Here is a 63,072-nt window from a genome sequence, read left to right on the forward strand (position 1 = left end):
TCCAACCTGAAGATTCTACTGTAAGAGAACTGGACCCACTTTTATAGCCATGTCATATCATTGAGGACACTATTAATATGGGCAACTCGGTTTATTTATTTTTCATCTCAAACCTTACCGGTGAAGATGTCAGCTACCATATAGGAGTAGAGAATAAAATAGTTATGGAATAATTTGTTTTAGTGGGTGGATTAGGGCAATCCTTGGTGACAGCGACTTGGGGGACTGGATGCAATGCATCTGCTTAATGCCCTATTTGGTTCACAATACGGTTTCTAATGCACACAATCTAAGAAAAGAATCTTGCATACATGGAGTGCTAAATGAAGTCTATTTGTAAAAACTTTTTTAAGGCTGGGTATAATTTTTCGCGGTGAATCTAATGACGGTAATTAATCGATGATTGGCTACATTAATGCTACGATAATTATCATCTAATCACGCGGTTAAAGATATCATTAGATTCTTCAGGGTTCCTAGCGCGGAGTTCTGGAGTTAGTTTTATAAACTACCTTTATTTAATATTATAATTACCGGTCAAAGTTTTCTAATACACGCTAGTACAGGAAACCAAACAGGAGCATATATGGAGATGAGGAGAGATCTGAAGGAGACTTTCAGCCTCCACCCAGGCAGGGCCGGGCAGCCAAGCCCATTTTTGACCATTTGCCATGTGTGTGATGTATACACCGACGTGGCTGGCCCCATTTTTTTTTCCTTCTTATATTCATCGTCACTGAATACAAGGGCCGTGGAGTGGAGCGCACCGTTCTTCACACACACTTCACGTGATTTCGTAGAGATTTTTGATAAGGCCATTCGTAAAATTTTCAACTATATGATCCTGTTTTCCATGAGAACTGTTCTAGTTCTTTTGTAGAAAAACGATGCAATTACTACGTAGGAGAGAAAGTTCTCTCGCAGTTCCAAAAGAATGCCATGTACTAGATCATTGACAATCAATGCATAGGAAGAGTATGTTTGTTAACCTTATTAACGTAACGTGCCGATTTACATGGAAAAACACTATAGAGCTTTGGCACAGAAATGTGCCTCTGTAATTCCTATGAAACTCTGGAGTACTTAATAAAACCTTCAAAAATATTTTTTGAGCAAAATGCCCCGTGAAAAAATTCCTTGTGCTTATCCTTCTCAATTGATCCGTATATATTTTCAGAGCTTGATTTGATGGCCATCATTACAATTTTTCTTCCTATTAGACTACTATGTGCACACTAGGATTGCCACAAAAATCTATTTCCAATTCATACGTTCTAGAGATACAGTTAGGGCCTCTTTGGCACGGCTCTCTCCGGACGGGCTCCGGCTTCTTGCTACAGTAATAAGCACTGTGCTCCACTGTAGCGATGAAAAAAGGGCTCCGGCTCCTTGCTACAGCCAACGCGGGGGGGGGGGGGGGGGGGGGGTTTGAAGCCGCCAAAGCCACGAATGATTGGCTTCTCCGCTCCAGTGAACAGTGGTCTACAGTACTTGATCAGTGCGGGAGCCGGAGCTGGCCTGAGCCGTGCCAAACGGGGCCTCAGTGTACTAGGCAAAAGATGTTAAAATGTTTGCATTCAAAGTGTAGCAAAAACAAAGTAAATATTTAGTTGTATATAGTACAATAATATACAATAAAGTCAAACCAAAAAAGTATTATACAAGAAAAATTATCTTCATTTTATGGAATAAACAAATATGAATAATAAAAAATATAAATCTAGACAATACTATCTCTATATTCTACAGTCTATCAAACAGATGATAAGACTCAATCTATTCAAAATTATATGGCGCATAACATTAAATGTGATACAGGAGCCCTATTCTCCATATATATTTCTACAAATTATGTCAAACTTTATTAATTTTCATATATAGATATAACATTTTATGCTCCCTACCTCATATCTCCTATCCCACAATGCCACAATGATGAAAGCACATTCATTGACTATATCATTTGGTGTAATTTGGTTTATGTGAAAAAATACACTTTTACAAGGTAAAAGATAAAATAAGATGTGCAAATATATATACCGCTGAATGTAGACCTATATAATGGAAATGTTCGAAGTGTGTAAGAGTTTCCATATTTGTGCTAAATGTCAATACATTCATCAAGACACAAAATCATAGTTATTTGGTCTCATTGAGTACAAAATTGGTGCGATGAACACATCTGTCGGTACACTCAGATAGGGGTACCCTCTCCTACAAGACAAGGACGAAGGCGCTCAGGAGCGGCAACCACGGACCACGGGCCCGGACCCCCGCGGACAGGTCACGAACCTCCGCGGGCCGGATCTGGGCCTGAGTCATCAAGCCAGCCAGGCGCAAGCCTCGGGACCTCCGCTGTGGGCAGGGGTCCGGAGCCGCCACGTGCCCCTGTGGGCGCGGCCGCCGACCCCCGGGTCCGGTGCCGCCACGTGTCCTACAAGCGCGGACCTCCGCTTCCCGCTCGGGCAAGGGTCCGGAGCCGCCACGCCCCCCTGTGGGCGCGGCTGCCGACCCCTGGGTCCGGTGCCGCCACATGTCCCACAGGCGCGAGTCTTCCGCCTGAAGCCAACCCTCCTGCCGCATTAAATGATGGTGGTTGAGGCGTGCGCTGTCAGAGCAGGGCATCGGATGCCCACTCACGGGTTGGACAGGCGTGACATGACAACACGGTAAGCCCACATGTTTCCAAGGCGGCTCGTCTGTTATCGAGGCACGCAGCAGTGTCTCAGCGCCGCGCGCATGGGCGACGAGTCATGATAACCAGCTACTAACTGAAGCAGCAGTGCACGCTGCTACAACAGACTGAGTCAGTAGTTCGGCGCTTCATCATGACCTCAACGCGCGACTGCAGAGGCTAGACTCTACTCCGACAGGACAGCTCAAGACCATCCCTGGTCAGAAGCTACGCACGGAAGCCGACGATAAGATTTCCGGATCTGAGGCATTGAAGGCCAAAGTGTAGTTTATAATACATCGCCGGGCCCACCTGTCGGGGTCCCGCTCAGTGTACTGCTTCCCTTGGGCTTATAAAAGGGAGAGCACGCACGGTAGAAAAAGGGGATTCAAGTCCACAAAACCAAGACAACAGAGTCACAACTCTCAGAACACTCTGAACATATCCTCCCTCTCGGGCTTAGAGAGCACACTCGGGGGACAGGCAATACAACACACAGTGGATGTAGAGTATTACGCTCCGGCGGCCCGAACCACTTTAAATCCTTGTGTGCTTCTCGCATCCATTCGCCTCTAGATCGAGCACTCTTTGACTGCCTCCAAGCCAGGGCTGTACCGGCAAATTCGAGGGCCCTGTGCGAAACAATGGACTGGGCCCTAGTGGCCTAGTGCAGGATCGTGAATACCAAGTGATAGCAGTCGGCAAGCGCGATAAGCGCGATGTGCTGTGTGAAAGCACAAATGTTAGAAGTCACACGTGTGACTGACAGTTAAATCATCACAAAAGGTCTAATAACTATTTTTTTTTCTGGAATAATTTCTTTTATTGCTGTAACAATTGTTATTGCTTGAGCAAAAAAAAAATTTCCAAAAAAAGTTTGTTTTAGCAACAAAGCATTGAGGGGCCTAGTTTATTAGGCCGATTTTAAGTTCAAAATATGGAATCCTGGAGAGGTTGTGGTGCTGTGATAGGTCCACTCGAGATCACACACCTGACCCCGAGTAGCACCCATGTAAAAGGAAGTGATAAGTGATACGCCTATAATGATTTATCTTTTAGGAGCAATTTGGGCTATATTTTGCTACAAATTGAATCAATAATTAACTAAATTAAAGTATTTACATGACTATATCTAATATATATATATAATATTTTTGGGGCCCTTCAAATTCGGGGGCCCTGTGCGGTCGCACGGTCCGCACGTGCTTAGATACGGGCCTGCTCCAAGCTCATCCTATACTTAGGATTAGGCGGGTGCAATCCGCCACCCGGCTAGAGAAATCCCCCGACAACATCTTTTATGTCAAAATAAAATGGAACGGGAAAAGGCATTTCTTTACTTTATCGACCACCTTTTACAATACTAACTGATATAAAAATTTTGTGCGTTCAAAAAACGAAGTAGGTTCCAGCTTTTGATGAAAAAAAATACAAAAACAAAGGAGCTCACTGCTCAAGCTCAACCGCCATAAACAAAAGAGCTCACCCGCTGGGCTGGTGGTGCTTCTGGGCTGTGCGAGTCTCTAGCCTGGCCCAGAAATGCCCAAAGCTTGAGGCCCATTAGACCAGCCGACCTAAAGGAGGAGGAAGACGAGCAGGAGAGCACAACGCCACGCATCAACGAGATGGCCATGGCGAGGCGGAGGCTTCTCGCGCTCGCGTCCCAGCTCCAGAGGAGGGCTCCAGCGCCGCCGGCGACGCAGCCGTGGCGGCGCGCCACGCCCCGGTTCCTCTCCTCAGCGGCGTCCGGCCCCCTCGACCGCCTGAAGACGCCGCCTTTCGCGCGCCCAGCGCCCAGGAACCCCGCCTCCTCTCCATGGGATCGATTCGGAGGTTAGGGTTTGCTCTCGCGAAGCATCTTCGTTGTTTAGCGTAAAGCCACGGTATTTACGGCTCGTAAGGTTGGGCTATCTAATTGGTTTAGGCTAGGGTGTGTTTCTTCATCCGACTTTTGTTGCGGTCACGTCGCTCATTGCTTAAAAGATGCCCATTTCAGTCGATTGATGTAGAAATTAGCATGGCTCTATGATCTTTCACGTCCATGGTCTGTGCGTTAGAGTTGAGCTCTGATGAGCTCAGATTTGTCTGTGATCTTGTTCTTGTGATGCAGGCATGAAACGTTTGCTTCCGTATATATTGTTCCTTCTGGTAATTGGTCGTGTGCTTTATGTTCTTTATTGTGAAGAATGAAAATTGTGTCATGTGCAGGAGGGCAGAAGAGGACCATGTTCATCCAGACACAATCCACTCCAAACCCACAGTCGCTCATGTTCTATCCCGGAAAGCCAGTTATGGAGGTCGGGAGCTCTGATTTCCCAAATGCTCGGACCGCGATGACATCCCCTTTGGCTAAGGCACTGTTTGCGATCGATGGTACACTACACCTCTTTCCCTAGTTACCTTTTTGACTAATTTCTATTTCCGTTTGCACCTTTCATTATCTTGTAGTTCTACAAAGTTTATATTCAGTTATTCTTAAATGGCCTATTGTTGACATCTGTCAGTTTCTTGAAAGAACTTTCAGTTTATAGGGACATGCATTAGTGCTAATGACAGTTTCTATGCATAAGCAATATGCTTTCCTTCTGTTTGATCAGTTCTTAATTTTCCCTTTTAGTTTATTTTGTTGTATCATTAGCTGTTGAGATTAAGTTTACCTCCAACAAAATCCTTGTGAATCATAGATGAAGAAGAGATGCAAATATATGTTATTAAAATGGCAACTTTAAAGCTTACCATCTTAAACCCTTCTGTTTCTCATAGATTCCATTGAGAAATTTAGTGAAAAGCTAAGTGCTTTACAATTTTACCATCCATCTATTTCACCTTATAAACTATGTGAAAAAGAAGGCAAACTGGGTGGCCTGATTTACCAAACTTTGGTGAAACATATGTGGGGGGTGGGGGTATTTCCATATTATGCCCAAGTCGTTGGACAAAGACTAGTATTAATATTAGCATTGGGATGGGTTAGGTATTAAAAACGTGGCAAACAACAAGAAAGTCAGCCCCGAAGCAATAGATGTAGTTGTAATTGCATTTTAAGATTCAGTCAGGGAAATTGAGCTACCGATTCTTAGTTCAGCAAGAAATATTGGGTTCTCTTTCAAGATAACACATCAATGGAAATATTTGAGTGTCATAGCTTTTAGTGAAATGTTAAATTCTTTTGACGCAGCATTGGAATCTATATGCAGGTGTAACCAGGGTATTCTTTGGATCTGATTTTGTAACTGTTACAAAATCAGAAAAAACTTCTTGGGATTACCTTAAACCTGAGGTTTTTGCTGCGATAATGGATTTTTACTCATCTGGGCAACCACTTTTTCTAGACTCAAATGCTGCAGCTGCTATGGACACAGCAATTCATGAGGTATCTTAATTACCTTCTGTAGACATTTGGTCCTGCATTGTCTTGTCCTATCTTCTGAACTTCCCTGTCTGATATGATATTTATTATCACGAGACCCTGAAACAATATACTGTATGTCATAAGAGGGAATGTCTATTGGCATAATTTTTGGATGTGCTAACTTCTGATCAATATATGGGGAAAATGGGCTATCTATTGGCAGCATGTTGGCATGTAATATGTGAAGTACTGTACTGAGTTTAGGAAAAATATGGTAGGGATGCCCATGCATATCATATTCAATGGTAACAATATATCTACAAAACTATGTACGATTCATACATGGTAACAAAAAAATAGATTAGGAGTGGAATAAAATGGAATTCCATTTCTTCTATGAATGAAATTGCTTAGATCTGCTTCATTTTGGATGTGTTGATTGAGTCCTGTATTTGTGCCTGTCACCTACAGGTAGGAATAAAATGCAATTATGATAATCATATGACTTAGTGTGCCAGTGGAAATCTCTTAAATGCTTCATTTTGAATCTGTTGATTCAATCTTTTATCACCAGTTGATAGAAATAAAATTGTTCTTCTCATCAACTAATTTGAAGCTGTGACCTGTAATGATAAGGTATAGAGAGATGATAAGACATCTGCCTGTATGTGCTCTTTGCACTACATTACCTTGGAATCTAATCTTAGTAATAATCTATAATCGAGCTGTACTACTACCTAGATAAACATTTTTAAACCTGAATCCTCTGATTATACCAAGATGGTACCTAGCACTGAAAACATTTTGTTATATTGGCTTGTGATGCTGAATCTATCCTACACTCTTTTTCCTGCTAGGATGATTCAGAAATAGTTGCCATGATAAAGGAATTGTTGGAGACTCGCATTCGGCCAGCTGTTCAAGATGATGGTGGTGACATTGAATACCGAGGATTTGATCCGTGAGTCTTTCTCTCCTTCCTGCTCAGTCTTCTGATATTGAGAATTTGGACTCCTTAGTCTCACTAGGATACTATCCTTTCAGAGAAACAGGAATAGTTAAGCTTAAAATGCAAGGTGCCTGCAGTGGCTGTCCAAGTTCATCGGTCACATTGAAGTCTGGGATAGAAAACATGCTTATGCACTATGTACCTGAGGTAACATGATGTGGCTTATCCTGTTCCTTCTGCCGCTCTTTAATGCTTGTGGCTCGCTTAAAAAAAATGTTTCCTATTAATGCTTGTTATGTGGTAATGTTCAGGAAATCAGTTGCTATTGCAGTTGTTCCTTATGGTCTGTTTTTCTTAGAGGGATATTATCATTATCCTTTGATCCATGCGTTTTCTGAATGGCAGTCATCAACGCTTCTATCATGCTAATTTATCATCCTACTTTTTTTTTTGAAAGAAATTTATCATACTACTTGGCAGGTGAAAGGAGTAGAGCAGGAGCTTGATGGTGATGAGGAAGCTGAGCTAGCTGGAGCTGGACAGGTGGAGTGAGTTTTTACACATCCTCTTCAAATGTTAGCAAACTTTGCGTGCATGATATATTTGGGGAGTTTCAACATCCCGAAAGGTTATCCATATGTTTATTTTTCCGAGAAAGACTTCTGCGATGATTAGCTGTCGTAGCAGTCTTGATGTATGCAGGAGGCAGACTACCATAGGTAGCGGAGAGGCAGCAGTTGTCTGAACTAACAACAGTTGCACTAGGATCCAAATAAAATGACACTGTGAATTGCTTTTATTTTGCCGAATTGCTGTATATATGCTGAGTTTGTCTAATCAATTATGAAGGTATCGAATTTGGCGTGACAAATGTAATTCCACAGGGCTGTTTGCTTGTACCTGATTACCTTCCTATCCTCCATGAGCTGTATGATTTATATTGCCTCTGCAGTCATTGAATATTGCAAATATATTTTGTAATCTCTATGCTCGCCTAAGATACAAAAACTTTTGTTCTTTTATTATCAGAAGACTGAGTGCCGCATACAGGCACAGAAAATTTACTTTACTGTAATTGAAATGAAACAAATAGACCATTTTTATTCACTTGACCTTTTATTACACATGAAGAAGGGCGATGCCTGCTTTTGATTACCCATCCTCAATCAAGGGGTAACAAAGAACATACATAGGAATTAATCAAGGGTGATAAAACACATACAATGTGGATTTAACAAAAGAAAAAAAATGGAGACATGAGAATGAGGCAAAGGGGCCTCTCTGCTAATCACAATTAAGGAGCCTATCAACAACACAGACAAGGACCACCATCTTAGCATGTAGGGCAAACCTGTCTTCCCCAAGTCACCTTCGCTTTCAGAATCGAACAGAAACTACTACACAAGGAGATCAGAGATCTACTACTGCACAAGAGGTGGATGAATCCAAAAAACAAATCCAGCCCTTTCAACATCAGCTTCATCCCGAAAGAAGCCTTCCAGCCTGATAATCCGAGAAAGTTACATGGTTGGCTTGGAAACCATTGGGTGGCCCGTGTTGTGCTTTGTGTCCTGTATCAGGTTTGTATGTACACATTGAGCAGCAGCCTTTGGGTGGTGTTGAGATCCTAGCCATGTAGCAGTGTGGACCTGGATGAGGAGGACAAGGCCATGAGCAGGATTGCGGCCTCCTCCACTCCCATCAGGACCCTCCGTTTCTTCACCACTTGCAGGCCGCTACTTTTGTTGTCACTGACTGCACTCGGTGCATGACTGTGATCTTGATGTTGTGGCTGTTGCGGCGGCTGCTGGTTTTGTTGTGGTTTCCTGTTGTTGTCAAGACCTAGCTCTTGCCTCCTCTTCTTCCTGTACCGGATCCCGCACGCATTGCAAAGCGACTGCAATCAAATGCAAGAAGATTGCTTAACTCCAGAACTACAAACTAAGGATAAGATCATTTCATAGCTTGATTCTAGATTGTTTCCTGCTGATTGATTGCTTGGTGCTGTTACTGGATAGGAACAACTGTGATGGAGATAAGGATACCCCCCTAAACTATTGACCGGAGCAATAAAAATTTGAGATTAGGAGCTAGTAGTAGGAGAGTACCAGAGAGCTGGCTTGGCCCTCCCAACATTTTTTAAGCGTTCACACTTGGGGATTGGGGTTGGAGGTTAGCACTGTTGCGAGGAACAGCTCACCTAACCACCCAAAAGGAATCAAAGTGGCTAAAGATTCTCAACTTCTCATGCAAGGGCGGCTAGTTAGGCTCGCTCTAATCACACCATGATTGGAACAATCATGACTAGTATCATCATCACATCCATATCCCTAGCTAATCCAAATTACTAAGTACCTAGATCATCAATCTCTCCAATGTGATGATCATCCCCTTACTGTGCGATCTATATGGAGAAGAGGCGGACAAGACGTGATCAAGCGATCATCCCAGCGGTGATCGTGAGCAGTGACGCGCTGTGCTATGATCGAGAGCTCCGATCATCTCCAGACAGAGCAAGAAAGAAGAGAGAGGACGATGAGGTCGGATCACTCGGTAGGGGGGGGGGAGAGGGAGAGGGAGAGGGAGAGGGAGAGGGAGAGGGAGAGAGGGAGAGAGGGAGAGAGAGAGAGAGAGAGAGAGGAGAGAGAGAGAGAGAGAGAGAGAGGAGAGAGAGAGAGGGAGAGAGAGAGAGAGAGAGGGAGAGAGGGAGGGAGAGAGAGAGGGAGAGGGAGAGAGAGAGAGGGAGAGAGAGGGAGGGAGAGAGAGAGAGAGAGAGAGAGAGGAGGAGAGAGAGAGAGAGAGAGAGAGAGATGAGCTCACCCTGGGCCCCGTCGGCCCGCCGCGCCACATGGGCGTCGCGGTGGTGCGGCACTCGACGCAGCAGGGCCTCCCGGGCTCCGCCGCGATCCCGATCACCTGCAAGGAGCCAAGCAAGCAACCAACCGAGGAAGGAGAAATCAACCAAGAGGACCGTGAAAGATCGTTCCTTTTCGAGCAGAAGAAGCAGAAGGTAGAATTGATCGTGACGAGAGGGAGCGCGCACGTTGTGCTCGGCAGCATCCATCATCTCTGAACTCCGATCCTGGATTGATCTTGCCGAGATGGCCTTGCTCTGTTTCTTGGGTAGTACGTGAGCTGTCTGGAGAGGGAGGTGGGGAAAGGAGGGAGGTGGAGGAGAGGCGCGACGAGTCCAGCGGCAGCCGCAGCCGCAACAGGAGTGTGGAAGGAAGCCACGCCAACAACGTCTTAAGAGACAGGGAGATAGAATAGATAGGGCCGCCCGTGGGCCCCACTCGGGGGCAGCCGGGCAGGTGATCCTAGGCTCTCCTAGAGATAGAGCTACTCTTCTCAATTTCTCATCATCTCCGATCGCAGGCTACCCTTATCCGCTACTAGTACATCGACCTATCCCTATCCCCGTAGTCACTGTTGCTGTAAATTTTTCTGACTTCGTTTTGCTAGGCAAGTTTGGTGGAATGACTCCAACGGTTTGAGTAGACCTGATGAGACATGTTGCTTAAGCTTGATCTGTCCGTATCATTAAATCAGTCTCAGTGAGAGTGTTATCACACTTCTCTCTTATCTCGTGAAACTTCTTCTCCCTTGTCATAATTGACTATTATATTAGCAGATTTACTAACGTGACATGGCAAGCTTATGATAATTCCTTTCATATTGACCTTATCCGATCGCTTGGCTTCACAGTCGTCCCCCGGAGCCGGCAGGATCACTATGCGTACGGTACGATTGTACTGTTGCAGGATCAGAGTGCCTCAAGGATTACCTGCCAAAGTTCCACTTCCAAAGAGCAGAATGACTTCCATGTGACAGGTTTCCACGTCACTCAACCCCCGGCCACACCATCAAGCCCAGGCAGTACAAATCTAATTGACAGATCATGTGAAGTTAAATCGTTTACTGTCAAGAAAAAAAAATGATGACTTGCTTCCTTCCACGGGATGGGAAAATGGCGCATTTCCAAATCATTGCTCTGCACATGCTTATTAAACAATAAGGACACCATACACGTCTAGATAACAAATTCGACCTACGCCGGTTGACACGCATACATTTTTTTTTTGAAAGATATTGGCACGCATACATGAAACCCAAAGAAAAGGGACGCAAGTACTAGTATTAATAGGCGACCAGCTCAAGCTTAAGGGCAGCTGCAGGATGCATGAATGAACCACCAACATGTTCGAAGAAAGGAGGGGGAGAAAGGTGTCAGACGATCGAACAGGGATCTCAAGAGAGGGAGAGAATTTGGGAGCGGAGCAGGTCCAGCCGGGGCGCATGCGTGATGGGTTGCTTTGTGAGGCAGGGACAGCTGATAACAAGGGATGCAGATGTTTTTTTGGACCAAAAAAAGGGATAGATTCTTTTACACCCAGAAAATAAAGGGAGACAAGGTGCTAAGCGCCATATCAACTGCAGACCCAACTGAAAAAAAAAATCACTGATAGAAGGGCCTTGTTCTGAGCTTCACCCTGCACCTTGCTAGATTTTGTGTCAAATACATAGATTAGGATATATTCCTACAATGGAAATATACTGATACAATCACACTTGACACTTGTCAAGATACTGCTAGAAGAGGGCAGCAGCACGCATGGCCAACAAAGGTGAAAATGGCAACCACCGCATCGTTTTGTCACTACCTTTATGGGGCATCCTTCATGGACCAACACGGCATCCATTGCCTCAAGGGACCAAAAGAGATTATGCATTCAGCAAGTACATCAAGCTTACTTTTGCAGTCAGGCCTCGCACCAACCTTGTAAAGGGAAAACAAATGCAAGCAGGCCTGGAACAAAAGGGAGGGAACAACAATGGAAAGGTGGGACAAAAGGGGAGCACACAGCCACTGCCTCCCTATCATTGTGCCAGCGCTAGATTCCCTCAATTGGTTTTCACTTCAATTGTGAAATTGCTCACTGGAACAGATCACGTCATTTTTTTTGAAATAAAACAGATCACGTCATCAATGGTGAGAGACCGTGCCATAGATGATCCGACTAAAATGGCCTGCCAGACATGATGTACCTTCTCATTTGAGCCGGGAGGATTTCTCTGCAGTTGAGTCACTAACGCGTGAGCCTAGCCCCACACGTCAGTAAGAGGACAGTACTGCAGTGCAGTTGAGTCACTAACGCGTGAGCCTAGAACCACACGTCAGTAAGAGGACAGTACTACAGAGGAGTTGCTACTGGTCTCCCCATGCTTGGGTACGTCTTTAGAAAATGGTACCTCTTCAGAATTCACAACACTTTCTAGGTTAAAATAGAGAATACTTCACAAAAATTTCAGGAACACCTGTCGGCCCTAACCTGCGCTCAGGCACAGGCTATTCAAAAATCACAACATTTATGAGCTGGTTGGCGGTTGAGGCATCTGACAAAAGCGAAATGGAGCCTGTCTATTTAAGCCATCCAAGAGCCACCTTCTCACAAGAAAACGAGTAGAAAACCCAAGTCAAGCAACAAAACCGCTTCAATCCGCAACATCCAACCGTTCGCCTCCCACAGGCTTCGCAATCATTGAGGAGCTGCGGCAGGTACCATGATTGGATACAGATGAGATGCAATCATCACTTTTCCCTTGGCCCTTAACAAAGTACAGCAAGGCAGCATCAATCGCATCACAGAATTGCACAGAATGTAAGTATACAAAAGCAGATTGTAATGGCAAAACACCAAGAAACATGTATGGACTAAGCTCCCCTTTTATCTTCTTCCATTCATTTGCTACAAAAAGTCTGAAGGTTCATGTCATCATAATACAACGACAAGATAATCAGGTTCCACCATAAAACTTGGAACCAATGTCACAGATTACTCGGAACCAGAAACTTCCTTCCTGAAGACATGACACGGATTCTACTATCCTAGACGAGCATGGAGAAACTTTCAGACAACTGTGACTACAAAGACAACATGACACGACAAACCTGTGGACCATACAAGAACCCGTAGAACGTACAATAAACCAATGAATAGACTCGAGAGAGCCAAATGGGACTCCCAAAACCCATTTGACATTCATGTTTTATAAGCTGTGCCAATACTCATGCAACAAGTTATACAGCACAGGAACGCTTTGAGAAAAAACTGGACACATTCCCTATCTTTCAAGGTTCTTTCTACCTCAAACAGGTAAAACAATATAACTCATTCATGCTATATAGGAGGCAAAACCCGACTCCCGACAACACCTGGGACTCTCCATGCTCCCACCACAGGTGGTGGTGGGAGCCAGAGCCCAAATGATCCAACCGGCTGACCTTGAATACTGACCAATGACCAAGCTGCACCACCGGCGATGCAGCCCGACTGACCCTGCTGACTGGGACTGACTTTGCCGACTCCCTGAGACCAGACCAATGGGACCATACCATGACTTGGACAACACGACCACCCCAAACCGCACCTCCGACTTAGCCCCAGCCAAGGTACAATGGCACAGTCGTCGTTCCAAATGGGGATCTGCATGTACAATATCACGTCAGAAAATGCAATATACACAACCATATCCCATGCAACGCACAAAACCAAAAATGCTAAAATTGCTGAAGAGTACCTTCAGCCAAAGTTGAATCCACCCGATGGAACAGAAGGCTGGTTCCCGAAGTTGAAGCCATTCTGAGGATTGTCACCTGAGGGCATGGCATCATCTTCCTCCTCTAACCAGTAGGATTCGAGCATCTTGACTGCCTTCTCATATATCTCCGTGTTGTCATGGCTCTGAAGGTTCTCAATCTTGTCCAGGCCCTCAGCATCATCAATCATCTGTGCATACACGTTCACATCACCTGCCCCAAGGTTCTTCTCTGCTTCCCCAACCTTCAAGATGTTCTCAAGACCTTCCAAGCAAACTGTGACAATTCTGGGGTCTGGGCAAACAAGCAGATCACAGAGTGGCTTGATGCAACCCTGGGCAACAAGGTACCTACATTTCATAGAGTTGCCAATGTTATCAGAAAGCTTTCTAGAAAAAGGAAAAAACTACTAGAAATAACACAGCACGTTAAGATACATAAAAAAGTAATGTTTCCATACTTAATCTGGTCATGTGTGCCACCAGAAGTGGCATTTGAAATTGCCCAGGCGGCCTCTTTCTTGATGTCAAATTCAGCAGTTTGCAGAAGATGCACCAGAGGTGCAATTATGTTCGCATTGATGACAGCCTACAACAGGATGATGGTATTTTAGAACACAAACCAACAAGGAATGGAACATTTTGCAGAATTGTAAATATTTAATTTATCAACAAAGCTCCAACGCATACAAACCTGAATCTGTTCCCTGTTACCAGCTGTGATGTTTGAGATGGTCCAGCATGCTTCTTTCTTGATGCTTTTCTTGTGGTTGGTAGTCAAGAGGTTCAGAAGGCATGGAAGCGCTTGGTGATCGATGACACACTGCAGGAAGGAGAAACATTCACGATAAATACAGAAACATAAAAAGATCTCAGGATTGGTGGGAAATGGAATGTCAATATCACAGTACAGTACCCTAATATTGTATAGTTCAATAAATTGCAAGTTATCATTAATAGAGGCTGACAATCAACAAGAACAGCTAACTAAGAATTTATCATCATCAAGGCCTAAATGGCACCAGCTACTAATTTAATTATTAATTAAAATGGAAACTGATAGCAAGACTAGGCATTTACTTTAAAGTCCATTTGTATTACAACAGAAAACAATGTCAACTAATTGACTACTCTCATCTCAAATGAACTAAAATTTTAAATAAATGATTTGTAATTAATTAATAACAACTTAGTTAACATCAACAAAATTGATAATTATGGCATGTGGGTGGCACTAGGTAACTTCTTAGACTAGAGCCATGGCAAAGTGGATAGGGGGTGCTATGATCAAAGAAAGAGGGGCGGAGAGGTAGACTCAGGAGACTGTGAAACTGATAATACCAGAGATGAATGGACAAAATATAATACTTGTTTATTTCTAGTTACCAATGATATGATTACACCTTTATACAAGTTTTACTCTGACAATATCTGACTACTAGATATGATATCTGGCCAATAAAAAATATTAATTTGAAATTGTAGATCAAACGGAACAAACTAGCATGACAGTCCTAGGCTGACGCAGCCTCCTGTCTGCCACATGCATGGACCCATTATGGGCACAATGACCAAACATGTTTAATATTTACAATACTACCCAGGACAAAAGAATCTTTCAAACTGGACCTTGTACAACAGTATTGCAGCTACATATATAGTTAATAATTAGCAAATAAAGGAATACAAGGCACTGAGGTAGATAGATTTAATTAGTGTGGGTGACAACACGTACTCTGGTTCAATTCACATAGCAACAGCAGGATGTAAAAGGAGGCATACCTGAGTCTGCAAATCATCCCCAGTTACAATGTTGCCCACAGTGCGCAGAGCTGGAATGAGTACCGAGGCCGAAGGGTGCCTTTTTTATTTTAAGGGAAAAAAGAGTTCAGCTTCAATCATCTGTCATGTTCAATAGAATGTTATAGGCTAAAGTAACTAATTGCACTTACATCAGAAGTTCTACAAGGCGAGGAAACACGCCAGATTCGATCACAGCTTGAATCTTGTCATTAGTTCCATCGGAGAGGTATGAGAGAGCCCAGCAGGCATCAGTTAGGACCTCTTCATCCTGAGAATGGATGAGGCGCTGCAGTGCTGACAGAGCTGGTTTGACCTGCTCAAGCACAAACAATAAAACAAGATCATTCAAATATACTTTGGCCAACAGAACAAAAAGAACCATCCCAGATGGAAACCTGTTCGAAGTTCGGTTGTGGTTTCCCACGGCAGAAGTTGGATAGAGTCCATGTGGCATTCCTGAGCATCGAGAGTTTGGCATGCTCATTAAGCTGCTGCAGCAAAGGGAACAACCCACCGTGGCCAAGCACAAGATCACGGCACTTTGGGGAGTCACCAGCAACATTCCCTAGAGCCCATACAGCCTGACAAACAAATAAAAAAGAAGGCAACATAAGCATCAGCCCATATAAGTCCCGGACAGAAAGGAGATAATAGCTCTGCAAATTCTGTTCATGCCTGCTCGCGGACATCCTCACTGTGGGAGTTGAGGAGCTTGACAAAGATGGGCACAGCACCACTCTCAACCACCACTTTGGTATTCTCTGATGTGCCAGATGCAATGTTGGTGAGCGCCCAAGCAGCCTCAAACTGCAGCCAGGAAAAAAATTAAGATTTTATATATCAAACTTGCCACTGATGAGCAAATAAAGTAAACAATATGATTGATCAGTGACATTTTTCCCAGACCTGGAGTTGGGGATGGTCCTCACGTGTGAGGAACTCAATAAACCGAGGCACCACTCCTGTGCTGATAACCTCTTCAATTGGAGGACTACGCTCTACAGAAATAGAAGAAAGTTCAGTCAACAAATGACCACTTCACAACTTGCACATAAAGTTCCATAGGCATTAACAAGTGTCATGCACCACATCAAATAAAAAAATATGAATTCCAAGTTGTAATTTAGTCTATCTAGGATCTATAACTACTGAAACAGAGTATACATGGATGGGGAAACAATTATCCCAGTGACCCAGAAGCTCACTGGAGCACTACAGGAAAAACAGCACAATTCATAAAAATAAACTGTTTTTAGAGTATAACTTCCTTTTTTACAGTCATCATTGAATAATAAATATAAACCTAAAAAAGTAAGGAAAAGGGGGCAGTAACTGAATTTTTTCAGTAACACAGTAAACTAAGACCCACAAACGCTTGTAACAAGTATCAAACCCTCCCACTCGAACACTTAGAACTGACCAAACCCTATCGCCCAAATCTCGCCCTAAACTTTATCTAGCAAAAATATACTCTAGAAACGCTAACAGCGACACATAAGATCCGAATCTCACCGATGGAGAGCAGCTTCCTGAACTGCGTGGTGGCCTCCAGCTGCACGTTGGGGTCGTTGGAGAGCACCGCCTGCACCAACGCCGGCAAGCCCTCGAGCTGCACACGCAGACAAGGAGAGAGAAATCAGATCCGAAGCCGTCAGATCGAGACCACCCCGGCACCCAAACCCTAACGAGCGGGCGGGCGGATCAGATCGGAACATCGAGCGAGAGAGGGGGGGTGAGGCGCCGAACCTTCTGCTGGAGCGCCGAGGAGTGTCCCGCCGGCGCGGCGCCGGCGGCGGAGGCGGGGAACCCGACGTGGCGCCTCTTCTGGAGGCTCTCCTCGCGCTTGGCCTTGCGGATGTCCACCATCTGATTCTCGCGGCGGCGGCGGCTCTCGTCCGCGTCCACCGACTGCTTGTAGTTGCCCTTCCGCATCTGCTCCCGCTCGCTCGGCCGGAGAGACATCGCGGCGGAACCCTAGGGGGCGAGCTGGCGGCGGCGGGGTGGGGTGAGGAGAGGAGCGGGGGGAGTTGTGCGGGCGAATCGCTCGCGCACGCACGCACGACCGACTCGATTCGATTTCGAATTGGGGAACGGGAGGGGAGAGGAGGAGGAGGTGGAGGTGGGGGAGGTTTATATAGGAGAGAAGAGAGGAGGTTCGGCCATGTTTGGTTGGAGGGTAGAAAAATTTTGATGAGAGAGAAATGAAGTTTTGACCACTAATTAGTAGTATTAAATAAAGTCTAATTACAAAATTACCTCCACAACTGTGATACTGTAGCAGGTGCTCTAGCTAATGAGGCATTTGACCGTACGATTAGAGGATGATTGAGCGCGGTTACTGTAGCATCACTGTAGCCAACCATGATGAAACTTGGCTCATTAGATTCGTCTCGAAAAGTTACACCCATTCCTAAAAAGGTTTTACAAATAAACTTCGTTTAGTACTTCATGCATGCATTCGTCTTTTTGTGCAAAAATTTTTGTTGTTTTATCCAAACACGGCCTTCCAGGGGCAGCGAGGTCCAAGGAAAGGCCGCTGCCGTGGTGCGAACGGGACGCGGGGAGGTTGAGTTTTGTTTTTTTTGAGTAAAGGGTAACATTCATTAATTGAATTGGTCGGTACAGGGGAAGACCAGAGAAACTCTGGTGGTACATAGAGCCATACAGATTGAGAGAGCTGATTGGCAGATTTAGTAAGTACATGAGCTACATCATTACACCATCTGTTTACATAAATAAAAGAGAAAATAACTGATGAGGCACTTGCAGCTTTGTTGATATCTTGAGTGATATTTCCCGTAAAAGATCGGTCGATGGCTTTTGACCGGAGCTTCTTAATCAAAGAGAGACAATCTGTTGCAATTATAACCTACTTATATGGGAGCCTAGAAGCGAAGAGAATTGCCTGCCTGGAAACAATAGCCTCCGCTAATTCAGGATTTGTGATCTTATCAAAACCTTGTCTGCACGCTGCCAGAAACTCCCCTTTGTGATTTCTGCACATAATGCCCAAACCCATTCGATTAGTTTTTGGGAACAAAGCTGCATCTACATTCATCATAACCCATCCTACCGGCGGTGGATCCCAATGTTTAGGCTTGAGGAAATCACACCTGTTGGGAAGGACAGGTTCGTACATATGCAGCAGCACCATATCCACGTATGCAAGTATTTTTTCAACTATACAGTGTGGATGCACTTCATTTTCACCATTTCGGACAGCATTTCTAGCTTCCCAAATATGCCAAAAGGATATGACAATGATAGTGGCCTCTCTATCCGAACAATTAGCCAAAGTTTCAAAAATCCACTGTCTGGGGGATCCAAATGGTTTGGGCAATCTTCTGAAATCACATCTTTTCTTTAACTCCTTCCAAATTTACATGACATATTGACATGTGAGAAAGGCATGTTCCACGGTTTCATCTCACCCACAATGATAACAGAGATCATAAGCTGGGATGTTTCTGATTCTAAGCTTTTGTCCAGTTGGGAGGCAATTATGTGCAAACCGCCACAAAACAATTTTCATCTTGGGCGGAGCTTTAATACTCCATAGGTGTTTCCATTCTTTTGCAGAACGCACCTGATCTGATGACTCTCCCTTGCCCATAATACTAGCCTTTAGATGTACAGCCTCACTTTTGGCCATGTGTGGGACCGAAGTCGGCGACCAGAGGGGGGGTGAATGGGAGCCGATCAAAATTTCTTCGAAATTCGAATCGTCGGCCTATGTCCCAAAATCACCCAAGCCCTCAAGCGTTCAGACCAAAGTTTGGAGTAGCTATGGAAAAGCTAAACCAACACAACAGGCCTCGAACGAGCGAGAGAAAACCCAAAGCAATTCGGAAGCGATTCGGGAAAATCAGTCAACTTGATCAGCCTGGACCGGTCTGACCGGTGCACTAGACCGGTCTGACTGGTCAGGGCTGTGCAAAAGAGAGCAGACCGGTCTGACCGGTCTTGCCTACCGGTCTGACCGGTGGCACCCAGAAAACCCCCGAAAACTTAGATTCAAACGGTGAATCTCGATCAAACGACCACGAAAAATGATGAAACTTGGGGGATTGCTTCGCCCCTACCCTGTGAACATATCCCCAAAAGATCTCGTCCTAAAGATCAACGATTCTTGAGAATTCGAGGGGAGATCAAAGGGGTTGGGGTTTTCTCTAAAACTCAAGAACTCGAATTCGAAAAAGCTCGTGATTCCAGAGGGTGTAGAACAGGGCTAGATGCACGGGAATCACAGCTAAGAACTTGTAGCCTCCTCTCAATCAAGTGTGCCAAAAACGAAATCGAAAATCCATTGCACAAGGCACAAAACCAGGGGATTGAATTGAATCAAAAGCCCAGAGGGCACGAGGAGGATAGGGCCTCCTTTCCCAATCAAATCCCTTACAAGGTTTCAACAATCCATGGACAAAATCAACTCAAACGAGAGGAACAGAGGGAGGGAGACGCAGGGGCGGCGGCCTGGAGAAACAGAGAGTCCACGAACAGATTACAAAAGCCGCAATTGACCTAACACAAGTGAAGGGGTATTTATACCCGCGGGGCCGGTCAGACCGGTACGCTGGACCGGTCAGACCGGTGCCAGGGACTGGTCAGACCGGTTGGCCTGCAGCACCCCCTGTACACGATCTCATCCGACGGTCGAGGTTCTTTCTTCGAAACGAAATCTTCTCCGCGATGCCGCCATCTTGATGAAGATCCAGTCTGCGGTTTTGGAGGGTCCGCGAAACCCGGGTAGGTGGCCGGTTTTTAGAAAACCGCCAAAACCTCACGCGCAGGAAGATTCCCGCCTCCACGCCATGGCCCTAGACGCCGTTCCCGCCTCGGCCTTCTGACGGCCCTAGACGCCGCCCGACGCCCGTCACCTCCTCGCCCGCAGCGAGGCCCTAGACGCCGTCGACGCCCGTCACCTCCGTCAGTCCCGAGACCGACGCCCGTGCCTCCACGACTTGGCGTCTTCAACCGCCGTCCGCCTCCTTGGTTTTGTGGCGCAAACCAAGAAACCCGCCTTCCGTCGCCGCTTGCGCCCTCGATCCAGGAGTGGACGCCACAGCTGCCGCCCAGTCCGAGCTCCGGTCCCGGCTGCCCTTCACCGCCGTCCACCGCACGGTCCATCGGCCACAGCACCTCCACGGCAGCTCCCCGTCGACATTCGACGCCCGTGTACCTGCAATCCAAAGACCAAGCGCACGATCACACCGCACGGTTGACAATTCACTCATCACAAGCAGGATAGAGTACTCAACATTCCTCACCATGATATATGCAGATTTCACCGTGTATATGCCCGTCTTTGTCAGAGGCCATGACACATAATCAGGAATCCGATTGTTTCTCAAAGGAATACTTAGAATACGCTCCGCATCAGCAGAGCTAAAGCATATGCGTATTAGCTCCTCATTCCACTGCCTAGTTGATTCATCAATTAGAGCATTCACCTTAAGTTCATCAGGTATTTGCACCATAGGATGAAGTGGAGTACACGGCATATCAGGGATCCATCTATCCTTCATAATTCTGATTTCTTTTCCGTTACCCACTCGCCAAAGGATGCCTCTTTCCAAAAGCCTCTTGCCAAACATCAAGCTTCGCCATGTAAAAGAACACGACCTTGTGGGACCAGATTCTAAGAACGAACATTTTGGATAGTACCTCCCTTTAAGAACATTTGCACAAAGAGAATCAGGTTCTGTTATCAACTGCCAACCTTGTTTTGCCAACATTGGCTGATTGAAAATCTTCATATCTCTGAAACCCATTCCTCCCATGAATTTTGGAGTTGTCAACCAATCCCAGGATCGCCAATGCATTTTCTTTTTGCCTCCCTCAAAACCCCACCAATGGTTTGAAATTATTGCCCTCATCTTTTCACAAATACCATCAGGAAGCTGAAAACAACTCATAACATAATTTGGTATGGACTGTGCCACTGATTTAAGCAAAATTTCCTTTCCTGCTCTAGACAAAGGTCTGTCACTCCATGCTTGGACACGTTTCCACATATTTTCTGTAATAAAGTTGAAAACACTCATTCTGGATTTACCCACAAAGGAAGGCATGCCCAAATAAGTGGACTGAAGTACATCATTATGCACATTTAGAGAGTCCATTACCTTCTGTTTAATATCAGCCGGGCAGTGAAGGCCAAAGTATAGGGATGATTTCTGCAGATTGATCCTTTGGCCAGAGCCCGAGCTATATGTCTGCAAAACATATTTCAAGGTATTAACACAATTTTCATTTGCACGTGTAAAGAAAATAGTGTCATCAGCAAATAAAAAGATGTGATATAGCTGGCCCCAAGAGACCATTTCTCACCCCTTTTAAACGACCAGCTTGTTCTTCTCTCTTCAGTAAACATGAGAGGCCTTCAGCGCAGAGCAAAAATAAATAAGGACTGATAGGATCTCCTTGCCTTAATCCTCTTGTTGGTATAAAAGGTTCGGATAGCTCTCCATTTACTTTCACTGAATAACGGACTGAGGAAACACAACGCATAACGCTGTTAATCCAGCTCTGTGCAAAGCCAAGCTTTTGGAGAACTCCCTGCAGATAAGACCACTCAACCCGATCATATGTTTTCATCATGTCGATCTTTAGAGCAAAAAAAGGAGTTTTAGCACGTTGCCTTCTGATTGAATGCATACATTAATATGCTATAAGCACATTGTCTATGATTAGCCTTCCAGGAACGAAAGCACTTTGATCCTCTGCAATTATACTCAGCAACAACCCCTTTAGTCTGTTAGCTAATACTTTTGATGCAATTTTATACAAAACATTGCATAAGCTGATTGGTCGAAAGTTTGTTAACAGTTCATGTGACACCTCAGGTGTCAATACATTTAAATGCCGATAACTGTACCCATTTAAACTTAAAAGAAAAACAGGGGAAATTAATTCAAAGAGGAGGGGTCAAATAAAAGTCAAAATATACAAAAGAAATTAAAGGAGAAAGAAAAAGGAGTGAAAAAGCTACTCAAAATTCAATTCAAAAATGTGCACAAAATTTTAGTTGGCTCATGAGAGGTACTTCAATTGACATGTGCTCAAATGAACTTCAGTCAAAAATCAATAAAAAACTGAATAAAACCAAAGCCCTTTTGTGCAAGTTTGAAAATTTACAAATAGTTCAAAATGTGAGTTTCAAATGAAAATTTGCATAACACAAAAGTTGTAGATCTTGAAAAGTTATGCAAAATTGGTATTCAGCACTTTTTCATTTGATCCCTCTAAGAAGGAGATATTTTTAGTTTACCGAGAGGTCCCTAAATTTTTGGAAATCACAAAAAGGCCCTCACCTCCATCTCTCTCCTCCCGGTTCCCCTGTTTCGCCCGCCGCCTGCCGTACGCCGCCGGTGGACCTCGTCCACGGCGCGCCCGCGGCCAAATGGACCCGAAGAACCCTCCAACGCCACCTGGCCCGCCCCTTGGCTCCTCCCCACGCTCACATGCGTCCCAGACGCTCTCCCGAGCTGCCACGCCGCCCCGCCGTGCGCAGCGCCGCCTGCTCGCTCCGCCCGCTCGCCGTCGAGCCACCCCGGACCAAACCAGCCTTCCCCAGACGCCAGTCTCCTCGCCCAGGTGCTCTCTGGCCTATAAGTACCCCCAGCGCCCCGCCGTTGCACGGCTTCCCCTCCTTCTTCCTCCTTCCGCCGTCCGCCATGGCCGGCGAGATCTAGCTCGCGCGGACCGGCCACCACAGCCCTGCATTGCTCCATCCAACCACCCCAAAAGCTTCTCCACCTTCCAGTTGAGCTCCACGCGCGCGGAATCGAACCCAAACCCTTTCCCAACGCCGTTTCCCTTCTGCGCCGCCGCCGGCGAGCTCGGGCTCACCGCGGACCGGCCAGCCCAGAGGGAGAGCGTGCACGAGAGCTACCCCAGGAGCATCCTCACGCTCTCGCGGTGCTCGTGCACGCCACGTTCCTCCACCCCAAGCCCTTCTTCGCCTACAACGCCGGCGACCCGAACATCCTCTCCGCCATTAGCGCCGGCAAGCTCACCTCCGACCTTCTTCCACCCGAACGGCTACTAGGGTAGGTGTTCCTCGATCTCTACTCTCCCACGCGCCTCCCCGTGGAAGCCCCGGTAAGCCCTGCCTCGCAGAACACCACCGGCAAGATGCCACGGCGGAGAAGGCCGGCGAAGGGCCCGGTTGTAATTTCTTTTTTTCGTTTAAGGGTGTGTTTGCAAGAATTCCAGTGTATGACAGTGAATTTCTAAAATGCAAAACAAATCACAAAAAAATCGTAAAAATGTAAACTCAACGGATCTGAAATCCTTGTAACAAGATCTACAAGTTTTGTAACAGTCACATCTGCAGAAACTCTACCAAATTTAATCTGGGAAAAAGAATAAGAAAATCACCCTATGCATGTTCAGGAAGTTCCACTCAACAAATGACCTTGATTTTTGAATATGTTATCACTGATGGAATATTAAGTTCACAATAAAAATATGGCATCCAACCAAAACAGTTATCATGTTGGAACAATCAAGATTCTCTAATATGTTGTTGACTTTCCTGAATTAATGCTAGAAAACATATGCATGAACTTGCTATGTAATTTTTACTGCATGCATGTGTAACTGAAACCTCGTTAATTCATAAATTTCAGATTTATTAGAGTTCTTTTGCTATATACCATGTTTTATGCTTGTTTAATCAACTTAATTCATCATATATTTTTCTTAGGCTCAGAAAAATCTATATTTATTTCTTAAGTCTCACTTTAGTTCTATGGTCCTGCCTAAAAATTTTGAGCTGCAGTTACTGAGTTTAGCTTTAGTTAGTAATCATGCTTAGTATCTCATGGTTAGATTTATCATTTCTGTTCTGAGTAAACTACAACATATCTGATCATGATTTTTGGACATGTTCTTGTTTAGAGTATGTTCTGTCTGTAATAAAAAGTTCACATGCAGTACTGGTCAAATGCACTGTGAGAAATTTATGCTAACTCATGTTAAGTTAATTGCATAACTAATTTATCTGGTGGATATAAAGCTTGATAATTTTTCTGGAGTATGTTTATCTCATGATTAAGCTCTAGTAAAAGTTTCAGAACCATATCCCAAATGTAACTCTCTGTAGATTTAATCTTAGTTAATAGCTTGCTAGTTTTGTTCTTTTTGTCACCTCTTCTGTACAAGTGAATAAAATCTGGGAAAATTTCAGTACTGAGTAGATGCTTTGTAGATGCTCCCGTAAAATTTATAGCACCAGAACCCATGTCAAACGTTCTGTGCAAAAAGGTGAAGCAACTAGAATAAACTACTTACATGAATAGTTATGGTTAATTGCTTTATGGTTAGATGCTGAAATTTATACCATAAATGCTTAAGTTTGGATCTGTGTTACTTTAGTTTTTCATCACTAGCTCAGGAGTAGAGTTGATGTTATGAAATAATGAAAGCATGCTACGCTTTAATATTGAAAATGAAAACCAAACCCCCACTCATTCATGAAGAAAAATAGTTGTGTTTACTACTCTATAAATGACTGCCCATGAAATAAAATGTTGAAATTATCACTAAATTAACTTTTGTTGAACTACAACTTTATCGTGAAGGAAAGAAATCGTTATCCATGAATAACTCATAATCTTGCATTGCATATAGAAACGGTTAATCTCGCGGACGGTGACTACAAATTGGTGCCCGCGGACTCTCGTGTGGATCAGGAGGTCAATTTGAACTGTGCTAACTTGTCTCAAGACCTGGGCCAAGCCCCAGAGGCTTTTCTGCCTGACAGTGCCCAAGAAGGCAAGCCCCGGTGCATTATGCCTTATTTTCCGAGTTATTATTCATTTAGCTATTTATCATGTGTTGTAATAGTTTCTTTCTGCATTTAAGTTTTCTAGGCGTTGATCGAAAACCTTAGATGCATGATCCCTAGGTACCTATGTTGATACCCGGATCTTTATATCGACTAGTTGCCATGCTAATTAGGTACGGTAGAAGTCGAGGGGTTCCTGCCGCTCGCGAGCAATTAGGAGTTTTACTGACTTTAATTCCTGCTGAAATATAAGGACAACGGGCGGGGTTGTGTAGTTGTGATACCCCGCTGGTGTAGTCAAAAATGGCTAAGGTCGCGGTGTGTGGCTCATTTCGTTAAGCGTTTGAAAGTACTAGCCACATACCGAGAAATATGGTAATCGGTAAGCTTAAGTACCTGATTGGACCGGCGAGTGGAACGATCTCGCACCCTCCTGGTAGAAGTAGGGTTTATATTTTGTCGCGACGTACGGGTGCAGAGACGTCGGGCTCTGTAGTCGGGGAGGGTGTTTCGGATCCACGGACTGGAAAGAAAGGGGAAAGGTAGCGTGGGCGGGAGCAAAGTCGATCCCCATGCGTGTGGTCTAGGTTCCCCTGGCCAGGTTGAAATTTGATTCGGAATCGTCCGCCTCTCACAGCATGAGATTGCTTAATGTTTTCGGTCACACAAAGTAACAAGTGGAACATGATGTTGATAATACTGCTGGTTGATTAAATGGTTGCTCTACCATGTTTGTGTAGAGTTAGTTGCAAATTTAGAATGGTTAATCCAACTAGAATATGGCTAAGTAAAACCTGAAAGTAAGGATCAACACTTAGCGGCATTTTGGCAAAACAAAACCCACCAACCAAAAAGCCTTGCATGTCTAGTTATCGGACTATGATATATCCGGAGACAGGTCAGTCTTGCTAAGTATTAGTATACTCAGCCTTATTTGTGGCACTATTTTTTAGGTACTAACTTTGAAGATCTGTTCGCGAGTCTTACTTGGCCGTGTGCCTTGCCTCCGGGTTGGTCTGTTGAGTGGGATGGCCCTTCAGCTGGTGCTGACCACCCTCCCGCTGAGTGACGCTTTCGTACGGGCTTATCGATGCGTCACGTTATTTCGCTAGTTATCTTTTAATGTTTGCGCTGAACATTGAGACTTGAATATTTTGAGTAGATGGAACTCTGTAGTACTTTACTATTCTGAACCTGGTTTGTAATAATTTTTTCTTTCCGCTGCAATCACTCTGAGATGTAAGAAATGTTCTGTGTTGTAATCTCTGGGCTCACCTTCGTGTGAGTGTTGTCTGCTGATCCTAGAATAGCGTGGCTTTTATCGAGGCTTCACTCGAGGAACTACCGGTGAGTGCCAAATTGGGTCAGAGTTGCTTAGCAACAAAGATCAGTGCACCCGGGGCCAGTAGTTTTGGGTGGTTCCGCCACAGTTCAGGTTTGAACACCTTTGGGATAAGGACGATTGTTGTGTCACACAAACCATCTGGTATCTCTCCTCCCTCTAGAAAATTTCTTACAGCTTGGCATATGTCATCATGTAGCATGGTCCAGTGCTTTTGATAAAATAAGGCAGGAAAGCCATCTGGACCAGGGGCTTTTGTTGGTCCCATCTGAAAGAGCGCTTCCTTTATCTCCTCATTAGAATAAGGTTTGCAAAGAATCTCATTAGTGGCCTGGTCAATACGTGGTGGGATTGCTTCTAAAATCGTGTTTACATCAGCATGTGGTTCAGTTGTAAACAAGTTCATATAAAATGTCCTGGCCATCTCCTTGATCTCTAATTGGTCCTCACACTTGCTCCCATCTTGCCTCAAAAGATGTTTTATTTTATTTGCCCTCCTTCGAGATGTCGCCCTTGCATGGAAGAAAGATGTGTTTCGATCCCCCGCTTGAAGCCAATCAACTCTAGAACGCTGCCGAGCCATTATTTCTTCTCTCTCAAACAGCTCACAGAGCCTTTGCTCAATATCTCTTTCCTCTTGGGAATAAGTCCTGGTGGTGCTATTAATTCTCAGCCTCGTCAGATGTTTTTCAAGTTTCCTGATTTCCTTGCGGGGAGACCCAAACAAGTCTCTACTCCATTGAAATAAAGTTCCTGCCAAATTGGATAGTTTGTCCCAGGTTGTTTGTAAGCTGCTTGGTCCAACTGACCCAGCTGCCCAACTTTTCTCCACCGTTTCCATGTAATCTGGAGCCCTACACCATGCTACTTCATATTTAAAATTGTGCCCCCTTGTTTCCCTTTGTCTTCTATCTGAATACTTTGATAGAGATAAATGTACAGCAAAGTGGTCAGAAGAAGTTGTGATAATATTTTCAACCTGGGTATCATCAAAGAGTTGTAAAAAATGGCCATTAGCAACAGCTATGTCCAGACATACACGAATATTACTATCTCCATGTTGTTTGTTATTCCCGGTATATTTTGGCCCACAGAAACCCAAGTCAACAAGTTGACAATCCTCCAAACAATCTCTGAATAACCTCATCTGAGTCTCACCCCTATCAGTTGGTCCCATATGCTCATCATTACTTAAAACTTCATTAAAATCCCCAATACAGACCCACGGTCCCTGCCACTGGGCCTTGAGAAAGCGCAAGCGATCCCAAAAAATATGGCGTCGATCTGTTTTTGGTTCCCCATAAACAAAAGTTGCTCGCCAAATCACACCGGACGCCTCTTTAACATGCACATCAATAAAGTTCGAACAAAAAGATTGCAGACTCACACATAAATCAGTGGACCAGAAAAGAGCAAGGCCTCCACTCCTCCCTTGGCAATTAACAGCCAAACATCCATTATATCCTAGCGACCACATAAATGGTTTTACCCTTTCTTCCCTCATTTTTGTTTCTGATAAGAACAGAAGGGAGGGACGGTATTGCTTCACTAGCCAGCGAAGCTCCCCCACTGCCGAGTCCCGCCCCAAGCCCCGGCAGTTCCAACTTAGGAGATTCATGGCTCTCAGCGGGGCTGCCCAGCAGCCTCCGCCGATCCAACCGCATCTGAGCTACTAGCTATCCTCATCTTCTTTGCCATCTCATCATCTTCTCCATCTAAAACAATATCTAAATCTAGACACCCCTTTGCTGTACTGAATTGTACATATGGGTTAGCAACAATGAGTGCCATAGCATTGTGACCGGATTCTGCCATCAAAATCTGGTCCTCCTTACCAGAGTGAGGTTGGGGTGTTCTTGCTTGTTTACGCTTAGTACCCTGGCCACTTGAGAAATTTGTAGACAGTTCCTTCCCCACTCCTTTCACTTCCTTTTTACCATTCCAGATTTGTCGCTTCAATGGTGAGAGAGCATTCTCCTCACCCCCTTTGTCTCGATTCCCCTCTATTGTCGATCCTCCCATATTCCCCTGGCTGCCAGGGCCCTGCAGTCCTTGATGGGCTTCACTTGAATCACGTTGTCCACTAGAATTGATGCTCCGGCCAGCAAAAATGGGTTGCCAATCCTCTACCCCCTTCTTCTGTTTGTTATCATCCAGTGCACGCAGATCCTTTGCATACGGTAGCATCCCGTTCGCATCGCGTTCAGCCGGAGTCGGGCACTCAACCGAGGAGTGTCCAATAATTCCACATGAGTAGCAGTAATTTGGTAGCTTCTCATATTTTACATTATATATTTCAGTTGTTTGTCTCTTTTCTGAGAAGATAGTAATGCACCTGAGCAAGGGTTTTGAAATATGAACCTGCACCTTGGCTCTCAGATAAGGACCCCATGCTCTTCCATGGGCATCAACATCTAGTTTCATGACAGAGCCCAATTTCTTGGCTAACTCCCATCCCCATTTTCTGTTCATGAGTCTAAAGGGAAGATCACAAATCCTAATCCATATTGCCATTTTGTCGAAGACCACCTCTGATGGCCTTAGGTTCGGATCAAATTGCTGAATTAACACTGCTTTCTTGCCCACATTCCATGGGGAACCATCTAAAACTCGTTCCAAATCCTGCTTGCAACCGAACTCCACAATGAAGATGTTGTCCCCCACTGATTTTGCTTCCATTCCCTTGGGATTACCCCACGCCGGCCGAAGTGCCGACATGATAGTCTGAATATGGAGGACATTGGATGACAGGACCTTACCAATGATGGCTCGATCTGAGGTCGCCAAGCCTTCCAGGTCAATGTCGTCCACTGCCAGAGCGTCACTTTCTTTAGCGGTGAGTTTGAGCCTTCCCAGCAGCTCCGTCACACTGGAGCTATGCACACGGTTCCGCACGGGTGATTGTGGTAATTCAAAATTTCGTTTGAACCAAGTAATTGCTTTCCTGTCGTAGTATAATTGTTTTATAGCTGGCACTGCACGTTTTAAAATATTTTTGAAGAGTCATGTCATCATCATGCTACAGGAGTCGGGTTTATATGGACACCACTGTTACGTAATCATGTGTTGACAGATGTGTTACTAGTTTTGCAAAACATCACGTAGAAAGACGGAGGACGAGTTCATACGAACTTCGCGATTATTGAATTGTGTAGGTATATTTTTTTTGGGTGGCTATGTCAAATTCTTCTTTGTTTCATTGTTTGTTTCTTTCTTTACATGCTACGGCTAGCACAAACAACACCAGTCGTTCCTTCTTTTAAATTAGTACAATCAACTTGTTGTATTTTTATAGTGTTTATTGTCAAAGAAAGGATGATAAAATCTAAAATATCAACTTTTATGAGATGACTATTCAATACAAAAGCTTAGCACTAGATCTGGGAAGTAAATCTTAACTTTTTTTCTCTCTCTCCTGGTAATCAATCACCGAGCCCCGAAAGAATTGATATTAGACTTGCGACAAGAAAATAATTTATGAGAGTAATCTAATAGAAAGTTTAATATTTTGAAATACGAACTTGAAACAGCCAACAGGAACTAAAGGTACAAACAAGTTTTTGGATGCCGGACTCCGGTAGGAATTGAATTATTGCAACTAGGTATGCGGGAGGCGTTGAGTTCAACTCCATTTTAATTGATCATTTTAAGCTTTTGTTGTTGTATAGTAGAAGAAATATAAACAGAGTTAATCTTTTCTTTATAAATCCAAATGATCATGGATGCCATTTATTTTGGCTTAGGCCACTCCCAATGGGAGTTTCTGTAGGAATATGGGGTAGCAAAAACAAAAATTTTCTACCGCATAAACCAGGATTACTGCAGTTATAAATCACGGGATTACCACTAGACGCGCGGTTGCGAAACTTATGTAGCGCGTCGGTGTAGTGCAGATGGAAGCCGGCAGTGCAGTTGCGAGAACCTCCTCACGTGCGGCTCGTCCTTGTGCAGCAAATGTGGCACCTCCAAGGTATCCACACGTACGGGAAGAAGCATCACGATCCGGACTGCTAGATCCGCGAAGGCGACCTCGGGTTTGGCGCACAGGAGGGGGCGGCACTATTCACCCACAGCAACAGTTCACGATACTGTTCAGGGTACTGTAGCGACGGCAAAGGAAGAAAACTAAGGTTCTCCTTGTGCGCCCCTCCCCTGTTTATATAGCCTCTTAGGTGGGTTGCCTTGGGCGCCCCCTTTTGGGCCTAAAAGGCCCATTAGTGCACTTAAGTCTAGTCTAATTCGGATCTCATCCTTATCAGGCTTCTTTCTCTTAAGTGTGTGACCCTATGGGCTCACATGCGAATAGACATAGCCCGAGTACTCTTACTCGGCCTAATAGTAGACAGTGGCCTCTAGCAAGACATGTCAACTCCTATACGCACACAAAGATCATATTAGACGAGCCGCCACAATATCATATACATGTTGTTCCCTTTGCCTCACGATATTTGGTCTAGCTTAAAGCCGACCACTCTTTCTCGATCATGTGATTCGGAATCCTTGGTTAACTCTTAACCCCAATATGACCATGCATTTTTTGATCCGAATCACTCGAGGGGCCCAGAGATATCTCTCTCTTGTAGAGAGGGGCAAATCTCATCTTGACCGACTATGTCTCACAGCATGCTTCTTGACAGACCCGAAAGCCACTTTTATGACTACCCTGTTACGGTGCAGCGTTTGATGGCTCCTAAGTAAGTCGGTTCACATCTTGAGTACATACGACGATCTCAGGTCTTAGGACACAGCATACATATTGTGTAATGAGAAGTCATCATCTCGTGTTGGGTTAGTTCAGTCTCATGTCTCACGTGAGCCCACATTATTAGTTTGACATCCCCATGTCCATGATTTGTGAAACATAGTCAATCAACTAATACATGTGCTAGTCTAATATTCATGTGTGTCCTCACATGAACTCCGACTAGGAATATTTTAGAATATTCATACAAATATAGAGTTTCACAAATACTTCACATAAGCATTAATCAATACAAGTTGTCATCCATGAATATTCAAGGTACACTTTATTAACCATGAATACAAGGAAATATGATTGCCTCTAGGGCATATTTCCAACAGTTTCATAGGGGTTTCATGCACATTTATTAGCATGCCATGTAGGATTATATGATGACATGGCATAGAATTTAAGAAGAAAGAGAAGAAACAAGTTTCATCTAGATGAAACTCTCTCTACACAAATACCAACACTCTATGAATCTTGAAATTAAATGCAACATAGACCCTAGGAAATCACAACATGAAATTATACATTGGGAGAAGGTAGTTTCAACTATGATTTTATAGTCTTTTTACTTATGTGGCTATCTTGGAAACATCAATATGAAACCCACCGCTGAGATTGGCCTTATCTTCAAAAGACCTAAAACGGGGGGATTTTTGCGAAATCGCCGCACCACGTCATCTGCAAAAGATCAGCCGTCGGATCTCAATACAAACTAAAGCAGATCGTTGGATGTGCTCATGCGATATTTGCATCTGGACCCTTCTAGAAAACTTTAATCATAAACATTTATTCCCAGTCCTCCCACCTCCTCTTCCACCACGAGCCTGCGACAGCTTGGTGCTCCCATCCGCAAAATCAATTGGCCGGTGCCCTTCAACGTGTTGTTCCCCATCTGCTCTGGCGGTGGCGGCGGCTGCTGCCTTCCACTCCTAGTAGCCGCGCTCTTGGACGAGCTCCACTACGAGACAAGCAACCACGACATCCCCAAGCATAGAAATAGTGAAGCGGTGTCGCTCGGCGGTGCCGGCAGGAGAAGGCCGTCTTGCAGTCCCAATGGCCAACGATGCCTCTTCCTCCTTCGCTGCTTTATCCTCCTCTCTACCTTCCTTGGCGAACGGGCCCCAGGACCTAGAAGTGCACTCAAGTCCGGTGCCACCGCGGTGGAATCATGGACACAGGGCGGGGTGACAGTGCTCCTCGACGTTGCGCTGCGGGAGCCGTTTTTATCCAATCCATGGCGGCAGGGGTGTTTCGCAACCTCGCCGCATTTCCATACCTCTTCCCATCGTTCCGGGAGTCGCGATGAGCCTTGCTGCTGCTGCTGGCGCGCGCAGGAGCTGCCGAGCTGGCCCTCGGCCGCCTCTAGAACCTCACGGCCAGTCGCCGGCCAGAGCTTCGACCGGGTCTCCGACCACGGCCAAAGTGCCCTTCATTGGGTTTCCGGTTGGGGTCATCCGTCATCCCAGCCCAAGGAGCAACGCCATGTCGTGCGTGTAACATGTTTGACGAAATGCCTCTTTACGGGCGCATGTGGTGTGAATACTGGTCCTTCACTTCTTCCTGATCGTGAACACGGAACTTCTCAGAGCAGCTGTCCAGGATTCACAGTGAAAATCCTCTATTACTCCTTGGTCCTAATGCCTAGCTCTTGAATAATTCGTAATTAAAATCTAAGATCAATATACTTTTATATATTATAACGGTGTCTGTATTTCAGGTTTAGTGGAATAGTATATGACTTCCAGTCCATAGCCAAGCTTCAATCGCTGAATGTGATCACCCCAAGCCCAAGTTACCGATATGAAACTTATGAAATCCTTCCCTGAACCGTCCTATGACATCCCTTTTCTAACATCAATATAACTAGCATAATGGATAAAACATTACTGGTTTATCTTCCTGATTCTGGACAAAAATTGACCACAACTAGAAGAACTGAGAGAAAACTGCTGGTAATGCCATTTTTTTACAAGTAAACTGCTGAGAAACATATAGATAATTTGAAAAGGCAACATTCAGATAATATGTTCAGAGAGATTTAACAATAAATATTAAGATAAGTACTCAATTCATCTAGGCTTACCTCTTTTCTTTTTGTGAATACGTTTAGATTTATCCCATCAGAAGCCAAGTTCAGGTAGAATTCTAGACAAGTACTTAACACATCTCACAAACTGGATTACCAACTGATTAGGATCTGTATCACTAAATATGATTCCCATATAACAAGTGTACTTCTTGGATGAGTACCAACGCTTACTAAAATATACGGTGAAGAATATATGGAGTTTATTCATATGCATATTTCTATAATTCTATTGTTGACTTGAACAGCAGCTTTGTTTTTTCTAAATATACTTTCCTTGTCTATTATTTTTTTCTTTTGCAAATTAGAAAGCCTAATTTTCTCCTACATAGACAAAGCTATTTATGTACGTACTATACACATATGGTTCCCCATTTTAGTAACACCTGATATAATTAATATACATTGGTGAGATACATACTTAGCCCAATATGGATCCTTTTTTCCCCTGAAATATGCAATATGAATCATATACACTGACACTATGAGAATATAATAATATTTGATGAGTACTGTGTGCTGATTAAGTACTTCAATACTGCTTCAGTTGATGATATGTTTAACTTCTTGCTTGAACAGATGAATATATTGAAAAACATTGCTGAAAACTTTTTTCAGCTACACATATGAATCCCATTCATCTAAACAGTTCTTTCTTTCATGTTCCTATGGATGTACATTGCAAACTGATCCTTCTTTTTGTGAATGAATACAAAAGACACATCAAGAATTTTCTAAACGGTCTACTTCCTCCTCTTTTGGCATGCATATGAGTATATGACCTTTTTAATTAGTGAACCAGTGAATCTAGAACTTCATTTTCAGATAATACTACCTGGTGCTTAGGATACCAAAGTAAATTTACTTAATTTTCTCACTGTTATTTACCAAAGTAGATTGTACACTCTTATATAACCAAAAGCAACACTAGTTCATAGTCTCCATATTCACCGGTGATGGATGACACTTCTTTTCTTGTTCGCGTTGGATTTTGATGGTTGCTCGTGGCTGTGCCATGCACAAACTGAACACGTAAGCACACTCTTATATAAGAATGAAAAAAAAATTAATTGCTCTCGTTGAGAGTCGAACTCAAGACCTCCCGCTTACTAAACGGGTGCTCTAACCAACTGAGCTACGAGAGCTTGGATGAGATAATTTAGACCTGAAATTATCTAGATTAGCAACGTTTTCTCTAACAACCGCGGCATAGCAGTATAGCACAACTGAACTGCGGCAACTGAGAGAAGACCCCCAAAATGGACGCTACCGTCGTCGCCATCGCCGGCGACGGAGATGACTCCGTCCGGCGCCCCCTCGTCTCCCGGTCCGAAGAGATCCTCCCCTATGCCGACCCCCCTTCCCCCCAGCGTCCGCCTCTGGACGCCGGGGCGTCGCAGGCCGAGCAGCAGCGGAAGCCGCAGCGGGTGGCCTCGCTGGATGTGTTCCGTGGCTTCACCGTCGCCGTGAGTGGAGATTCTACCCCCCCCCCCCCCCCCCGAATTTAGGCAACTTGGTTTGAACTCTGATTGCGTGCGCAGATGATGATACTCGTGGACGACGCGGGCGGGGCGTGGCCGGGCATCAACCACGCGCCGTGGTTCGGGGTGACGGTGGCGGACTTCGTCATGCCCGCCTTCCTCTTCATCATCGGCGTCTCCGCGGCACTCGTCTTCAAGGTAGAACACTGAACTGTGGGTAGCTACTAGTGCTCACAGCTGCAAATTTCTGTAATAAGCACATCAAGAATCAAGCGGGCAAGCTGTAGAGAATGGTGAATGCTTGAGTTTATTATCTTAATAGTTTGTCCGCGTGTAGTGTATCCTAAGCCCGGGCCTCCGCCTCCCCTTGTGCATTGATTCCACCATTTGGTTCGGGGATTGTTAACATGTCCAACTCCCACCAAAATGAATGGGAAGTTTCAGAGAATTTCATTGCTATGCGATTTTCCATGTGGATTATTATATTAACCTTTTGTGAGAAAGTAAGTTTGTTTGTCAATCAGGCTCCGTCTAAAGTTCGAGTGCGTGCAAAAATTTACAGTACTAACAAGCAATATTGCTAACAAGGCTACTGGGCTCTCTTCAATGCAAACACGTTGACTTTTTTTTTAATCTCTGACAGCTCGTGATCAATTTCACTGATGGTTCAGGAAAACTACGAACCACCCAAGTATTTACAAAGTCAGGGAAGGGCTCATTCCAAACTTTGGACTGACCCGGGCTTTTAATTCTTGTGCTCATAAACCCGTTGACTTTGGCTATTCTTGAAATGGGTGGCCTGTCTCATTTCCAGCTTTGATGCCAACTATGAAAATGTGGTTACTTGTAAAGATTGTGCTGGCATGGTTATAGGTTATGAAGAAACTCGAACTCTGCATGGTTCCTAAGAACAATACAGTTCATTTGTATTTCTTCCTTTGGATGTTTGGTGTTCTTTGCGTTTTTGACCAGTGCCAACATTTTTATAGAATCACGTCTCACAATTGTAGATGGTGAACTGCAGAAAATGCCAAACAAGACGGCAGCAACTAAGAAGGCTATGGTTAGGGCTATCAAGCTTTTCATCTTGGGTGTGATTTTACAAGGTTATACTTGCCCCTACTTCGCAAATTAGCCCACATCAGCCCATCCTTATCATCTATTTTGCGTTCGAGTTTATCCTTGTTATGTTTTTTTACTTGTAGGAGGATACATTCATGGGCGTCACAAATTAACATATGGTGTTGATTTGGATCAAATTCGATGGCTAGGTGTGCTTCAGGTGATGTACAGAGCACATATTTTCTAAGTTGTATATTCCATTTCTTTTCTATTTACATAATGTTTGATTTTCTTATTCTTGTTATGCTTCTTTAGAGGATAGCAATTGGATACTTTCTAGCAGTAATTTCAGAGATTTGGCTTGTCAACAATAATTTGGTGGATTCACCTGTATCATTTGCGAAGAAATACTTCATGGAGTGGTTAGTCAATATGGGCAACATTTTAATTTGGAAAAGTTTGTTTCTACCATTTTGAATTTTTCACAAATCATTAGTCAGCATTTCATAAGTACATACTTTACATCCCATCCTAGTTGCTACTTCTTCAGCATGATTATATCCCCTGGTTTGATAAATTGAGCTCTGCCTCCACGCAAACTGTTTTGTGATATCAAATAACCTGTTTAGTTGCCTGTTCACTTAGGAATGTTGTATTCTTTAGTTGATTAATTCCTTTCTTTGTGTAAGTTTTAAAAATTCTGGTCTTTTTTGTATGTTTTGTTCATTTAATCAGCTAGAGATGTTTACAAAAGATTTAGCTGTGGAGCAACAACCTATAAGTTCTCTCTAGTTTGGGTATATTCCATATGAGATTAGTTGTGCTTGTGCAGATGGTTCAAAAAATATTTCTAATGAAAGGTACACTAATACCGATACTGACATTTGTTTATCTTTTGAAGGATCATGGCCATGATGATAACAACACTTTATGTTGCCTTGGTATTTGGCCTTTATGTTCCAAACTGGGAATTCAAAGTTAAAATTAGCGATCCAACCTTTTCAACGCCAATCAGTTTAGTTGAAATGAGGACGGTAAGAAGAGAATCTCCCTTTTATTCTAATTAATTATTTGAAAACCTTTTGCTGTGAGCTGTATGATGAAAATTGTCTTCTGTGGTACAGTGTTATCTGCTTTTGATACTATAGATAATTTGCAACGGTTTAAGAACGTAATGCTTCTCAATATGTGGGTAATATGTTTGAAAGAAGATGAAACCTACTCAAGCTGCTGCAATTCAGCTATTTCTAGTTGATGTACACCTAATATGCTATGAGACTATTTGTGTTAACTTATCAGCTAATTCTCTTTGCTCTGATATTTGCAATGTTAGTTTGTATGATTGGTAGTATTTCAAGATTTGAAGTTTCAGAATTCACCATATTGTTGTTGTTTTTGTGTTGGAAGTTACACTAAATCGGTTTGTAGCATTGGAAAGCGGAACAAAGAACATTGGCAGTTACAAACTGAAATTCAATCATACACAGATTAAACCTACACATAGTTCCAGTCATTTATCGCGTGGAACCAGAAATTTGAACTCAAAGTTGAAATACAAATTAATAAAAGATCAACTGGTTTTCTAAATGCCGGTTCTAACCAGCATTTCTGGGAGCCACCAGCTTCTTATGCTATATTGAAACCTGGGAGAAAAGTGATTATAATTCATCCGGTACTTGCTTCCTTTATTTTTACTGTCAAGCAACTAATCATCATATCTACCTTGTTGCACTTGTTTTTGGTAATTTGCAGATCCACTGTGGAGTTAGAGGTAGTCTTGGACCACCTTGCAATGCAGTTGGCTTGGTAGATCGAGTTTTGCTCGGTGAAAATCACCTGTACAAGAATCCAGTCTACAAAAGGACAAAGGTCATTCAAGAAATGGACTGATGTTCCCTTTTTCACTCTTTAATCAAAGAATCTGTATTTGAAAATAAATTTGTTAGTACTATATCCTAACCATCAAATTTCTTTTGTTTCATCCCATAGGAATGCAGTATTAATTCTCCTGATTATGGACCGCTTCCTCCGAATGCACCAGACTGGTGCTTGGCTCCATTTGATCCTGAGGGTTTGTTAAGGTAGTTATGCCTACATCTTGTTATCATCTATCGGTCCATAAAATAAACTGTGTGGAGAAAACATCTAAAATCTATCTGAACCAGATTTTGGTCTAATGCCTCTCTCGGGCAGGCAAATCAGGATATAACACCCTTTATAATTTTGCAGTACACTGATGGCTGCAGTAACTTGCTTTGTTGGATTGCACTTTGGTCATGTTTTAATTCATTGCAAGGTATGCCACTTGAAATGCAGTACTTCCTGTACTATAAGCTCATCTTTTAGGAACCCTTGAGTATCGAACAAAAAAAAGGTAAAATCACTATACTTCTAGACTAACCTTGGTTCTGCTGCAGAATCATTCACAGCGAATGCTATTCTGGTTGCTAGCTTCGACGGTGCTGACAATCTTTGCATTTTTACTGCTACTATTAGGTAATTATGCATTTTTCCAGAACACGACATGCAGAAGTTCATTATTTTAGTTAGTCCTTCCATTCTGATGACACATGTATATGTTGATTTTTAGGCATGCCTTTCAGCAAGCCTTTGTATACAGTGAGTTACATGCTACTCAGTGCTGGAGTATCTGGATTCCTGTTGCTGCTGTTATACTACATAGTAAGTGCTTTGGGTTCCATATCTCTGGTTTGTTTGCTACATTGTGAGTGTCCATCCATTGTACAGAAGAGAAGTAACATCATTCTTGATACATATAATCCTTGCTTCCTGGTGACTGGTAGTGTCTTACTGTATGTATGTTAGTATGTAAAGGTATATGCATCAAATTGTTCCGAACTTGGATCTTATGAAGGCAGTGCTTATTATTCCTTTAGATGATTCCATCGTATTAACAAACCTATATTTTGTGCAGGTTGATGTTATTCATATCAAGAAGCCATTTATTCTATTCCAGTGGATGGGCATGAATGCGCTTATAGTCTATGTTCTGGTTGCCTGTGAACTGTTCCCTACTCTTATTCAAGGGTTTTATTGGCGGTCACCTGAGAACAACCTGGTAAATGTCTTGTGTTGCCAGATTTGTGATATCTTCTCACATTTACTGATTTATACCAGCCTACTACACATGCCGAGGCATAGTAGGAGCGATCATCTTGTACTGTAGGCCGTGCCCTTGTTATTTAATTTCAGAAGACGTGACTATAACAATAAACTGTTTTCAGGTGGACATTACAGAGTCTCTGCTCCAGGCCATCTTCCACTCGAAACAATGGGGTACCCTGGCTTTCGTCCTCCTGGAGATAGTCTTTTGGTGCCTGGCCGCTGGCTTCCTCCACATGAAAGGTGTCTACTTAAAGCTGTAGAACCAATCATGGACACATATAACTGCGGTATCCACCTCCCTGTAAATATCGGGCGCAGAACTACGGCTGCCTGGCTACATTGTTTCATCTGTAAATGTTGTGTGGGTTGGGACCCATGATTGTTGCGGTTGATTTCGGGACTGGCCCATTATCTATCACATGCTCCTCCAAATAGAGAAAATGGAAGTTGTAAATACTGCTGCTGTGAGGTTTTTTGCTTACCAAAATTTGTGCTCCCATGCTCTATATCATGCTCTAATTTCTGAGCTTGCGTATGGCTGTCATGTGCTCCCTGGGACCCGGGCTGGACGCTGTAAGTAGTGTGCTTGCTGCTTCAGATGGTTGTCTGCGATGGAGTGCAGCCCGGCCCAAGGGCCAAGGCTGTGTCGTCTGTTGGTGTGATGGAATGTAGTTTCGCTGCAACTTCTAGTGATTGTTGATCGCCCAGAATGGTCTAACTGTCCTCCTACCCTTTTCCAGGGCAAATAAATAAAAATGAAAATATCAAAATCATGTCCTCTTACGCGTACTTTTATTGCGCATATCAACCTAGGAGATCTTAGCCAGGCATGGTGAAAGTTTAGCAGTAGTGTGCTTGACTGAGGCTGCTATGGGCCTGAAAGGTATACCATCACCTTTCAACCAACCAAGCTGGAGTTGCAATATTGGTGATGTCCTATTTCCTAACTGTAGCGGTGGCTACCTTGTCTGCTCGTTACCTTCGTTGCTACCTAACCATGAACGTCATGTGCTTGTACTTGTTGTAGCTTGCAAGGTTACTGCTCGCAGGGAAGCTATGAAGGAGGCAGCCAGCAAGGCGAGGTCCAAGGACAACAGTGGCGACTTTACGAGTGCTGCGCACGCTGAAGACTCCGATGGCGACAGAAATAAGCAGTTTGATTTTTCCAGAACGGGCGATCGAACCCGGAATTTCATTACCCGACGAGCAACGAAATTACAGTTTTGGTGATCGTTTCAGTTTTGGGGTGCACTGCTAAATGTGCTGCAGCAAAGTACAAAGCGACAGCACTCGGGGCTGCGAAAAAAAATACTCGAACGCATTGCAAGTTGTGCTAGCACAAAAAACAAGAAACAGATGACGCTACTGGTAGCTAAACTGGACTTTGTGAACAGCAACCTGCCCACTTCGATTAGTATTGGATCAGGTTGTCTCTTCCTCCACCACGAGTGTAGACTTGCGAGTGGAACTCCAGAGCCGCCGTCTGGAGGATGAGGACCTCTGTTCCAGCTTCAAGAAGTACATGGTCGTCTCGGGGCTGGTGACTTTTTTTTCGAGACCGTGCCTGAGCACGTTTTTCCTTAAGATGAGGAGAATTACACGACGCAACTACGAACCCTCGTAGCGCAGAAAACAACCACTAAGTTGGTGACAAGCGACCTAAACTGAAACAGAAAAGCAAGAAAAGAAAGGAAACTCCTACAGCCCTGAAAACCTAACTAGACGACCAAGCACAACTGAGTCAATGAGATAGAAACCTCAACGCCATGACTACTACAGCCGCAACGGCAAAGCATCCGTCCGGAACATCTAGCAACATCTAGCAGCGACCACAACAAAAGCGGCAAAGCATCCGCTAGTGACAGAACACGACGGCGAAGCATCCGTCTAGACCAACCAACAACGACCATGACCACGACAATAGCAGCAAAGCATCCGCTAGAGCGGCAGAACACGACGGCTAAGTATCCGCCATAGACGACACAAAACAAAGGTGGCAAAACATCCACCAAGCCCCAATGGCGGCAAAGCATCCGCCAAACATGAATCCGCGGGAATCAAACAGAGCAGACCATGGCGCAGAAGAGGTCATGAAGCACACTTGGACGCAGAAGATCAATCCTCTCCAAACAGGGACCAGTAACGGCAGTTGACGACGCCTAGTGCCGGCACCAGCCGGAACATCGGCCACCGGTGCCCGGCGGCCCCGGAGCATCAGCAGCGAGGAACCGGCCACCGGGCGAGCACAGCCCAGGAGGCCATGCTTCCGACCAGAGGCCGGCGCCGCCAGCAACAGAGCAGCAAGCGAGCCACCCGCGGCCTGCGCTCCGCGCGGGGCCCAGGGACGACGCTGGCCTGCCTCGCGGCTGGACAGCGCCGCGCACGCGTGGGAAGGGTGGGGCCGTGGGACCGCGCCGGCGCCGCCACCGAAGCAACAGCGAGCGGGCCACCCGCGCGCCGGCGCCACCGCACGCTCGAGAGCCGTGAGAGGGGGCGGGGGGCCGCGCCAGTGCCGCCGGGGACGGAGAGGGTGACCCCATGCCGGCCGGGCGGAACACCGCACAGTGCAAGATCCGACCAAGGGAGGCATGGATCCGGCGAAGGAGCGAGCGGATCCGGACTCCGGCTGCCACCGGCGACCAAAACGGAGTTGGAGGAGGCGATTAGGGTTCGGGGCTGAGGGAGAGACGAGGGCTGAGGGGGAGAGGGGGGAGGGAGGGAGGGAGGCGGCTGGCCGACTTCGGCGCAACCACGGGCCGCCGCCGCCGCCGGTGGCCGGTCGGCCGGGTGGCGGCGGCGGCAACAGGGGCGGTTTTGCGGTGGGGAGAGGCAGTGACACAGGGAGGGCGTGCGGTGCTGGGTCGGCGGCGCCCAATTGGTCTCTGTCGCACAATTTGTATGAACTCGGGTCTGTAGACCTGCCCAGTAAGAAAGGAGCAAGCAAGACAGACCACTTCAGTCGGTGAACGAATAAGCAGTTTGATGATTAACCTGAACTTTTAGGGTTAAATTTAACGTAGAACACAGGAGGAGGCTCAGATTACAGAGGAATGACAATATAGGTTGGTAAAGGACAGTAAAATTTAGTCTAAATAATCTAAAGGCCGGGCCTTAAAAGTGTCAAGTTTTAATCCTATATAATTTTGAGTTAAAAAAATAAATGGTCATATTGAGCTGTGAAATTACTACTAGAATCATGGCCCATTACCACTCCTAAAAACTGTCCCGCACCCCCACCGGCTATAAAATATAATTTGCTTTAATTCTGAATCCATAGGCTACCAAGCTATATTGGTACAGAATAATAAGAAGATAGTGAATAGAAAAACATAGATAACAGTGGCATGTAAGCACAGAGGTTGGAGAGTGGCCGTGAGTGAAGAGAGAACAGAGGAGGTATAGATGACTGGCAACGAGAATGAGAAACTACCTCTGCTGCGCACTTGGAAATAGGAGGCGTCTGGAACTATTTCTCCAGCACCTAGTGCTATGCTTGCGTGTGCAGAAGAACTAATCCTTGCCATGTTGGACTGGTGGATCTCAGCTACAATGCTACAGCCTACATTATTGCTCCTCATGGATGCCTCCTGCACGTAGCAGGTTGAGAGTTGCCAAATGGCCTTGCTCATTTAATTTCCTCTATGTGACTGCTAGGTGGAACTTAGTTTAATAGGTGAAAAATCAGCTCTTTTTCTTTGTCTCCAGTTGGTTTACTGAATCAAGTGCAAGGTTGGGTGTGATTTCTGAATAATTACCGTGTCTCTATGAAACAATCATCACACACTAAAGAACTTGATCATGTATTCACTCACCCACTCGGCTCAACCATTAAAATCACCGGAAGTTATCTCTAGCAATATTTCAAGACATGAGTATGCCCACTGAAATGCATGAAATTAAGTATGTTGGCACACTTCTTTTAATTTAATTTGTTTCCATTCGTTTATGTAAAACACCGGACCTCCCATTCATACAATCTGTGGTAAGACGCCTTTTGGTTCTCAAATAAAGGGGGGGGGGGGTGTTTGGTTCCTTTCATCTAAGAGATGTGCGAATTAATAACACTAGTCTATCAACCCGTGCTCCCGCACGGGCTAGTGAGAGACATCTAATAATTATCTATCTCACGCTCTCTTTAACTAATTAAATACTCTAATTTAGTACTGTAAAGATACATGTATATCATTATGTGATTGTAATAAATGTGATAGATTTAGTTATTACTAATAATTTTTTGTCACTTTGCATCACACCACCATGCAGCGGCGGAACCAGAAATTTTGAATAAGGGGGGCCGAGCAGATACTTTATACTATACGTGAGAAACATATCAAGATATATATACGTGTTACTAATATTTTAGATAGAGAAAATGCTTTACATATGTTCTGTTTGCACTTTACAACTTCGCAGACGTATTGCGAATTTGTATTCTCTTTCTTTCATAAAATAATATCAAATGTCTTCGTTTTTTTAGTTTGACCATGTTTTCTGAAAAAAATTATAACATACTCCCTCCGTCCCACAAAGAGTGTAGTTTTAGGAAATTTCAGACACATTACTTATCTAAACAAATGACTTTGTTACCCCTAATTATTTCTACCAATTATGATTGAAAACCACATTATTTATTTGGTTTTCTAGAAATGTAGGGTATTCTAGAGTTTGAAATTTGTAGGGCATTCTAGAGTTTGAAATTTTTACTCAAATGTAAGGCATTATGAGTTGAGAGTGGACCCAATCATCTTAATTGTGCATTATTTTCGGATCTTTTCTAATAAAAAGACATGCATGCAGCCATGCAGGGGAGGTGCACGTGGGGGAGGTGCATGAGAAATGTCATGCTACTTTAATTATTAGCACATATTTAGTTAACCAAATAGAGTCCCAATACTTAATAATTAGGGTAATTAGGGGTAGGAGAGTCTTTTATATAGCCATAATTTATTCTAAAAACTCCAGAATGCCTTATATTTGGTGACGGAGGGAGTAATATTGGAGTCTTCGGGTTGGATTTGACTAGTATTTAGCTAGCTGCCTAGGTAGATGTGTATACGTGCACCGTTCAATATGTGTTGTTGGGTATGTTAAGGACGATAGCCGAGGAACTTAAGTACAAAGCATCGTTGCATTGATTGACCTTTGTGTTGGGCTTTAGAATATAGGTGGGGGTTAAAAATTTTCACTGATTTTAGGGGGGGCCGTGGCCCCTGCTCGCCCCCCCTGGTTCCGCCGTTGCCACCATGTATGTTTGATATATATTTAATTGAACACTTGAGCTATGTGAACAATATAAAAATTGATATTCTATCTCTTCTCTTATACATGAATATATGGTGACATACACATTATGGTTAGTATTTTTATATAAATAATAACATAAATGATATATTAATAATTATAGAAATAGTAATTTAGAATTTTATATTGATGCATTTTAAGATTTTATTATAATAATATAATTTTGATTCAAATTTGGGTTTGTTTTAACTTTTTATTATGTTATCATTGGATAATATATATATGAAAATTTAGGGGATTGTTTGATATTATTTTATAATAGCATAAGTGGGTAATTTACATGAAGATTAGGGGGTTACTTCAGATTATTTTTGTAATGGCAGAGGTGGGTAATTTAGATACATATATATTTAGGGGGTTATTTTAGTCTATTTTCATAATGGCAAATGTGGATAATTTATTAGAAAATGATTAGAGTTGCCGAATTGATGGCCGGATGTTTCTAATTTTTGTGAGAATTTGTAGGATTTCTTTATTTGTTTAGACTGTCCACCTAGGATCATAGGTGGCTTTATCTGGAGGCTTCAAAAGAAGCCTTCAATTAGTAATAGTAAGATGGCTTATCAGGGTACACAGCGATAGGATGTCGTCTGCCAGATCACTAACTTCTATCATATGGGCAAGTTAAATTGATGTGGTTGAACTGCACGGACTCACCCACCAACTTCCCACTACCGCAGGCTTGAAGCAGCATGGCCAGCTTCTGTATATATGCAGTCGGCCTCCTTCTTCTTATTAGCTATCTATGTGTGTACCTTTTATTCTATATCTCTTTAGCTCTTAGTACATATATAGCGTGCAAGGCGGTAGAATGAAAGTAGAAACAACAAAGAACTTTGCTGAGAAGAAATGACAGTGATGAGGAAATATGTGATTGCAACAAGCAGGATACAACACATTAGGAATATGAGGCATCTGGAACTACAACACCCGTTCAATGGTTAATTCTCGTGTAAGGATGATGAAGCCTGCAGGGTCGTTCAATGAGGTCGTGATTGCAACAGGGATTCTCGTGTTGCACTAGCATGGACGCCTCACTGCTTCGGCTGTCCAAAGCTTTATGTGATCTTCACGTATGGCGATCTCCCTTAACACCCGCTCCAGCAACAGAACCATCAGTGGAAAAAAGAATCTATTTTGGTAGCGAATAATAATCTTTCTGTAATAAATTCCATACCAACCAGGAGCCAGGAGTTGAAGTAGAATCACCGCACGGTGTCGTCACCCATGGGCGATCGAGCAGGTGCTCGATCACGCACGGGTGCCGCCGCCGTGCGGTGGCATCCAAAGAATAAGTTCTAAAGAAGATAATCATAGAATTAGGCATGTTATGGAGTGGATATTGCGCCAAGACTAGACAAGAGTCCTAGCTAAGAGTAGTATTAGTATTTGCGCCAAGGTTAGGTGGTCCAGTAGAACAACATTTTTTAAAATATTTTAGTGAATAAGTTAATCTTATCTTATAAAGATGTAATTTCTTACCTTTTACCTTCTCAATTCAATTATAAATTGTTATATACAAGAAAATAATTAGTAGCTATTTTTCTGCTAGTAATAAATAAGATTGCTTATGAAAAAATAAGAGGGTGAAGTTCTTTGAACCGAATCTTAGAGTAGGTTATGGCCCACCTAGCCCACCCCCTAGATCTGCCCCTAGGAACCATGCATGCCCATCATGTGGCTAGCGTAGGTGTCCAGCTCGTGAGCAGCGTTCTCTAGGAAGACCTCGGTATTGCATGATCACGTAAGAGTAGCGTTAGCGTATGTGAGATAATGAATCAAAGTACGGGAGATAATTCAAAGCAAAGAGAGATAATAGTTCAAGATAATATAACAAACAAATAGAATCGTTCACAATGTGTTATATCCGACAATCATATCTAAGATTCGAGTTATGGTCAAGTATGGATCCGATACCAACTCATCGTGACTTTTAACAAAGGAAAGCACAACAGCTGTAACTGAAGTGCCAAAAAAGGAACTAAAGATACATTTCAGTGCCAAGTAAATGAGGTAAAATTTTCTAGTATCACAAAAGGAACCAGTTTTTTTTTATCAATGCTCTATAGAAAAAAAATCATTAATTGTTTACCAGCTGAAAAATATCTGGACCTGTTCTTTCCCCGGTGACGGCACTGTAGATATTTCCTAACGAGTATGTAGTTTAGTTACGCGCTCAATGCTGATCAGTGGTACGTTATGAAACGTGATTCCCATCCATGCACGCATATTTACTCGCACACTCTCGACTCTCAACCATGTGCATGCATCAATGCGGAAGATATTGCACTGTACTACCACTTCGAGGCATGAGTATGCATGGCTATAATAAGAGGCACATTATGGCCTTACCCATGTGTACCATCTCATTGATCTCTCTTCTGCTTCATGATACCACCTTGCTCCTAATGCAGCTTCTCTCATACTAGATGAAGCTAGAAGCATGATAGCGATCCGGGGAATAGGAGGCATCAAGGGCATCCTGTGCTCTATGCTCAGAGAAATCGTCAAGCAGCGGGCCAAGGTCTGATACAACTCGAGAAGTCACTGTCTGTCCAGTGAAGCTAGGTGGCGGTGGCTGTCCGGACTTGACGTACTCCTGTGATGGCTCGAGCAACCGATCCCAATTGCTGCACATGACGAAGATGCTTGTTGCCGTCGATGGCAACCAGCAGATGGGCTACCGCGACGGTTGACACACATGTTGTTGGTGCCGCTTGGATGTGTAGTGGAGAGGATTGTAGATGGTTTGATATTAGCTAGCTAGCTAGGCTTCGAGGAATCCGTGGTAGTCGGTGAACTGTTTATTTGCCTCGATCATATCTTGGCCGGTATTTGGAACGAAACCAGATGCATGGCCGCCTAAGGGTTATTAGGACTTCTTGTGCCCTTCTACTGTGGATGTTCAATAATGTTGGCTGACGCTAGAGCCCACACGATGACATGTTCCAATTCCTTGGCCATTGGATATACACCGAAATTATTGTGCCGTACTATCTTACTATTACTAATTGGAGATTCTTTTTGAAGCCTTTAGGTAAAGCCACCTAGAATCCTAGGTGGACATCCAAATAGCTGATATTGAGGGCATACAATACCAATTCCAAATTCTATGTCTTTCAACTCCTTCCCATAGTAACAATGTGTATCTTTCAGCAACTCTCGAAATCAAACACACAACACACAGTCAATACAAAGAGAAATCAACAGAGCTTGATGAGAACCTACCAGCTGAAAAGGATCGGGAGCTTGAGCACGAAGAACAAACACGTTGGGAGCAAGAGGCATCAGGGACATCCATTGCACTGTTGCACAGGGAAGAGTCAGCAATGAACGGGCTGAGCTTGGGTCCATGTTGTTTTACAGCTAGAGAATCGTCTAGCAAGAGCAGGTGGGATTTGGCTCTCGTCCAACTCGGACTCAGCTGGCTCGACGCTCAGGCCTTTTAGTACATGCAGTATATGCTTCTCGACAGCAACGTCCCCAGTGAAGCTCTTCCGATCCTGCTCATCCTGTTCGCTGATAGTCATCATAGGCTAGTCTGTGATCCTGGGATGGCTATGCTTGACTGTACCTGACTGGGAGTGCCTGTTCAGTTCCGATCCCATGCATTCGTGTTCATCAGGGATCCCTTGCTGGGCGCGGCGTCCTGCATCTGACCAAAAGATCGTCCTAGCAATTATTTCTAGACATGAATTACGGCCAAGTGTATGTTCCCGTCAAATTATGGCCGAGTGAAACACTTGAATTGTTAGCCATGTTTAATTAGATCCTAATGAATGGAGTTGCAGCACAATATATGAGTACACGTACCACACAAGGACGTGTGTGTGCACTTATAGAAGCCTTGAAGCAGTACCCAGCCATTTATTTTCCTAGCATAGGAAAGATGCATTGCCTTGCCTCTTGTTGCGATATAATCAGTTCTTCCTATGCGGCTATATATGACTACTCATCTACTCCTATTCTACTCCCTTAAGATAGCTTGTAAAATACATACCGAAACCAAAACAAGAAAAAAATCATAACAATAGAAAGGATCAGTTCTGCAGAGAGGAAATGCCCATGAGCTAGCGAGATACTATACTGGTTTGGATCCCAGGCTAGTGCTACGGAAATATGAGGGATCAGGAATATCCGTTGTTGCTCTCGGCTAAGATTTAGAAATATCATACAGCTAGTGTGGGGGAACAGAGCTACATCCCTTCATCCAGCGACGCATATAATTGTGCAGAAGTGAGCAAGATCTCGCTGTCCCGCATTGCCACACACTTTGTATCACATCAGGACTCACCGCATGTTAAATTCAGATTCGAGAGTGGTTGCAAAATTCTAGACACAAAATCATATCCCTTGATCCAGCGCTGGGGCTGCACACATTCCATCAGCACTCGCCATTTGTCAAAGGGTCTGCTTAACAAGAGGTTAAATCCAGAATCGAGAATTATTACAAAATTATATTCTAGACATTTGTAAATACTACCCTCAGGTTTTATCACTAGATAATTAGCTAGATAACACATCTTCTCTAGACATTTGTTCTCCTGCTTTAGGCATATATGTAAGTACTCTTCTCTCCAATGAATGTATAGTTTTTTTTAGATAATGCCAATGAATGTATAGTGTCTTTGATATATATAAACATTAATTACAGAGGCATCTTAAAATGTTTTCTTGTATACTAATTGACTTGATCATCATAAGGAGGATATTTGAAGCATTGACCCAAAAGATTGATAACTTGTTAATGTAGCACTACACTTCTATTTTTTTTTTGATGGGAACTACACTTCTAAAATTGACTTGATCATAATGAGGAGAGGCCATTATTCAAAATGTTTGATTAAATACATTTTGTCGTGGTGCTGCAAACCACAGCCGGGTGGCGGAAGGCACCCGCCCTAGCCCAGAGGGTGTGTACTCGGGGGTTAGCTAGTCTTAGATCGATCTCCCTCAAGAACACGATGAACACCGCTAGATTTAGAGTGGTTCGGGCCGCCGGAGCGCAATACCCTACGTCCACTGTGTGTTGTATTGCCTTCCCACGAGAGTGTGAGAGTTGCGAGAACTTGTGTCTGTTTGGAGATGTCCTGTGATGAGGACATCACTCCTACGGATACAAACGACACTCCTCAAGATGATATACAAGGTCCTATTACTCGCGCACGTGCTCGACAATTGAACTTACAGGTGAGTTCGTTCCTAAGTAATGTTTATTGTGAATCTGAGAATAGATTGCTACCTAATGACTTAATTGTACTTAGGAACAAAGGAGAGGACCAGCAAGGGTGTGGAGAAGGCCTTGGAGGCGTGGAGGACCAGCAAGGACGTCCGGATCAAGATGGAGGCCCAAACCGATTCGACTTCGTTTCAGTTTCGGACTCCAGGAACAGGCCGCACTAAAACGGACGCCCAGGTTGCATACGGAGTCGGATTTGGGCGCACTTGATATGGATGGAAAGATAATTTCAAGACGCTTCCAATGGCTCTGGTTTCAGGCTCAAATTCATCCGGAGTCGACAGGAATCGTCTGTGGAAGTTGGCGTCCAGAATCTGTTCCGGTGCTGCGTCACTGTTTTTGGGCCGATGGCCCGTGTATCGTGTTGGAGCCCAATAGGGGCGCGTCCAGGGGGTTTTGCGCGACCTAAACCCTTATTAATAGCCGCCGCCGCCATCGTGAGACTTGGGTTTTGCTTAGATTCATTCTGTCAAGAACAGTTGTCGCCGTTCATCGGTTTGTGAAACCCCAACTTGTGAGATTAATCATTCATCTGCAGAGTCACTCTATTTGAGCTGCGTTTCTTTCGAGTTCTTGCTTGTGTTCTTCGTTGCGCTTGCAGGGATTAGCCTTCTTGGCGAGGTCAACCGGGTTGTGACACGGTTCATAACCAGAGGAGTTGTGGTGCTAAGATTGCTGGATTCGGGTCTTAGGATCTGAAGCCGGATCGGTGTGTTTCGCTCCGCCTACAACGAGAGTTATCCAGAACCTGACGGAAGATCGGGAACCCACGTCCCCATTATTTGGTAATCAGAGACTCAGGTTTACTGTCAGGTTTTACATCTATCTTAGTTCGAGTGTTTTTTTGTTGTCTTTCGTCCCATAGTCCACGAAAAAGCCAAAACAAAAAATTAGGGTTTAGTTTTCCCGTCCCATAGCCGTGTTTAGCCTTTTGCATAATTCTTTTTCAGAGTCCGTCGTGTTGAGTTTTGTGTCCTAGTTCATCGTCTTGTTGCTGGTTAGTTCGTGTTTTGGTCCAGTAGTGTTTTTCCATCCCCGCTGCCATCAGATCCACCATCGCTTACCACCCGATTTGGGTTTTGTTCTCCACAGAAACCCTAATCGGACCTCCGAACTTCAAACGGCCATAACTCTCGCATACGGATTCGGAATCAGGTGAAATTTAACTTTTCGGACAAGAGAAAAAAAATTTCGCATCCGTCTGTCCCCGGCCATGCCGGGTTGGGTGATTTCAGAATTGCAAAATTCGCATCAGAAAATTGTCTGTCGGAGCTCGGAAGTTTCTGCACGTTTTTTAAAGTTTTTGCAGAATTTCCATAGGCCACATCTTATAGCCGTTCGAGCTGAAATTTTGTGAGAAGCCTATTCTAGTGAGGCAGTTTGAGAAAAAAATATCAAAAAAATAAAAGAAAAAAAAAGAAAAGTTGATTTCTACTAGTGCCTCCACCTCACGACGAGCTCCGTTGAGCCCGATTCAGTGCTGTTTATCGTATCCATACTTGATCTTGATCCTGCTTGTTACCATTACTGTTCTAGGACACGTATAGGCCAGCAACTAGGACAAGTGTGCTTTTGGACCATTATTCAGCATTGCTATCTGATTTTGAATTGTGTTCCACATACTTATACTGTTGAGCCTCCCATAGCTACACATATTATCTTCAGATCATTACACCCAGAGGATCTTGCAATCTTGGTACCACTTCCTCACAGGTATCATGAACCGGCCACCGGTTGTACCGTCCACTGCTCGTGTTGGTAAGAACCTTGTAAGGGCTTGGTAAGACGCTCTCTTTAGTAGTGACCTTGAGAGGCACCACCACCTGAGTAGTCAGATTATTAGGGATAACCTTCACTGTTTGTTCCTGTTTTTGTGTCTACCATGGCAGGTGATGATGGAAGTGGGGGTCATACTCCCAAGGACTTCAACGAGTGTGTTAGCCAAGAACAGCTGGAGGATGCCAAGAGAGAGATGCACGAGGTCGTCACCGAGGCGATCATAGGCCTCAAGCTTGGTGAAATCATATCCACGGTTACTGACAGGATCGATGCGTTGGAGACTCGTCAACAGCACAATCAAGATGAGGACATGGTGTATGATGACCAAGGTAATATAGATGAAGCGGCCACACGGGAAGCACGGCTACGCCGTCGTCTTCGCCGCAACACACAAGGTATGGGTGGTACTCACAACCACAACCACAATCACCAGCAAGGTAATCAGAATCGTGTACCCGATGATCCTTATGCTAAGGTTAAGTTTACAATACCTTCCTTTTCGGGATATTATGATGCTGACGGGTACCTTGATTGGGAGATGACAGTAGAGCAGAAATTTAGTGCACACCTTGTACCTGAGCAACATAGAGTTAGACAAGCCACTAGTGAGTTTAAAGATTTTGCTATCGTTTGGTGGACCGGTCTAATTGCTGAGGATGCTGCACCTACTACTTGGAATGATCTTAAGTCTGCTATGCGTGATAGATTTGTTCCCCCATCGTACCATAGAGATTTGCGTAAGAAATTGATGCGCTTAGAACAGGGAGATAAAACCGTGCAGGATTATTATGGTGAACTTCAAAAGGGTTTGATGCGTTGTGCCATAGTTGAGGGAACTGAGGATGCTATATGTAGATTTTACTCGGGCTTGAGGCGTGACATTCAGGACATTGTTGATTACAAAGAATTTCACACTGTCAACCAGTTGTTTCAGTTTGCCATGCTTGCAGAGAAGGAATTGCAGGGACGTGATTTGCAGAGCAGGAGCAAGGCCACCTACACCCCACGCTCGGCGCCATCTTCGGGGCTGACCAAGCCTGCCTCTTTTCGATCGCCCCCACCTGCGAGCAACAAGCGACCAGCAGCTTCGGAAGCTGCCACAACGCCAAAACCATCTCCTGCGCGTACTTCCGACTCAGGTAAAAAGTTTTTGCAGGAGCCAGCCAAGAGTTCGTCCTCCGTGTCCTCGACGGGAGGCACGACCGTTCAGTGCCACCACTGCCATGGATTTGGACATGTGCGGAAGGATTGCCCAAGTCAGCGGGCATACATTGCTACCGAAGACGGCTACATTAGTGCCTCCGACATTGAAGATGATGATGAAGAAGAACCAGAAGAGGCTGCGGAGGCCGGGCATGTTCTGGGTAGCGAGAACACAGCAGCCTTCAGGAGCATCATTGTGAAGCGAGTGCTCAGCGTAAAGGCACAACAACCAGAGAAGTTTCAGCGCCATAATTTGTTCTAGATTTTCTTCGTCATCAACAATCGCCGAGCGCGTGTCATCATTGATGGAGGTAGTTGCAATAATTTGGTGAGTTCAGATTTGGTCAAGAAGCTTGGCTTGGCCACACGTCCACACTCCCATCCATATTATATTCAGTGGTTTAATGATGCGGGGAAAGCTAAGGTAACACAATCTTGCAGAGTTTCTTTTTCCATTGGTTCATATGCTGATTCCGTAGATTGTGATGTTGTACCTATGGAGGCGTGTTCGCTTTTGTTGGGTCGACCTTGGGAATTTGATAATGATGCTTTACACCATGGTAGAAGTAATACTTACACCTTCATGCATAAGGGAAAGAAAATTACTTTACTTCCTATGACCCCTGCTGAAATTGTACAAGCTGAAAAAGAACGAGATGCTACTTTGCATGAAACTAAATCTGAAAATCAGCAAGTTGCTAATTCTGTTTACCCACCTAAAAATGATAAGTCTGCACCTATTTCCAAGACTGATGGGATTAAATTGAAGGGTGGAGTTTTACTTGCTAGAAAATGCGACCTTGCTGAAATCTCTGATGATGATGTTTGTTACACTTTGGTGTGCAAACAAACACTGTTTTCCCTTGATAATGATGTTAGCTCGATACCTCCTGTTGTCGCTAACCTTTTGCAGGAGTTTGAGGACATTTTTCCAGCTGACATACCTCCCGGGCTGCCACCTATGAGGGGAATTGAGCATCTGATCGACTTGATTCCGGGAGCAACTTTGCCTAACCGAGCTGCTTATCGAACCAACCCCGACGAGACTAAGGAAATTCAGCGCCAAGTCCAAGAGCTTTTGGACCGCGGGTATGTACGTAAAAGCCTTAGTCCTTGTGCCGTTCCTGTGCTTTTGGTTCCTAAGAAAGATGGTACTTGGCGTATGTGTGTTGATTGTAGAGCCATAAATAACATTACCATTCGATATCGCCATCCTATTCCTAGACTTGATGATATGCTTGATGAGTTGTGTGGCGCTATAATTTTTACAAAGATTGACTTGCGTAGTGGTTACCACCAAATTAGAATGAAACTTGGAGATTAATGGAAAACAGCTTTTAAGACTAAATTCGGCTTGTATGAGTGGTTAGTAATGCCTTTTGGTTTGACTAATGCACCAAGTACTTTCATGCGATTAATGAATGAAGTTTTAAGAGCTTTTATTGGACGATTTGTGGTGGTTTACTTTGATGATATCTTGATTTACAGCAAGTCTTTGGATGAACATATGGATCACTTACGTGCTGTTTTTAATGCTTTACGTGATGCACGTTTATTTGGTAACCTTGACAAGTGCACCTTTTGCACGGATCGAGTCTCTTTTCTTGGCTATGTTGTTACTCCACAGGGAATTGAGGTGGATGAGACTAAAATTGACGCCATAAAGAGTTGGCCGGTTCCCCAGACTGTCACACAGGTGAGGAGTTTTCTTGGTCTTGCAGGATTTTATCGCCGCTTTGTCAAAGATTTCAGCACCATTGCTGCGCCACTGCATGAGTTGACAAAGAAGGGTGTGGTGTTCCGTCGGGGAAAGGCACATGAGGAGTCCTTTTGCACTTTGAAGGACAAGCTTACACATGCTCCTTTGCTGCAACTTCCAAATTTCGGTAAGACTTTTGAGCTTGAATGCGATGCTAGTGGAGTTGGCATTGGAGGTGTCTTGATGCAAGAAGGTAAACCCATTGCTTACTTTAGCGAGAAATTGCATGGCCCTGTTTTGAATTACTCTACGTATGATAAAGAATTGTATGCACTTGTACGTTCTTTAGAGACGTGGCGTCATTATTTATGGCCTAAGGAATTTGTTATTCACTCCGATCATGAATCGCTTAAGTATCTTCGTTCTCAAAATAATCTGAATCGTAGACATGCTAAGTGGGTTGAATTCATTGAATTTTTTCCTTATATTATCAAACACAAGAAAGGGAAGGATAATGTGATTGCCGATGCTTTGTCTAGACGTTATACTATGCTGTCCCAACTTGATTGTCGGATTTTTGGGCTTGAATCGATTAAAGAACAATATGCGCTAGACCCTGATTTTAATGAGGTGTTGCTGAATTGTAAAGAGGGACGTACATGGAACAAGTTTGTGATAAATGATGGATTTGTGTTTAGAGCTAACCGCATATGCATTCCAGTTGGTTCTGTTCGTCTTTTGTTGATGCAGGAAGCGCATGGTGGAGGTTTGATGGGACATTTTGGTGCGAAGAAGACAGAGGATGTTCTGGCCACACACTTCTTTTGGCCAAGGATGAGGAGAGACGTTGAGCGGTTCGTGGCTCGCTGTAATACATGTCAAAAAGCTAAGTCGCGCTTGAACCCACATGGTTTGTATATGCCTCTTCCTATTCCTTCGGTTCCGTGGGCGGATATTTCTATGGACTTTGTTTTGGGATTGCCTCGGACGAAGAGGGGGAGTGATAGCGTTTTTGTTGTGGTCGATAGTTTTTCCAAGATGGCACATTTTATACCTTGTCATAAAACAGATGATGCCATTCATATTGCTAACCTCTTTTTCAAAGAGATTGTTCGCTTGCACGGTATGCCTTCTACTATTGTTTCAGATCGTGATGCAAAATTCTTGAGTCATTTTTGGCGCGCGCTATGGAACAAATTGGGGACAAAGTTGCTGTTTTCTACAACATGTCATCCCCAAACTGATGGACAAACAGAGGTGGTGAATAGAACATTGTCTACGATGCTGCGAGCAATATTAAAGCAAAATTTGAAGATGTGGGAAGAGTGTTTGCCGCATGTGGAGTTTGCATATAATCGGGCGGAACACTCCACCACCAAGGTAAGTCCTTTTCAGGTAGTGTATGGTTTTAACCCTCGTGCTCCCATTGATCTTTTGCCTCTACCTACTACTGAGCGTGTACATAGTGATGCTAAAGAGCGTGCTGATTTTATTTTAAAATTACATGCTTCAACCAAAGAGAACATTGAAAAGATGACTGAGAAATATAGAATTGCTGGTAGTCGCGGTAGAAAGGAAGTTAAACTTGAACCGGGTGATTTAGTTTGGTTGCATTTGAGAAAAGAAAGATTTCCAGATTTGAGAAAGTCTAAATTGATGCCACGTGCTGCTGGACCATATAAAATTTTGGAAAAGATTAATGATAACGCATATAAACTTGAGTTGCCCCCGGAGTTTGGGGTTAGTCCCACTTTTAACATTTCAGATTTGAAGCCATATTTTGGAGAAGAAGATGAGCTTGAGTCGAGGACGACTCCAATTCAAGAGGGGGAGGATGATGAGGACATCACTCCTACGGATACAAACGACACTCCTCAAGATGATATACAAGGTCCTATTACTCGCGCACGTGCTCGACAATTGAACTTACAGGTGAGTTCGTTCCTAAGTAATGTTTATTGTGAATCTGAGAATAGATTGCTACCTAATGACTTAATTGTACTTAGGAACAAAGGAGAGGACCAGCAAGGGTGTGGAGAAGGCCTTGGAGGCGTGGAGGACCAGCAAGGACGTCCGGATCAAGATGGAGGCCCAAACCGATTCGACTTCGTTTCAGTTTCGGACTCCAGGAACAGGCCGCACTAAAACGGACGCCCAGGTTGCATACGGAGTCGGATTTGGGCGCACTTGATATGGATGGAAAGATAATTTCAAGACGCTTCCAATGGCTCTGGTTTCAGGCTCAAATTCATCCGGAGTCGACAGGAATCGTCTGTGGAAGTTGGCGTCCAGAATCTGTTCCGGTGCTGCGTCACTGTTTTTGGGCCGATGGCCCGTGTATCGTGTTGGAGCCCAATAGGGGCGCGTCCAGGGGGTTTTGCGCGACCTAAACCCTTATTAATAGCCGCCGCCGCCATCGTGAGACTTGGGTTTTGCTTAGATTCATTCTGTCAAGAACAGTTGTCGCCGTTCATCGGTTTGTGAAACCCCAACTTGTGAGATTAATCATTCATCTGCAGAGTCACTCTATTTGAGCTGCGTTTCTTTCGAGTTCTTGCTTGTGTTCTTCGTTGCGCTTGCAGGGATTAGCCTTCTTGGCGAGGTCAACCGGGTTGTGACACGGTTCATAACCAGAGGAGTTGTGGTGCTAAGATTGCTGGATTCGGGTCTTAGGATCTGAAGCCGGATCGGTGTGTTTCGCTCCGCCTACAACGAGAGTTATCCAGAACCTGACGGAAGATCGGGAACCCACGTCCCCATTATCCTGTGCATAGCGAACGCCTCCCTTTTATATCTCAAGGGGGTGCGTACACAGCTGTTTGGTCCCCGACAGGTGGGTCCAACGATGTAGTATAAAATAACGTACTGTTCATACATTATGGCGTCGCAGGCAAAGGAGATCTCTCTCTGGGCTCCCTTGCCTGCTCCCGGAGCCCTTCGTCCATCATGTCCTGGTGCTGTCTTGTCGGGACGGAACCTGGCGTAGCTAGTGGCGCCGCCTGCCACATAGCTTAAGCGGGCTTCGTAGCTTGCGGCGTAGGCGGCATGATGGAAAAGTGCCGTGCCGTCGTATCCATTTAATGCGGCAGACGGGCTCTGCGCGGGCGTGGCACAGGTGGCTGCACTGTGCACCTTGGTAATACGCGGTGCACAGCGAGGCCTGACAAAAGCTGTCTCGCATACTGCGGCGGCAGAGCACGCCTTGTCCACCTGCATTAAATGCAGTGGGCGTGCGAGTCTTCCAGCGGAGGGCTCGCGCTCGAGCCCGTGCCTTCGGGCCACGTGGCATCCCCGGACCCCTATGCGGGAGAAGGGGGTTCCGGGCGGGCGCAGGAGGTCCCGGACCCCTATGGGGGTCCGAGGTCCCGGCCGTCAGCTCGGGTCTTCCCTTGCTTAGAGGCACGTGGCGTCTCCGGACCCATCCCCAGGCGGCGAGCGGGTCCGGGGCCGTTGGCCTAGTGAGGGAAGAGCCTGGTCTGTGAGGCCTGGCTACTCTGTCCCTTCCACGCAGTTACGGATAACTACGCAGGTTCTACCTTGCTGCAGTAAGAGTGGGTATCCCTGCTACATGGTACCGACAGTGGCCCCGGGCCCACCTTGGGGGAGGTGCGAACCCACAGGTGGGGCCACTTTTGCGATTTGGCTCCATTCAGTTTCTGCGGGGGGCCTTGACTGGCTTTGACCACCTATCGGGTTGGTTGCTGCCTCATCACATCGCAACGGCTTACTGACCATGGGCCCCACGCACAGTGGTTCACCTAGTCGCGCGCGCGATGTTCGGCATTGTTGCGGCCGGAGTAAACGGATCATTTACCACCGGCGCAGTTCCCGAAAAGCCCGGCCACGCTAGCGCTTAATACGCGCACGTCAGCTCAGCTTCCGCCTCGCTCCCCGCGCGTGTGGGCGACGGTTCAGATCCTGTCTTTTCGCACCCTTGTTGGTTACCCGCTCACCCTGCCAGGTGGGCCTGGGCCCCCACGTCATGGACCGGGCGGTTAACTCCAGGCGCGGGCGTCGCTTGAGTTTCGGCGACGGTTCCGGGGCGCGCCGGTTGAGTCAGGCTTTATAACGGGGCGTATCGCATTCCGCGGTTGCTTTCCCGCATTCGTCTTCTTCCTCCAGCCTTTGCGCCCCTTTGCCTTCGAGCTTTCCTCGCCCTTCTCTCCCCTACACAGGCTCCCTTCTCACTCCACCAAGAGATGGCATCCCTTGTTCATCCCCGCCGCTTCCAGACCGAGGGAGAGTTGAACACAGTGCCCCGCCTGCTTGGGTGGAGTGCTCAGGAGACCGGCTGGGGGTGCGAGTAGGCTCGGTTCCCCTTGGCAACCTCCGCGCCGGGGAGTTCGTGCTATTCACCTCTCACGTCTCCGCCGGCGTGGGACTGCCGATTTCTTCATTCCTGCTGCTGCTGCTGGAAGACTTCGGCCTCCAGCTTCAGCATCTGACGCCCCATTCCCTCCTCCTGACGTCCATCTTCGTGCACGCGAGATGTTCGTGGGAGTGCATCCCTGCGTCATCCTCTTCCGCTACTTCTTCATCCTGGTGAGGTCCGGAAGGAGCAAGGACGAAGTGGGAGGGTACTACTTCCAGATAAGGAGCGACCTGCCGACTCCTTACATTCCCGGTCTTGCTGGCGGAAGGTGGGAGGAGTGGCACAGGGATTGGGTGATCGCCACCACCGAAGCCAACGAGCGCCTCGCCCTGCCGACTGAGGGGCCCGCCTCCAACAAAGCATCCTGGAGGGCCAAGCCGTCGTTGCAGCCGGAGTTCGACTCCGTGTTGGACAAGATCAGGTCGCTGGCGGAGAGCGGCCTCACCTCGTGGCACGTGCTCGGCGACTTTGTGAAGCGCCGGATCGCCCCCCTGAAGCAGCGGCCGCGCCTTGCTTGGAGCTTCACTGGCCTCAACGACTGCAGCAGGACCCACTGCGGAGAGGGGAGCGATCTGTCCCAGGAGGCCTTGGAGGTCCTGGTGCGGAACGTGACGGGGGACACCTTCATTCCAGAGAACCTGATCCTCCCGCAGAGCATTGTCCCCCTCTGCGAGGACCCCGCGAGGGTGGCGGTGCTGGCTACCCTGCCAACTCTGGACGACGGGGGACTGGCCCCACGCCAGACCGGAGGCGACCCGAACCGTGGGCTCCGGATCCCTGGCGCGTCCGGGGATCAAGCTATGCTGAGCGCTGCGGGATCTGGCGCCACCACGAAGGGGAAGGAGGCCGCGGCTAGCAGCGCGGCCGCAGCTGGCTCCAGCCGGGCACAGGGCAGCTCCGGTGCCTCGTCGGGCGACGCAGGCCGGCGCAGGCTACTCCGGGGCGACGGGACCCTGGTCTCGGAGCCCGCCGCGAAGCGCCAGAGGTCTTCTGAGGGTGCAGGCCAGGGTAGCTCCCGGACTGCCGGCCCCCACAGGCCCTCTGGGGCGACTGGACCACCACCATCGCCGCCGAGGAATTCCTCCCGCCGGCAGCAAGAGCAGCAGCAGCAGCAGCCGCAAGAGCAGCGGCAGCAGGCATGCGGGCGGCAACAGCAGCAACAGGTGCGACCCCGGGTTGCGCCCATGCCGCAGCCACAGGGACAGCAGCAGCGGGAGCAAACCCGGGTTGCGCCTGCATCGCAGCTGCAAGGGCAGCAGCAGCAACAGCAGCAGCCGCAAGAGAAGAGGCCCGGGCTCCGGGGACGCTGGGTACCCGGTGCTTCTGGGTTAGTGTCATCCTGCTCTCTTCCCTTGCGCCGATGCTCTGTCTTTTCTGTTTTTTTAAGGCTTCTCTGCTTTGTTACTAGGGCTCCTCGCCCCAGCGGTTCTTCTACCCTTGCCGGCACATCGGCAGGTGCCCTGGCGGCGGCGGCCTCGGCGTCGACAGCGACGGCGACAGCAGGTGCGGGACCCTCAGGTACGGCGTCCTGCTGCTAGCTCCGTGGCGCATGACGCGATGCTAACTGGCGTGTCATTTTTAGACTCTGCAGTGCACAATGCGGCGGCGGCGGTGGCGCCGGTGCTGGGTGCAGCCGCGCCCGACGCGGCGACGGTGGAGGCGCCGATACTGAATGCAGCCGCACCCGACACAACGGCGGCGGAAACGCCGGTGCTGGGTGCTGCCGCACCCGATGCCGCGGCGGCCGAAATGCCGGCTCTGGACGCCGCGGCCCCCGACGCTGCAGCGGCGGAGGCGCCAGTGCAGGGCACAGCCGCACCCGACACGGTGGTGGAGGTGCCGGTGCTGGGCGCAGCCGCACCTGACGTATCGGCGGCAGGGGCGCCGGTACTAGGCACAGCCGCACCCGACGCAGCGGCCGCAACCGCGCCCGACGCGGCCGCAACCGCGCCCGACGCGGCCGCGTCCGCCACGGCGGCAGCGGGGGTGCCGGAGCTGGGCTCGGCCGCGCCCGACTCGGCGGCAGCGGGGGCACCGGAGCTGGGCACAGCCGCACCCGATGCGGTGGCAGTGGAGGCGCCGGAGACAAGTGCTGCAGTGGAAGCCCCTACCTCCAGCTCCGGTCCTGTTGCAGAGGAGGAGTTGGAGGTGGTCTTTGGCAGGCGGCTCCTGCAGCTCCAACTCCCGGAGGAGGATGCGACTCCGCTTCCTCAGGTGCTGTTGCAGGTTCGGCGGTCGATCGAGGAGGCAACCTCCTCCGCCGAGGTGGCCTTCCGGCGGGAGTGGTCTGCTCTGGAGAGCGAGCGCCAGCACCTCTCCGACTGGCACACCCGCCTGGAAGCGCACACGAAGGCTGAAGCCTCCCACGCCGCGGAAACTCGGTCAAAGCTCAAGGCGGACCAAGAGGCCTACCGAGCCAACCTTAGGAAGGTGTTTGACCGAGAGTTCGCGGTGTCAAACCGAGAGAAATCCTTGGCGCAGCGGGAGCAGGACTTCACCCTGGAGGTTGTTGGCTTCGCTGCTCAGCGGTCCGACCTCGAGGCTCACCTCGCAGCCCAACAGTCCGAGCTGGAGACTCGCAGCGAGGACCTCGAGGTCCGGAGGCAGGAGCTCGACGTCTTCTCTGCGACTCTGCAGGGATGGCGTGAACAACTGCAGGAGAGAGCCCGCCAGCTGACTGCCGACGAGGCGGATTTGGAGGAGGGCCGGAAGTCCCTCGCCAAGCGGGAGGCCCACGCCACCGGCATAGAGAAGGAACTTGGGCGCCAGCGAGACTCGCTCAAGAAGCTGAAGGCATGGGTGGAGCAGAGGGAGACCAAGCTGGAGGAGAGGTCCCGTGAGCTCGAGGAGAGGTCCCGCGAGGTGGAGGTGGCCAAGGCGGCCCTGGACACCCGGGTGCAAGAGGCGGTCCGGGAGGCGGTCCGGAAGCATCAGGAAGACCAGCGCGTTGAGGCCCAGCGGATCGCTGACTGGGCAACCGAAGCGAGCCTTGCGCTGGTGCCACTTGGTCTGAGCCCGATCCAGGTGGCGGAGCCGCTAGCTTCGATAGCTGACGCCCTCCCGGTGCTGAGTTCTGCTTCGGATAGGCTCCAGCGCCTGGGGCCAGTCCTTGCTGGACAGCTTGAAACCGAGGGCCGCGAGCTGATCCGGCTGGTGGCGGAGCACATCCTGACCTGCCTCCGGAGCCACGACCCGACCATCTCGCTGGCACCCGTGGTCGATGGCCCTGTAGCGGAGACGGAGGCCGCCGCTCGGGACAGCGTGCAGGAGGTCGTTGACTTCGTCGCCGCCTACTTCAAGCGAGAGCCTGCAGACCCTTGAGCTGGGCATTGTATCTTTTTCCTTTTGCATTATGTAACAAACTTTGTACTAGCTGAAATTTTTGAAGTAGAAAAAACTTCAACTTAGCTGTTTGTCAGTTGTTGATTTGCAGTATGCAGCACCCCGGCGCCCTGGCCCCCTGGCGGATAGGTTCAGTCGCTTGGACCTGTCTGCCATCTGAGCCGTAGAAGATACTCCGGACCTCCTTGGCATAGGGCTGCATAGCCTGTAAGACGAGCAAGCGCCTTGTTCCCTGTGTAGTATACAGGAGTACAGATAGAAAAATCAAGTTCGCTTATATAGTATCGTTTATCTTAGCTATTTGACGCATGCAGAATTCATTCATGATGTCTGGGACAAAGCGGATGCCCCGGGCCCCCTGGGAGAGAGACTCAGTTGCTATGAGTCTGTCTACCATCTAGACTGGCTCGTATCCTGCATGAAAGCTTTGAAGCGGATACTCGGACCCCCTGGTAGGTAGGCTCAATGGCTTGAGACTGACTACCACTAACCAGGTTTTAACCTGTGTACCACTTCAAAGTTATAGCTTAGTAGCAGACCCGCGGGGCTCATTCCTGACCAATCCCAGGCTGGTACCAGGTCCAGGGCTCTAGATGCGCAGGCCCAGGTAGTTCAGTGCTTGCTTCAGAGTGGTGGAGTGCGTAGGCTCAGGGTACGGAACCAGGCTAAGGCACTACATAGGGCTCCGGACCACTCCAGGAAATAGCACGATCTTTCCGGACCTGGCTTCAGCGTCCCAGACCTTGCGCAGCAGTGGGTGAGGTCGCTTTGTTGTACTCGATCCTTTGAGATATAAGGCTGGACATGCCGTATTGGATTTAGGAAGCCAATTGCTGAGCTGAAACGAGGTCCGGGCCCCTAATTACCCGGCTCCAGGTACTAGAGCACTTGTTACAGGGCGGTGGAGTGTGTAGGCTTTTGGGTACGGAACCAGCTAAGCAGCTACACAGGACTCCGGACCACCCCCGGAAACAAGCTCCCGCTCTCCAGAGTAGGTCCTTAAGGGTCCGGACCCCTCTCCAGCAGCAAGAGGGTCCGGATCTGTACGGCAGTCCAGCAGCTCAATGCAGATCTTAGTTGTAGCAACAAGAGTAGAGGTCCCCGCGGGGGTTAGAAAAGCGA

General features: G+C 46.0%; 4 protein-coding genes, 1 long non-coding RNA gene and 1 other non-coding gene across 6 annotated transcripts; 2 read left to right on the plus strand and 4 right to left on the minus strand.

The window, feature by feature from the left end:
* The first annotated feature begins 4,274 nt into the window (after positions 1 to 4,274).
* On the plus strand, positions 4,275 to 8,210 carry LOC120697485 (nifU-like protein 4, mitochondrial). The gene is made up of 6 exons (XM_039980740.1): positions 4,275 to 4,507; positions 4,883 to 5,047; positions 5,872 to 6,047; positions 6,884 to 6,987; positions 7,071 to 7,182; positions 7,456 to 8,210. The coding sequence occupies exons 1-6, from the start codon at positions 4,300 to 4,302 to the stop codon at positions 7,525 to 7,527; spliced, it is 837 nt and encodes a 278-aa protein (XP_039836674.1). The 5' UTR covers positions 4,275 to 4,299; the 3' UTR covers positions 7,528 to 8,210.
* Positions 8,057 to 10,319, minus strand: LOC120697486 (GATA transcription factor 23-like). Its single transcript, XM_039980741.1, has 3 exons — positions 10,019 to 10,319; positions 9,796 to 9,891; positions 8,057 to 8,872 (listed from the first exon to the last, which is right to left on the minus strand). The coding sequence occupies exons 1-3, from the start codon at positions 10,040 to 10,042 to the stop codon at positions 8,603 to 8,605; spliced, it is 390 nt and encodes a 129-aa protein (XP_039836675.1). The 5' UTR covers positions 10,043 to 10,319; the 3' UTR covers positions 8,057 to 8,602.
* A 2,363-nt stretch (positions 10,320 to 12,682) lies between these two features.
* Positions 12,683 to 17,485, minus strand: LOC120697487 (importin subunit alpha-1b). The gene is made up of 11 exons (XM_039980742.1): positions 17,122 to 17,485; positions 16,888 to 16,984; positions 16,282 to 16,373; positions 16,051 to 16,182; positions 15,771 to 15,956; positions 15,525 to 15,688; positions 15,355 to 15,433; positions 14,267 to 14,395; positions 14,034 to 14,161; positions 13,555 to 13,923; positions 12,683 to 13,460 (listed from the first exon to the last, which is right to left on the minus strand). The coding sequence occupies exons 1-10, from the start codon at positions 17,335 to 17,337 to the stop codon at positions 13,557 to 13,559; spliced, it is 1,590 nt and encodes a 529-aa protein (XP_039836676.1). The 5' UTR covers positions 17,338 to 17,485; the 3' UTR covers positions 12,683 to 13,460; positions 13,555 to 13,556.
* Positions 17,486 to 34,417: 16,932 nt separating this feature from the next.
* Positions 34,418 to 34,491, minus strand: TRNAT-AGU. The gene has a single exon. It is a non-coding gene; the product is annotated as a tRNA-Thr (tRNA).
* Positions 34,492 to 34,556: 65 nt separating this feature from the next.
* LOC120697489 (heparan-alpha-glucosaminide N-acetyltransferase-like) lies at positions 34,557 to 39,521 on the plus strand. The gene is made up of 13 exons (XM_039980743.1): positions 34,557 to 34,812; positions 34,888 to 35,025; positions 35,852 to 35,933; positions 36,033 to 36,109; positions 36,205 to 36,311; positions 36,791 to 36,923; positions 37,642 to 37,758; positions 37,879 to 37,970; positions 38,119 to 38,185; positions 38,307 to 38,385; positions 38,480 to 38,571; positions 38,825 to 38,968; positions 39,135 to 39,521. The coding sequence occupies exons 1-13, from the start codon at positions 34,606 to 34,608 to the stop codon at positions 39,273 to 39,275; spliced, it is 1,476 nt and encodes a 491-aa protein (XP_039836677.1). The 5' UTR covers positions 34,557 to 34,605; the 3' UTR covers positions 39,276 to 39,521.
* A 256-nt stretch (positions 39,522 to 39,777) lies between these two features.
* On the minus strand, positions 39,778 to 41,914 carry LOC120697490. The gene is made up of 2 exons (XR_005684506.1): positions 40,773 to 41,914; positions 39,778 to 39,994 (listed from the first exon to the last, which is right to left on the minus strand). It is a non-coding gene; the product is annotated as an uncharacterized LOC120697490 (long non-coding RNA).
* Positions 41,915 to 63,072: the final 21,158 nt, after the last annotated feature.

This window comes from Panicum virgatum, chromosome 3K, assembly GCF_016808335.1.
Source record: "Panicum virgatum strain AP13 chromosome 3K, P.virgatum_v5, whole genome shotgun sequence".
Classification (NCBI taxonomy): Eukaryota; Viridiplantae; Streptophyta; class Magnoliopsida; order Poales; family Poaceae; genus Panicum; species Panicum virgatum.

Excerpts from the sequence above, each read along its gene's own strand:
- LOC120697489 (XM_039980743.1), top strand. The coding sequence starts at position 34,606 with ATGGACGCTACCGTCGTCGCCATCGCCGGCGACGGAGATGACTCCGTC. Across the intron at positions 36,110-36,204 it reads GATGGCTAGGTGTGCTTCAG|AGGATAGCAATTGGATACTT; the intron begins GTGATGTACAGA and ends ATGCTTCTTTAG. Across the intron at positions 37,971-38,118 it reads GATCCTGAGGGTTTGTTAAG|TACACTGATGGCTGCAGTAA; the intron begins GTAGTTATGCCT and ends ATAATTTTGCAG.
- LOC120697487 (XM_039980742.1), bottom strand. The coding sequence starts at position 17,337 with ATGTCTCTCCGGCCGAGCGAGCGGGAGCAGATGCGGAAGGGCAACTAC. Across the intron at positions 15,957-16,050 it reads GTGAGGATGTCCGCGAGCAG|GCTGTATGGGCTCTAGGGAA; the intron begins GCATGAACAGAA and ends TTTGTTTGTCAG. Across the intron at positions 14,396-15,354 it reads GGGATGATTTGCAGACTCAG|TGTGTCATCGATCACCAAGC; the intron begins GTATGCCTCCTT and ends TCCTTCCTGCAG.
- LOC120697486 (XM_039980741.1), bottom strand. The coding sequence starts at position 10,042 with ATGATGGATGCTGCCGAGCACAAC. Across the intron at positions 9,892-10,018 it reads TGGATGCTGCCGAGCACAAC|GTGATCGGGATCGCGGCGGA; the intron begins GTGCGCGCTCCC and ends GGCTCCTTGCAG. Across the intron at positions 8,873-9,795 it reads GCGGGCCGACGGGGCCCAGG|TCGCTTTGCAATGCGTGCGG; the intron begins GTGAGCTCATCT and ends ATTTGATTGCAG.
- LOC120697485 (XM_039980740.1), top strand. The coding sequence starts at position 4,300 with ATGGCCATGGCGAGGCGGAGGCTTCTCGCGCTCGCGTCCCAGCTCCAG. Across the intron at positions 5,048-5,871 it reads GGCACTGTTTGCGATCGATG|GTGTAACCAGGGTATTCTTT; the intron begins GTACACTACACC and ends ATCTATATGCAG. Across the intron at positions 6,048-6,883 it reads TGGACACAGCAATTCATGAG|GATGATTCAGAAATAGTTGC; the intron begins GTATCTTAATTA and ends TTTTCCTGCTAG.